General features: G+C 32.6%; 10 protein-coding genes across 16 annotated transcripts in view; 4 read left to right on the forward strand and 6 right to left on the reverse strand.

Moving 5' to 3' along the window:
• Window positions 1–625: 625 nt before the first annotated feature.
• LOC105332445 (transcriptional regulator ATRX homolog) lies at window positions 626–2,782 on the reverse strand. Its single transcript, XM_034470156.2, has one exon. The coding sequence runs from the start codon at window positions 2,054–2,056 to the stop codon at window positions 626–628; it is 1,431 nt and encodes a 476-aa protein (XP_034326047.2). The 5' UTR covers window positions 2,057–2,782.
• Window positions 2,783–3,848: 1,066 nt separating this feature from the next.
• On the forward strand, window positions 3,849–8,518 carry LOC105332419 (ankyrin repeat domain-containing protein 26). Of its 3 annotated transcripts, XM_066089238.1 has the most exons (6): window positions 3,849–3,992; window positions 4,148–4,197; window positions 5,169–5,727; window positions 6,517–6,683; window positions 7,192–7,288; window positions 7,783–8,518. In XM_066089238.1, the coding sequence occupies exons 3-6, from the start codon at window positions 5,211–5,213 to the stop codon at window positions 8,001–8,003; spliced, it is 1,002 nt and encodes a 333-aa protein (XP_065945310.1). In that variant the 5' UTR covers window positions 3,849–3,992; window positions 4,148–4,197; window positions 5,169–5,210; the 3' UTR covers window positions 8,004–8,518. The 3 variants fall into 3 exon arrangements, with proteins under 3 accessions (XP_065945310.1, XP_011433327.3, XP_034323733.2); XM_011435025.4 differs by lacking the exons at window positions 3,849–3,992; window positions 4,148–4,197 and adding an exon at window positions 4,882–5,043; XM_034467842.2 differs by lacking the exons at window positions 3,849–3,992; window positions 4,148–4,197 and adding an exon at window positions 4,882–5,040.
• A 1,189-nt stretch (window positions 8,519–9,707) lies between these two features.
• Window positions 9,708–18,160, forward strand: LOC105332417 (DNA repair protein RAD51 homolog 1). Of its 2 annotated transcripts, none has more exons than XM_066088356.1 (10): window positions 9,708–9,750; window positions 10,985–11,116; window positions 11,283–11,420; window positions 11,844–11,961; window positions 12,587–12,678; window positions 13,027–13,121; window positions 13,780–13,893; window positions 14,704–14,833; window positions 16,630–16,751; window positions 17,130–18,160. In XM_066088356.1, the coding sequence occupies exons 2-10, from the start codon at window positions 11,033–11,035 to the stop codon at window positions 17,251–17,253; spliced, it is 1,017 nt and encodes a 338-aa protein (XP_065944428.1). In that variant the 5' UTR covers window positions 9,708–9,750; window positions 10,985–11,032; the 3' UTR covers window positions 17,254–18,160. The 2 variants fall into 2 exon arrangements, with proteins under 2 accessions (XP_065944428.1, XP_011433322.1); XM_011435020.4 differs by having other exon boundaries at window positions 9,721–9,751; window positions 10,989–11,116.
• A 13,484-nt stretch (window positions 18,161–31,644) lies between these two features.
• On the forward strand, window positions 31,645–33,024 carry LOC105332444 (neuronal acetylcholine receptor subunit alpha-3). Its single transcript, XM_020068989.3, has one exon. It carries the CDS (start codon window positions 31,798–31,800, stop codon window positions 33,022–33,024), a length of 1,227 nt encoding a protein of 408 aa, XP_019924548.2. The 5' UTR covers window positions 31,645–31,797.
• Window positions 33,025–39,185: 6,161 nt separating this feature from the next.
• On the forward strand, window positions 39,186–40,243 carry LOC117688907 (neuronal acetylcholine receptor subunit alpha-3-like). The gene is made up of 2 exons (XM_066088248.1): window positions 39,186–39,887; window positions 40,037–40,243. Exons 1-2 carry the CDS (start codon window positions 39,186–39,188, stop codon window positions 40,241–40,243), a joined length of 909 nt encoding a protein of 302 aa, XP_065944320.1.
• Window positions 40,244–43,439: 3,196 nt separating this feature from the next.
• LOC117688909 (perlucin) lies at window positions 43,440–46,880 on the reverse strand. 2 transcript variants are annotated; one of them, XM_034467837.2, is made up of 5 exons: window positions 46,729–46,880; window positions 46,549–46,634; window positions 45,759–45,849; window positions 45,281–45,494; window positions 43,440–43,528 (listed from the first exon to the last, which is right to left on the reverse strand). In XM_034467837.2, exons 1-5 carry the CDS (start codon window positions 46,766–46,768, stop codon window positions 43,489–43,491), a joined length of 471 nt encoding a protein of 156 aa, XP_034323728.2. In that variant the 5' UTR covers window positions 46,769–46,880; the 3' UTR covers window positions 43,440–43,488. The 2 variants fall into 2 exon arrangements, with proteins under 2 accessions (XP_034323728.2, XP_034323730.2); XM_034467839.2 differs by lacking the exon at window positions 43,440–43,528 and adding an exon at window positions 44,535–44,659.
• Window positions 46,881–48,446: 1,566 nt separating this feature from the next.
• Window positions 48,447–50,100, reverse strand: LOC136276340 (perlucin-like). The gene is made up of 5 exons (XM_066088203.1): window positions 49,943–50,100; window positions 49,742–49,827; window positions 49,180–49,273; window positions 48,843–49,056; window positions 48,447–48,535 (listed from the first exon to the last, which is right to left on the reverse strand). The coding sequence occupies exons 1-5, from the start codon at window positions 49,980–49,982 to the stop codon at window positions 48,496–48,498; spliced, it is 474 nt and encodes a 157-aa protein (XP_065944275.1). The 5' UTR covers window positions 49,983–50,100; the 3' UTR covers window positions 48,447–48,495.
• A 1,166-nt stretch (window positions 50,101–51,266) lies between these two features.
• On the reverse strand, window positions 51,267–54,254 carry LOC117688908 (perlucin). The gene is made up of 5 exons (XM_034467830.2): window positions 54,115–54,254; window positions 53,855–53,940; window positions 53,425–53,515; window positions 52,131–52,344; window positions 51,267–51,339 (listed from the first exon to the last, which is right to left on the reverse strand). The coding sequence occupies exons 1-5, from the start codon at window positions 54,194–54,196 to the stop codon at window positions 51,309–51,311; spliced, it is 504 nt and encodes a 167-aa protein (XP_034323721.2). The 5' UTR covers window positions 54,197–54,254; the 3' UTR covers window positions 51,267–51,308.
• A 5,468-nt stretch (window positions 54,255–59,722) lies between these two features.
• On the reverse strand, window positions 59,723–68,467 carry LOC105333685 (perlucin-like protein). Of its 3 annotated transcripts, none has more exons than XM_034467833.2 (5): window positions 68,413–68,467; window positions 63,581–63,666; window positions 63,158–63,248; window positions 61,861–62,071; window positions 59,723–59,797 (listed from the first exon to the last, which is right to left on the reverse strand). In XM_034467833.2, exons 1-5 carry the CDS (start codon window positions 68,453–68,455, stop codon window positions 59,767–59,769), a joined length of 462 nt encoding a protein of 153 aa, XP_034323724.2. In that variant the 5' UTR covers window positions 68,456–68,467; the 3' UTR covers window positions 59,723–59,766. The 3 variants fall into 3 exon arrangements, 2 of the variants coding, with proteins under 2 accessions (XP_034323724.2, XP_034323723.2); XM_034467832.2 differs by lacking the exon at window positions 68,413–68,467 and adding an exon at window positions 63,840–64,222; XR_010714952.1 differs by lacking the exons at window positions 59,723–59,797; window positions 68,413–68,467 and adding an exon at window positions 63,840–64,202 and having other exon boundaries at window positions 61,565–62,071.
• A 521-nt stretch (window positions 68,468–68,988) lies between these two features.
• The window catches only part of LOC136269564 (perlucin-like), a 6,692-nt gene continuing 5,576 nt past the window's right edge, over window positions 68,989–70,104 (reverse strand). The window contains exons 4-5 of the mRNA XM_066088574.1: window positions 69,839–70,049; window positions 68,989–69,068 (exon numbers count right to left, since the gene is read on the reverse strand). Coding sequence (XP_065944646.1) covers window positions 69,038–69,068; window positions 69,839–70,049 — 242 coding nt within the window. The 3' untranslated portion in view covers window positions 68,989–69,037. The remainder of the gene's footprint in view (window positions 69,069–69,838; window positions 70,050–70,104) is intronic.

A 70,104-nucleotide genomic window follows, 5' to 3' on the forward strand; every position in this document is an offset into this window, starting at 1 on the left:
TACACACTGGCTTTATATGCTAATTGCAATTGTAACACACTTCAAAACTTCTCATTACCTAAATAATATACAATTGAAAGACCATAAAGAAAGATAGCAATATCCGTTTCTTAATACATCTCCTAAGGGTTTACTGTACCTATTCATCTATTCAGATACCATACATATTGTCCTGACAACCAAGTCTATCTGATTTTTCAATTCAAATTCTTTAGCTAGGTTGAATTTTGACATTCACAGAGCCCCAGGTATGGTACAAGTGTACAAGTTTTAATAAATTATGAATGTTCCATAATTATACATTTGGATAGCTTATACATTTGTATTTATAGCTAAAAAATACCATGATGGATCCCCAGCCTCCACACCAGTATATATGTTGAAGTCTCCTCAACATTATTTTTAGTTATATTTTTGAGAAATAAAAATTTTGACCATTGCTGAAAATTCCATTTATCTACTCCCTCTCTTTTATTGATTGAATGCTATAAAAATAACTGCATTGCTAATCGAGTTATAATGAAAAGGTGATAATTAAGAATCTAGACAGTTTGAAATTTCAGACAAAGCTATAGTATATGAACATCTTGATCATAGCTTACACCCTGCACTTTATCATACATTGTCAACAGTATACCTGTATAGTGTTTGCTTCTGATGAATCTGTGCTTTCTAGATTGGTCTTTGGTTCAGTGGAACTTTGGTATTTATGGTTTGTTAAGGCTTGGCTGTCTTTATTGTCTAGCTGTTCATTTGTCTGCTGCTGCTGCTGGCATCTAATATCAACTACTTTCCTGCCATCAACTTCCTCAATATTCACAGTCAGTACGTCCTCGTCATCATTATTACAAGGTTTGTCCCCAAATAAAGCACTAAATGAGGCAGAGCTAGAAATTGCCGGCTGATCTCCAACAAGTTGAGCATTAACTAAGTCTTGCTTAAACCAAGTGTCATTTGCCTCAGAAGAGGTTTTGGCTTGATCGAATGCCACCCAATCTGAAGATTTATTCTCACTGATTATGGCAGAGTTGCTTAAAAGTTCTGAACCTTTCTGTACACAGCCTCTTGTAAGTACCGGACTTGTTGTAGGAGTGAGGGAGGGAGGGAGAAGTACCCTCCTTGGGGAAGGGGTAGGACTTACTCCATCATCCTGCACCACTACAGCAGACTTTGTCCTAGAAAATAACTGATCCTCATTAAAGTTAAACACACATAAGTTCTCCTTTTGACTAGACTTATGTCTCCTTGGACTTTTATACTTATGGCTAAATTCCTCTCCTGGGAGCTTTATCTGTAATTTTTCTCCACTTTCTGATAAGGACCTTTTTTCCGGGGAATCAAATTCTTTAACATATTCATCAAATGTATGAATATTTATTGGAGTAGTACTTCTGGGTCTCTCCACAGGTGTGTTGGTCACTTGTAATCGCTGGATCTTTTTCTCTAAAGCTTTTCGTTTGGATTGAATTTTCTCATTCTGCAGTTCTCCCAGCAGTGTTGAAATAGAAACTCTAGGTAAAATTGGCGAGGATGTAGGGGTGGGCTCACATGAACTGTCGTTAGAGTGAATGGAATCAGAAATATGCTTGAAGTAGGACGTTTCAACATGAATTCCTGAATTGGAATCCCCTGACTGCCTGTTTTCTACCTTCACATATCCTGAACGTAAATATCCACTATCTGAATCAGAACTATCAGAATCCGAATCTGAACTGTTTCCAGGGGGAGAAGCCTCATCTACACTATTATCAATCGAAGCAATATCTTTCTCACCTTCATAACACTTCTCCTCCCCTTTAGTCTCTGATATTTTTTTGTACGTTTTGGCACTTAAAAATCTTCCAATTTTCTTTCGCAACTTAGAATCACATTCATCAAACACAGTTTCTTCCGTGGCTGTCTGGTGCTTTTTGATGGATTTGTCCATCCCATGCTTGCTGTTTGTTTTAGGTTTTTCTGCTGCAGGCTGGAAAACACCTCTTGAAGTCCGCTCTTCCTCTCCAAGGTCAACTGTATCAAAGGAAGCCAGTGGAGCCCGAGATGAATCATTCTGCATTATGCTCCAATATAATTTGCTCCCTAGCACAGAGAGAAGGCGGAACACCAATATTGGATCATGCAAATTTTCCACAAATAACTCTTAAAGAAATCCATGAAATCTAAGCATACACACAAGTGGATGCATATTTATATATAACTACATCCAGTTACGTGAAATCAATAATGTACTCAAAGTTAGAAAGCATCACAACATTTGCTTACATATTCCTGGTGTGAAAAAGGTTATTGATCAGAAGTTTCTTTCTGAGAAACGATCGCAACAATAATACTATTTGTCGCATATATAAATTGATGGGAATGACCTCTGTTCATCATCAACCAGGCCACTTGTTTGCAATATAAAACACCTTGTCATCCAGCATAATAATTGTCAGCTCCACACCTTTCCATTGCATAAGTTATTAAATCCCGTTAAAAATATTTGTAAAGCTATTTAGTTTCATATCTTAGCGCAGTAGATCCGTAATACCCTGGAGCTCAACACTTTCTGATGATACTGATCTGTCAAAATGTGAAATGGGCTGTGACTAAACTTCTGAGACGTATATTGTCAACACATAGCTTTTAAACAATGTTTAAAAAATAGTGTTTAACTGTGTGATTTCCTTTTCATTCGCATACCAAGTCTAAGGCGAACCATCGTGATAATGATATCGATTAACAAAATTTCTTCTTTTGACATTTCTGTCTTCCGCTAAAAGTGTTTACGGAAATGACGTTCCGGATGTGTCAAGTTTGCGCCAAAGCGCATGTGCCGCTTCCCTATCAACAAGTGCATGTGCTTAGAACTTAAAATCAATTTAGACAAATATGAAGGATTAAAAGGGACAAAACAAATGAGCAGCGTGCTATTTAGGTATAGGTTTTCAGATAGTTTTTATTTATGAACGTTTACTTATTTTAACTCACGATGACAGGAGAAAACATAAATTAACTATCATGCACGAAAATTAAAAAAAAATTCATAAATTATTGCGCCTGTATCATTATCTGATTTTATATTATAATGCTAATGCATGGAATTTTTAGATGCATTTTGTTTTCTTTGTTCCGTCGTTACTTTGATGTACAGTTTGAATGATGTTTTAAAGCGAGATATAACATTTTGTTAATATTAAATTTGTACCATGGATACTTTAATTATAGTTATTGTATTGGTAGAATTAATTGATTAAGATTATCATCTGCCCCATCACTCAATGAAAAAATAATGATATTTTTAGAGTGAAGTTAAGCTATTTCAAGTAGTAAGAGCATGTCATGTGCGGTCAAATGGATGTTGAACAAAAAATATATGCAATTTGTAGCAGGCATTATATATATGCATTATAAATGTATTAAAATTACATGATTATATATATAATACAATATCATCCATCAGAACATACATTTTGAAAACTACACATTAATAGTACTTTTATGTATAAAAGTACATGTAACTATATGTAATAGCTATAGAAAATTAATTAAGACTTTAGAGATTCATGTACATTTCTTTTGGTAAATCTATAATTATGTATAGTTAATTAAGATTATTCACCATAGAAGTATTTTTAATAGAGATATTATTACTAGTGTAGGGTAATTAAATAAGATATAAATATGTAATATAGATAGATATGCTCTAAAACTGTTATCATACATTACACAATGATAATTTGTTTTGAAGAAATCCACTTAGAGATAACAGCTCCTTTTGTGGATTTCAAGATGACTCTTGTGTGCAGGTCTCACAAAGATTTATTTGATCAAAACTTAATATCGCAGTCATGTGTTGATGATAAGTTCAACCTTAACTACCATTAAGCTCTGTTTCTAAGCTTTTATCAGCTTGTCTTTAAGTACCCTGCATTTTTCAGGTCTTATACCTACCAAAGGCAGTAACCATTTAACACAGAAATGCTCGTAGTTCTCTCTGGGTCTACTGAAAGGTAAAATAGATTTTAAATCTTGATCTTTCCATTGAACTGTACATGCACATGTCGCTTAGAAAATCCTTGAGCTGATCCTTTTACTAATTTATAAATGACATTGCATGGTTAAAATATTAACTCCCTGATTTAAAATTTATTTTCTTCATTCACAGGTTGCCCTGGTTGGATTCAAAATAGAGTTATCTCGGTGGAGATCGTTGATGTAAGTCTACATTATGATCATTTAAAATAATATTTTAATTGGCGTTATATGAACTGAGATTTACATCACACATTATTTATAGCTCTGCGATTCTTTCAGTGTTAACCAGAAGTGCCTGGTGCTTAAATTATGGAAATTAATCTACATTGCATTAACAATTTACAGTGCTTAGTCAAAGGTACCTAATGTTCGATTTAGAGATCAATTGAAAAAATAAAACCTTTAAAAAATTCAATGTTGGCAAATCCACACCATTTAAAAATCTATACTTTAAACTATTTTAAAATTTGTTTAAATATATCGTGTATCTCTCCAGTATAAAAGAAGGTGTGTCACTGAATATTATTGCACAATTAAGTTAGGGAGCTCTGAAGCACAATGTATTATATATGGTTTGATTAAGAACGTGTTGAATGAAGGATTAAAAAAAAAGACACATTAAAGTTTTTAAATCCAGTAGCTTCCTATGAGGTTTCTGCACATTGAATTTCAGGAAGAATTTATGTACAAACTCTAAGTAATCTATTTGCATAAGAATCAAAATAATCTACTTCTAACAATTATTCAAACATTTTAAAGGCTCAAGAGAAGCGCAGAGAGAAAGGAGATATTTAAATGTCCCCTGTTCAAATATTTCCATTTGATTGTCATGTATTTCCAATGTTTAAAGTATGCATTTACACAATGTAGGTTTCATTCACTGGGCTGCCAATGGAAACACATTCGCATGGTTACTCAGTGGAACAGTAGAAAAAAAATCTCAAAAAAGTTTATTGATTTTGATTTTCTGCTTTTTCATAGACCCCCAGTAAATGGGAGGTTTTAAAGCAATTATCTGTGCTGGTAGTGAGTTTGTGTATCCACATCTCTTTAAACTTCCTGAAGTGTTTTATTCATAGTTTTCGACTTATTGCTGGGATATTGTTATTGATCTTGATTCCTCTGATCCGACGGTATTGTTATCTTTGTAGAGGGGCCTGAATTGGAGGAAATATCAAGAGTTTTCGTAATCCATGGCAAGTAAACAAAAGAAGTCAAGTATGAAGAAGGAAACGAGATCAAATTCAGCCAAAATCTCTGCGTCTTTAAAAGAGCAGCTCATCAGTAAGGAAAAATTGGAGGATTTAACCAATCAAAATGAAAAATTACAGAAAACAATTCAGACATACAAAGAGGAAAATGGCCAACTGAGAGACAAAGTGGAATATCTCGGCAAAAAAATTGTGGAATATGGACAGAGCAAGGGGTACAAGTTGTCAGAGGAAGAAAATTCTAAGATGCCATTTAATGTGTCAGTGGAAAATTTGAATAAGATCTTGGACTTCATTATAAATGGAGATAAGCGTAAAAAGAAAGGTCCCGTTGAATTACGGGTGGAAGAACTTGAAACAAGGATTACTCATCTAAATATGGAACTTGCTAAGATGGTACAATTAAGACTGAGTCTAGAAAATGGTTTAGAGGATATAGAGTTTTGTGAGACGCTTGTAGATGCTAAAACAAAGGCTAGATTTTTGCTATATGAACTCAGTAAGTTAAAGCATTAAACCAATATATAGCTATATATACATCCATTTATATTAAGGCTGTTTAAAGTCAATTCTACGTTTAACATACCCATTTGTGGTTTACTGTAAAGAATATATAATTTGGGACCCTCAAAGAATATTTCAAATGCTAACTTATCTTTTTTGCGGGGAAAATCATATTGATAAATTAACCTATATGCAACTTAAATATCCAGTATAGAATTTATGAATTAATTAAGTCACAAATAAATGTACATGTTTTCATTTTTGAAAATTTAGTTGGTTTTATTATGGTACATATAATAAATGAATTCCTTTCCCAGAGATAGAGTAAATGTAGAATCAATTTCAGACAGCCTTTATTAAAATCCGTTAGTCATATTTAAGGTGATTTTTTTGATAAATCCATCAGGAAAGCAATGGTAGTGAGTAACGCAGAAATTAATTTGGTTGTGGTATATGGCATAATATTTCATTTTAAGACTGAACTTCATTTCTGTTATTACATGTAATAGCTAATACCTGTAAGCATGGGAAATGGGAGCTTTCATTAAATATTATCAATACATAATACATAGATATTAGATACATATTTTGCATGGGAAAAGCTTTGCAGAGAAAAACTAGAACATCCTGATATGGAATCAGCTGTAGTTAGTTAGGCGATAAAACTCTTACAGCTGCTCAATGATTTCTAATATACCTGTTATACTTACACAGATAAATAAATGAATAGGAGTTTAGTATCATGCAAAGTACTTATTAATAAGATGAGTTCATAAATTTATAGAGGGGAATCGTCTTTTCTCCTGTTTGGAACAAGAAGAAGACGAGAACTACGATGTGACGACGGTCCCCCCTAATGAAGCTGATCACCCTGTATCAACCACAGTACCCCCACTAGACACACCCAAACAGTCCCTAGTCAAGGAGTTCCAACCAGTCAGTCTGTCACCGGTAAGCTTCCTTCTTGTCAACACTTCGCTGTAGTAATGTACATGTAGCCCTCTCTTTGTATGTGAAGTCCCCCCTCCCCTTAACTTTAGCCTCTGTTTAGCTGTTATTTATGGAGATAAAGGGAGATAACTACAGCTATAAATCTTTTTGGACAAAAGTTAGGAGATACAGTTACCGTAATTTATTTTGTAAATAAATTTATAATATTTCAAGATAGATTAAAGTTTTTTCTTAGCAAATTGAAATATTTGATGGCTTTGCCTCGCCATCTATGTCGATATTGATTAGCCCGATATATTTCTGTATTTAGTCAGTAACAAACCTAATATGTAATAATATGCATGTCAGGTTTCATTTGGCTTAACTTGCTATAAAAAATTTGCCAGTTTCACTTCAATTTTCAATGCAGTTACCATGCAGGTACATGTATATGTATATTTGGATACCCAAGTAATGGGCTGAGTGAAGAGTGTGAGAGATAAATCTCTTTAATGTTTGGAATTTGTAGCCAATGAAGAAACTACCTGGTGACACTCATATTAAGAACATGCATCCAGATCTCAAGAAGTATGTCATCCAGAACCTCAGCATGTACAAAGGAAACGGTAAGACCATGGGTATTCGTTTGGTCAATTAGAGAGCTGCAAGAGTAATCCTGATTTGCTCGTTTGCAGTATGGAGATCTCCAGTAGATCTCCATTGTCTACTTTCCAAATAGCAGGTAGACAATGGAGATCTGCTGGAGGTATTCAGGTCCAGTTTTGGAGGTAGCAAATGAATACACCCCATTTTACTACATGGACTGGTATTAACTTATAACAAGTTTTCAACTCCATAAGTAATGGCCATCTGGTCTCTTTTAAACTGACTTTTCAATGAAACTGAACAAATATTGAATCAATTAAATACTTTCTCAGGTGTGAGCTTTCTTTCAGTTAAATCTCTGTGAAATATTTGCATTGCTCTCTTTTTCAGTTTTAATAGTGTGGAATATTTTCAAATATTTGAGTTATCCCCCTTTAACTGTTCCGTTGTTCAGTGTAGAATATATTTAAATGAGTTGCCGTACTTTTATTCCAGTTTAACTGTATAATTACAGGTGCTGACTGGAGGATGCTGGGAGAAAGAGTGGGGATTCCCCTGGAGACCATTCAGCAGTGGCGGCGGTGGAAGGTGGAGAATCCGGCTGAATATGTCCTCCAGTCGTGGGGTCAGAGTGGAGGAGCCACGGTCCGCATGCTCCACCGACATCTCATCTCGCCGCAGATGACCTGCATCATACTTGCCAAACGCATCAGTGACTTTTATTTGGTGGAGTGATCCATAGAAGAAATCTGAATCAAAATGCCTCAATATAAGATATACTCATGGAAATTATTTGATGAATAACATTCCCTTGTCTCTCAAAACTTTTAAAAATGACACCAGAAAAACATGAAGTAACATGCAGTTAACTGCTATATAACTTACCGGTACATGTATTTCCAGCGGTGTGCTTTACTTGTAATTCAAAAGAGTTGAGAAACAAGATGTGCCAATATTTATTAAACTCTCAATATCAGTATTTGTAATAGGAGGTGTAATCTCATAATGTGGTATATAAATACAGTATTTAAAATTGGGATATTTTTGTACATACTGATAGGTAGTATATTATCTGCAAAAAGTGGGGAAAATTTTTTTTAACATGCAATGTTGTGTTTTTGAAATGTAGGATGCTTTGAAAGGAGTTGTAGATTTTATAGGATGTGTTTTTGAATGGAGTTTTAGATTTCATAGGATTTGTTTTGAATAGAATATTTTTTTAAAAATAAATTGCAGTCCTTGCCAATTAACATTTAGTTTTGCTAAAATCACAACTGAGATGAAAGGAAGGCCCAACATTTCCAGTTAAGTTTAGGCTAGTTTTACTGTATGCATGATCCAGGTACCTTGATATAGGAGAGATTAAAGAGTGACCTCTCTGTAGAAGAGAATAATTTGGTGCAATTGTATGAAGTGCCATTAATTTTGCACATTGTGTGAGTTTTTAATAAAATGCATATTGGTTATACATCATATGTAAATTATTTCTGGTACTTATATATTTTCTGGCTATTCTAAATATTATAATTTAATTGTGACAAATCTATATTTTGAGTCTAATGGCTCTGGACTGCATACAAAAGAACCTACGACAAATTTCATGTACTGTCTTTCATGAACAAAATTTATATACTGTAAAACCATTTATTTACAACTTTTTCGATTTTCATATTTATATTTGACAGCCATTATAAAATAAAAATTATTAGTTTTTGATTAATTAGCATTCATAAATTTGGTTGTAAGTCGTAAGTTCTTTTTTAAAACACAGCCCATGCTCATAAGTACATATCTATAGAAAGTAATTGCCAGGGAAAAAATCCTTAAAGGAAATTTAAAGGTGAATTACTATATATTTTAATTATATTATCAGTAAAGTAAAATTCTGATTACCTTCATTATAGATTTACTTATTAAAATATGATGTATTTTTTTGTTAATTGGTTGTGTTTTTATGTTATGATTAAAAACTAGATATGACATGTTTAATTTTGATTAATGTGATAACTTGGATATTGCTATAATTAATAATATATTATTACAGACACTGTTTGTTTCCTAATGTTTGTGAAAGTGTTTGCTATATCGTTGATACCTACCTCACCTTGTAAATTGTAAACTGTCACGTAATAAAAAAGTCAACACTTTTTTCTCTGTCTTTCTTTTGTTTGATATTTCTCTTTACAAAATTTAAGCTGTTTCACCATAATAAGTCTTGGTGTGATCTTTAAACTGTTACCACTGTTCAATAAAGCAAAACAAAAACCTGTCATGATTGACCATACTCCAACTTGTGCCCTTAAATGTACTAATGAAGTTATATTATCAAGTTTAAAAGAAATACAATTAACATTGTAGAAGTTTGAATATATATTCTTCATTCTTTTCCGGAAATCTAATTTCTACCGATACCGGTTCTATATGCAACCGGATATTGCGTATTACATTTGGCGCGACGCCTGAAGATAGATTTGTCAGTTTTGGTAAGAGAAAAGGACATTATTCTTTAAATATATCAAAATATGTTTTAAAAAAACTAAATTGTAGATATATGAATGATAATGGCTGCATATATATTGCATGTATTGACATTAATATCGTCTTCTTTCGGAGAATGCGTATATTTTATTTTGATGCACGCATTTTTGTAACAGTAATAGTTTCATAACGTGACGTGTAACCGATATAGAAGCTGGGCTTAGTCACAAGTGTGAAAAGTACACCACACAGTAGGATAAAGTCGTAAAAAGACATGCGCCACGTTATCATATTGATAAACAGCTCTGTTTCATCTCCATTTGAACCAAAATAGGCCTAATAGCAAAAATGAACTCTTTTAAATCCATGGTATTCAAAAAGTTCTGGAAATCGCTATCATCGAATCCTGGGGCATGTTTAGCAGAGCTGGTGCTTGCATGCGCTTGTAAAAAAAACCCGTATATCAACAAAAAACATTTGGGCAAGAGCGTAAATTGGGAGCTCCACTCTGCTGAACATAGCTGCTGGTCTTTAGCTCCTGGTCTGACACAGTTTGGATGGACGACTTGGAAGATACAGTGCCTACCACTGCAATTTACAGCGCAGAAAAAATTTCACTAGTTTTGGACTGGTTAATCTCGTTTCCGAACATGATTATAAATTTAAACTTATAATTTCTCACTGTACATGATGTATCCTACATGATATTATACTGGCGTGCGACCAGTTCTCGCCGAGTACCATTTCTCGCCAGTACATTGAGACATCTGTTTTCGTATAAAATTTTATGTGTTGGTTAAATGACGTCAAAATGTATTGGAGAGAAATGGTACTCGGCGAGAACTGGTCGCACGCCAGTAGGCCTTATAACAGCTGTATAAATATAACATGTGGAGGTCTACATTTTTGAAATATTTATTCTCAAGGATGTAGTTCGAATACATATCCTAAATCCTAGTAGTGTATAAAATTGAAATTTACTATTTTTATTTTGACACTAATGATAGCTTTTTGAAATACTTCAGTAGCTACCTCAGCCTTGAATTGATGTTTAAAACTTGAATATTTCCCTCTTAATAAGGCCAATGAGTTTTGAAGATTTTTTATTTCTACTACATGTAATATTAAGAAAGCTAATTAGCTTAAACTATGAATTCATTTTGAAATATTATTTGAATTATTGTTTTAAGTAATAGTGCAGTAAGTTTAAACCCTGTATTCTATTTGAAATATCTGCGGCAGGTTAAAGCAGGTGTACTGTTCACGGTAACAAGCAAGTGGTAAAGATGGCAATGCAAGCAAGACAACAACAGCAGGAGGTTGAAGTTGAGGACGAGACTTTTGGTCCAATGCCACTCAATCGGCTTGAGGTAAAAACATCTGCTGTCTGACACAATCGGACTGATAACTTTATATATATTTTGTTTTGTGTAAAGCTGTCAAGCAGCATTTACCATGCACTAATAAAATGTGATTTCTGTCTCTTTGAAATGAAATTCTTTCCTTTGTAAATGTGATGATGTTATGTTTGTGCAGGCGAATGGTATAAGTGCTGCTGATGTGAAGAAAATGGAAGAAGCAGGGTATTTTACAGTAGAAGCTGTTGCGTATGCACCAAAAAAGAGTTTGCTGGCAATAAAAGGCATAAGTGAAGCAAAAGCAGATAAGATTCTAGTAAGATATATCCAAATATTACAGTAGAATTTGTTTGTTTGAAAGCATAATAAAGGTCTTTAGGGTGTCGTGTTCATTATCCAATCGCACAGTTTGTGGCAGAGTGAATATTAAAATAGCATCATTATGTAAATGGTTGTGTTGTGTTTGCATACAAAAGCTTGTTCACGAGATTGAAAGAAAATATTGGCCTTTAGAATCATTTACACTTTCATACTTCATGAAAGCAATGTTGTATTGCAAACTTTATATATTTTTAAAGTTATTGGTAAATAATTTCTCAAGATGTTAGATATTGAGATTATTGAGCAATTATATTGAGATAAATTATAGGACTTGATAAATGTAATTTTACAATATTTGAAAAACATACATTTCCTGTGATGAATTTGAGCTTGGTATATTCTTTCTTGATTTTTGTAGGCTGAAGCTGCTAAACTAGTACCCATGGGTTTTACAACTGCCACAGAGTTCCACCAAAAACGGTCAGAAATAATTCAAGTTACCTCAGGATCAAAGGAATTAGACAAACTCCTACAAGGTCTGTATTACATCATAAATCTGTGAATTTATTTATAAATCAAACACAGTGGTAAAAACACTCTGTGGTAGATTCAATTTGATGTGAGAGACTTTAGGTTTTTGAAGTTGATCCCAAAGCAACTCTTTAATGCTATCGGATGACGCAGAATCATAGATGCATGTCTTGTTGCACTTCCACACGATTTGAAAATAGCCATCTAAATCTGCAGTTTGTTTTTTGGATTTGAAACAAAAAGTTAATAATGGGGGTACAGAGACAAAACTTGAATTAAATTATTTAAAATTTTACTTTTGATAAGATACCAAGATTTTCATTTTGTCAAAAGCAATATACATCATTCTAAAAATTGTAAGTTATTCTTGACATTGTTTCATTCAGAAACATTTTTTCGGGCATTTTCTTAATATGAGTGTATCTTTGCAAAGAATTTTTGGAATTTGTCAAATGTAACAAAAAAAATAAGAGACTTTGCCAGATATTTAAACCCCAGATCAGGACAAAAAATTAACAGATCAAAATCAAACTAATCAACTACTTTAAAAAAAGGATTAATTAATAAGATAAAATTGTGATTTCATGACTACTGATGTATGTAGTTTGACTTTTGTTTTTATCATCACAGGTGGCATAGAGACAGGCTCCATTACAGAGATCTTTGGTGAATTCCGAACAGGAAAGACTCAGCTTTGTCACACTCTCGCTGTCACATGTCAGGTTTGAACAACTCTCCATTTTGAAGTTACCAGCTAGTAGAAAATGAATTGCAGTACAATAGATATTTATAATATTTTAAATACCTTGATTGACCTTTATGCATTGAATAAATGCCTTTCTTTCAACATTTATTCTTGAAAAAAATCTGAAGAGAAATGATTTAAAGAATTGTTAAAATTATTGTTTGATGTGTCGGATTAATTTCTAATTAATGAGTTAAATGTTGATGTAGCAGTCATGAAAGAAAATGTATGCATGCAACGTATACTGTAAATAAAGCCAAAGTTATTTTCTATTTGAGGTAGAAATTGACATGGTAGTTGTAGTTATAATTTTCCCCTATTGCAGTTACCAATTGACATGGGTGGCGGAGAAGGAAAAGCCATGTACATTGATACTGAGGGAACATTTCGACCAGAACGCCTCCTAGCAGTAGCAGAAAGGTTACTGATATCTTCTATAACAGTCGTATTAATTTGTCATTTCAATGTTGAAGTAAGAACATGTTACTGAAGATTTTGTACAGGTGTAGGACAACAAACTGGTTTTTATTTATTATTGTGTCAATCAGCAACAAAAGTGACATTGAGACTACCACAAGGTTTAAAGTGTTTTAACGATGTAGATTTGACCAAGATGTGCATGAAGTTTAAATAAATATACAGTTAAACCTTTTTGTAACAAACTAGATGGGACTGCATGATTATAAACTTTGAGATATCAAGGGTAAAATACTTAAAGTATCAGTGGTTTGGACTTACAAATCACTTCAATGGACATATCCACTATATTCAAGATATCAGTGTTCAAGTTAAATACAGTAAAACACGCTTATAACAAAGTGCCAGGGATGGGCGATTTCACTTCGTTATAAGCGTAATTCATTATATCCGTCAAGTTTAAAACATGTAATAAAGTCTCTGGGGAATAGAAATCACTTCGCTGTAAGTGTCAATTCATTATAATCGTGTTTGCTGTAAACGTGTTTTACTGTACCTTAAATCAACTGTAATATGATTTTTTTCAGAGACTTTTTCTTATTTCATATTGGTTACCTAATTCTATAAGAAAGGGGAATGATAATTAAGCCTCTCTTTGTAGATATGGACTTTCAGGCAGCGATGTACTAGACAATGTGGCCTACGCTAGAGCATACAACAGTGACCATCAGTCCCAACTTTTGATTCAGGCAGCTGCCATGATGGCAGAATCGAGGTACCAAACAGTCATCTTTCTCTGCATTAATATTTGTCTCATCTCTATGGCAAACAATTCTAAATTGTGTTATCATTTATGTTTTATAAGACCAAAAGTAAGTTAAAATTAGATTTCAGGTACCACCACAACCATTTCAAAAAAACTTACAGGGAATTAAAAAAGTCATAAGGAAAAACAGTTTCAAAAGAATTAACTTTAAAAGACATATTAATTGTACAGGTGTAATTTGATTCAAATGAAATTTGTATTGAAGAGTTTACATATATACAGGTACGGATTTATTAAAGCTTTGTTGAACAGGGGATTAATACCCAAGTAAAGCTTGGTAAAGAGGCAATACACATTACTACCATAATTTTGATGATAAAATAATACTGGCATTTAAAAAGGCAGATTGATCACATTTGCAAGCAGCCTACATACTCGAGTATTGTAAATTTAATGAATTATTTTAAATTAGATAAATTTCATTTTTTTTATTTTAAAAGTGCAAGATTCTTGATATTTTGATCCATGTTAAAAAATTTGTTGCAAATCTTGGCATTTTAACAGATTATAATGTTAATCAACTTTTTTAAACATCATGACAGCACTACATACAAAAGGGGATCGACTAATTAAGTTATTCTGTTGCATTTGACATACACATCATGAAAGGAATAGAAGCTTTTTTCTTTTTAATTAAAAGTCATCGTTTCTATGAATTATACATGCAATGCACATTGTTTACATATGCAGTATAACAGTTCTAAATATATTCGTTCTCCACAGAGAATGCATTTTAGTTTGTTTTGTGTGTACATGTAGGTACGCACTGCTGATTGTGGACAGTGCCACAGCCCTGTACAGGACTGACTACTCAGGGAGAGGCGAGCTATCTGCCAGACAAATGCACCTGGCCCGCTTCCTCAGAATGCTTCTTAGACTGGCCGATGAGGTAAGGATATAAAGTCAAATTTTCAAATGACTTATTTCCCTTCTCTGTACCCCATTTTTATTTTGAGGCTAATTATGCAATAAGACCACTTGAAAAGGATTTTTTAATAAAAGGAAATCTTTCTGTTTAAAGGGTCACTTCTAGACTCTAGACACTTTCTCATTAAGGTACATCACCAGAACCCAGTCTAACTAGCAAAATTTATAGCTGCAGGTTTGTAGCTCCTAGTCTGAAAAAAATTAGTGGACGACCTGGGAGCTTAAAGCAATATGAGCTGTATTTTTCAAAATTTTATTTTGCTGTAAAAACCTGCTAGTATGCTATGGCTGCATGTAACTTAAACTTTTATGATAAATAAGGTTGAAAAAATCATAATTTTTGTCAGATGAAAGATATCTCTTCTAAGGAACATATAGCAAATCAATTTTTGTACAGGACGACAATAATTCAATTTTGCTCCAATTAAGGCTCTTTAACAGCCCTTTTCACAAAAATTTGGCGAAAGGAAATTTAAAAAGCATGATATTTTTGTCATTTTAGTAGAAAATAACATTTTCGTTAAAAAAAAATTTTATCATGAAAATTGGAGCTCATATTGCTTTAAATTCCATACATGTTAAAAAATTGCATGTTAAGGGCACAAAAAATTGCCTTAGTTTTGGACTTTCACACAAATTTTGTTAAAAAATTAGTACAATATATTCTTCATGCAATTCACTACTAATGCAGTCAGTTTTCATACCTCAGACTTTTTCTCAAACATGCGAAAAGTTAAGTATGTAAAATTAATGTGCAAATTGAGAGTTGCCATTTTAACATGTTAACAAACTGCACCACTTCACTTTAGTGGGCTGGTGTTTGTGTTTTAAAATATAGCAGAGGCAAGTGAAGTAATGATATCTTTACTAAAATGTATGAGGAATTTTTTGAAATCAAATGTTTGTACAAAATGTGTTAGGAAATAAGATTAATCAAGTCAAAAACTAGTGCAAATTTTTGTGCACCGTAAACTGCAACTTTATAACACCTTTTGAACTCTAGCTTTTAGGTTTTTTAGATCAAGAGCTACAGACTTGCAGATACTAAATTTATTGTTAGTTGTCAAAGCAAATCATTTTTAGCTCACCTGAACCAAAGGTTAAAGTGAGCTTTTCAGATCACTTTGTCCTTCAACCATCTGTCTGTCGGTCTGTAAACATTTTTGACTTCTTCTCTAAAACCACTTGGTCTAATTTTAGCTAAACTTGGTACAAAGCATCCTTATGGAAAGTGAATTCCAAATTGTGAAAATAAAGGGCACAGCCCTTTACAAGGGGAGATCATTGAGAAATGGTTAAAATAGGTTAAAATTTGTAATATTACATGTACTATGCATGCATCCTCAAATAATGTTAATTTAAAATTGTTAAAATTGTGACCCTGGAATTAATACTGGGGCTCCATGAGGGGTTCATAATTTAAGATAAAAATATATAGGGAAAATGTTTAAAAATCATCTTTTAAGAGCTACAATTGTTGAAACTAATACTTGGGGCCCCAAGAGGGGTTCAAAGTTTTACATAGAAATATATAGGGAAAATGTTTAAAAATTTTCTTCTCAAGAACTATAACTACTACTACTACTACTACTACTACTTCAGGTGAGCAATGTGGCCCATGGGCCTCTTGTGATATCTATTATCTCTTCTTTTTTTAAAAAAATCACAAACCTAACATACTCTACACAAGTTGTTAATTTAATTACTTAGTCTAGTACTTTTTAAACTTTATAGTTATACGGTACATGTACATTTCAGTATGGAGTTGCCGTGGTGATAACCAATCAGGTCGTTGCTCAGGTTGATGGAGCAGCCATGTTTACTGCTGATCCTAAAAAACCAATTGGGGGAAATATCATTGCACATGCATCAACAACGAGGTCAGTTGGATGTAGAGCTTCTATATTTGTATAAACTAGGCATTGTAAAAATGCCCATTTATCATTGTCAAATGAATTATTAGCAAGCTTTTGAAGACCTTGTCATAACTTATTATTGAACAAACAAATGTGCCTTGTATAAACTAAAGTCTGTATGCTTATTTGTCAATTTCATAAAATGAATTAATTATAAGATATTGATGACTGTTTATTATGAAACAAATATAGAATAAGTTATGTGATTGCTCTTTGTTGAAAATGAGGGGGGGGGGGGGGGGTGTTGGACCCATTTGAAATTTGTCAAATGTTCTTGAGTCATAAATAAAAAAAAATTTAAAAAGAAATTAATGATAAAGACATGGAATTTTTTCTCGGTAGGTTATATCTGAGAAAAGGGCGCGGAGAGACCAGGATATGCAAGATTTACGACTCCCCTTGTCTGCCGGAGGCAGAGGCCATGTTTGCCATCAATGCGGATGGAATAGGTGATGCCAAGGACTGAACATGCTGAGTCACCTTCCCCAAGAGTCCAACAGAGTGTGTAATACAGTACACGACTGATAAAACCCAGCCACCCTGGTGCACAGGTTTTATACAGGTAGCTGCTGACCTTCAGGATAGAAGTGTGCAGAGACGTGGAGAATTGAAACATTTCCTTGAATTGTCATGCATTTTTTAGATGTATGTTCCTTTTACAAACAAATATATGTGAAGATATGTCATATGTAAAGCTTTTTGTTATGTCCTTGACCAGCCTACCCTTGTTAACATTCGACATTACTTACCAACACACAAAACATGTTTTATTATAAATGTAGTACAGAATTAAGCATATTCAAATTTACTCTTAAAGAGGTATACTTGAACTTGTGATGCTGATGTTCTGTTTTTTGCAACATTTCTTTTTTTTTTATGTGTTTATGTATTGTGTTTTATGTAACTTTTGTTTGTCCTAAGAACTTGCTTATGTGTTTAGGTTTATACCTTACCAAAATTCTTCAAAACAAGTGGAAAAATGAAATTTTTTGTTTGTTTTATTCTGCATCTTTGACAATAATGCATGCTCATATGATTAAAATTAGTAGACTAACAATGAAGTGTTCTGCACAAAAGTATTTGTCTTTTGAGTATGAATTTTAAGGATATATTAAAAATTTTCTGAAACTCATATTGAAGTATAAATTCATTCAAATTCAGAACTATATTTCTTTATGTGTTGGCAGAGAATTTATGACCAGATACAGTAACACAGTATGAAATACAGATTTGTTTACAACCCATAGGAAAATTGTATGTATAGCTTGCATTATAAATGTCAAAATATATGGGGTTTTCTCTTTTCCCCCCAAAAATAAAATGAAAATTATAAACACTATCCTGTCATTTTTAATAAAGGCATATGAATTGTAGTTGTGTGTGTGGTTTTTTTTTTTTTATACCTTTTGCATAACCAATTGTCAGTCCAGTCAATTTCAAAGTGTTTAGTATACAGAGTTTGTATGCGGGATTATTGGCGTCTTTTTCTTGGAAATGAAGTTAGATTCGAAAACTCTACTTGTGTAAAAGATAGCACGATCGCATTTTTAAAAAGCAAATTCAGCAGATTGTGTAATCTGCTTATGTCAACACTGCGAGTGCATTGGTAGGTCAACCACCACCCCCCCCCCCCCCCCCCCCCCCCCCCTTCCCCCCAAAAAAGTGCTTGAAATTTTATGCACTTTGTATTTGTGTTGTATTCAAATAATCATATTACTTAAAGGTTTGTACGCTTTGATGTGGCAAAATTAGGTCAAGTACAACATAAGAAGGTGCATGTGTATTTATTTCGAGACCTTTATCAGCGAAAACATTGGGAATGGTCTGATAAGTGTGTGTCATGGATGATTTATTGGTCAGTTCAAGGTTCGATATCACTCCTGGGAAAAATTGTATAATTGTATAAACTTCCTCCTCCTCCTCCTCCTCCTCCTCCTCCTCCTCCTCCTCCTCCTCCTTCATTTGCCTTGTTGTGGAGAAATCGATCGAGATTAAGGCGTAATCAGCGATTTCATAAGTAACGGAATGAATATATCTATAGCACCGCATTATCGCGTGTTTAAAAGGGAAAAACCTCTTTCTAAAGATAGGTCAAACACAGGTGATGTTATCTCTGCCTTTTGTTTCACAGGCACCTGACGTAAAAAAAAAATTCTCATAATAAAAATAATTACCCTATACCTCATACTAGTAATACACAGGCACCTGACGTTAGATTTAAACAATTTTTCTCAGAATGAAAACAAATACCCTATGACTATTAAATAATACACCCTTGTGTATTATTGGGTATAGGGTCAGGGGTGGGGTAATGATAATCATGAAAAAAAAAACCTAACGCCTGGTGTCTGTGCTTGGTTTGTCTTAGAAGCGAGAAATTAGTCATTTTGTCAGTCTCAGTGCCTTGTATATTGTGAATTGATATTCCGATACTAGTGGACAAAAAATTGTATATTTGAATTGATATTCCGATAGTTACCAACAATATAATTAATCGAAGTGGACCAAAAAAAATTGCAAAGCGCTTATAAACACTTCGACACGCTTATGTATATACTAGTAACAATTTAAAAAAAATTTTTATCGCATACTTTACTATCTAGATTATAAAACTAATGTTAGAATTTTCACTGCTGTGCAGAACTTTATAAACAATTCTCGCAGATTTATATAAGTATACTATTTTGTTCTTTACCATTTTTTTTCCGATATATGTGTATATATCATTGTTTTATGACAATTGCAAATTACTTGTATTTGGTTGAGAACCTTAATTGTATGTTGCAAGAACTTGTGTTCGACCCCTTTTGTATATTAAATATACAATACAATATGATCAAACCAAAGCAACAATTTTAAATATAATTATGTGGCTCTCCACACATGTTCTAAGAATGAAAAAAAAGCCACACTCAATATTAAACCCAAAAAGAATTAAATTTTCAAGTATACTATAGAAAAATGTAGAAAATAATTCATTCCGGTTTTAAGTTGTTCATTTACTCAACTTTTTTGATATGTAAATATACACAGTATGTTAAGGTGGAATAACACACCTTAAAAGTCACTCAAATTAACAGTAAATTATTTGATTATGAAATAAATAATGATTAATAGCTCATCGTATGTCAAATAAGCAAAAAAGTTGCATTTGATAAAGTTAAAAAAATCTGAATATCTAAAGCATTCAATTCAGTAAGTTACAACAAAAGCCCCTGCAGGATTCGAAATACAGTTATTTAAGTACTGGTTATTATCTATGTTGAATACAAGCTTGGTATTAAAGTGACGTTCAGAGTCAAATGAAAGTACTCTGTTCCAGAATCGAATTATGTTTAAGCACCGAACTTTGATTCCAGCATCTCCCTGGATAGCAAGAAAAAGGAGAAGGGGGGGGGTGTCAGTAACGGATTGCGCGCGCGGTCTTGAATATGTTGTATATAGCTTGGAATTTCTTGAACCCCTATTTTGCGTTATCGAAAACTAAATACGCCATATCTCTTTGCCTGAAAAATCCCCCCAGAAATCCGCTCAATTTGGGGTATTTGAGTACGGGTATCATTAAAGAACGGTTTTGAATATTGTCTATGACTTCGAATTTCTTGAACCCCCATACGCTGGACGCATAGTTAAAAATTTGTACAACACACAGATATAAAAATGTTTTTCATCGTCAGATATAAACTTTCGTTTTTTCAACGGTCGAACCCCCCCACCCAATAATTGGACAATTCAAATTACATTTCTGTAAGTTTTTAAAGCGCAATCTGATTAAAATCAGATCATCGAAGCCCTCGTAGCGATTTCAGATTGAAAAAGCGCTATTTTTTTTTGTGTTATCGAAAACTAAATGTGCCATACCTCTTTTGCTGAAAAATTCCCTCAGAGGTCCGCTCATTTTAGGGTTTTCGAGTACGTTATTAAATAAGACATCATTAAAAATTGTATAGGGGTGGTAAATAGTTCACACTCGATTCTTTGACGTTCATCGGGTACAGATTGACCTTAGCAGAGCAGACGCCTGACGTATTGAATATTTCTTCTTACAGGTACATGTAGATGGCTTCTGGTACTATATAATAGGGTTTATTGTTACAATATTACCTTGAAACTGTATATCAACTTATTAACAAAATCTTTGATAGCAAGTTCTTGTGCTTATACTGTTTCATTTTATTTGCAAATCATCACCAAGTCCACGTGTTTCTTTAGTTTCAGATGCAACTTTTACCAAATTAGCTCACCTGGGTTGAAGTTGACATAAATTCATAAAAGCATTTGGTCGCCATATTAGTTCATGCGCGGATCCTTTGGAAAATTCAAATTTCTTAAATTTACATAGGAAAACTTCCAAAAATACTTATTCCTCGGACCCCCATCCCAGGAAAATTTGTATTTGCCCTCGCAAGCAGTTTTGTTTCCTCATCAACTGCCGCTGTAGTATACTAGAATAAACCAGGAATGTTGCTTTCAGATCGAGTCATTCAAGTTGCACGGATCTCAAATGCATGAAATATACACAATATACTTGTAATAATATGTTTTAAAGAAAAGGAATAAAGGAAACTACAATAACAAAAAATAAAAGAGGGTATATGCTTTGAAAGAATTTCTAAGGTATTAAATTGCACAGATACATGTTGAGGATGTGCGCGTGCACATCAAACACGCGTGTCATTAATACAGACTGCATAACGTCAACATGTTATAGTAGATCCCGGCCATCACATTAGATAAGTGCAACCACATAGTATGATTTTGAAAGGGGGAGAAGGGGGGGGGGGGGGTAGTTCGGAAGACATCCTAAAAATTGGACAAGAAAAAAAAAGGAAATTCGCAAAAAATCCTGAAAATTCTAATCAACGAGTAGGAGGGACGTTTTCTTTATATGCCCCCCCCCCCCCCAAAAAAAAGTGGAGCAACTTCACGTTCAATCAATATTCTTTTTTGTAAATTTAAGAAAAATGTTTACTGCTATTAAAGAAAAGAGTTGGGGCTCCCTGATGCTACGTGGATGCAAGTAAATCCAAGAAAGTAACATTGTGACATTTTTTATTAGTTTCTACAAAAAAAAAATCCGTTTTTTTTAAGTCCATGCTGTCACGAGATATTGTAAAAAGATCAAATATTATGAAATTTTCTGAACTCATCTTTTAAAAATTACAATTTTATATCTCTGAAGAAATTATGTGTATTTGTTTTCAAATATTTTCAATGTTGTCTGTTCCCATTAACTGTTCCCCTTAATTAGTCAACCTGCGTTCTTGATTACCCTGTTCTGAAAAGTTCTATGCATCAAAAATAAAATCGCGTCTTTTTTTTATTCATTCAATATTTGTCAAATCTTAGCTTCTATGCATCCTCTAAATAAGTCCCCAGTAAATATATTCTCACTCTTTACGTAATTATTCAGTATTATTTCATTGCAAGTGTATATTTTGTAGCAAAAGACCCCTGATTTGGATCCGCCAAAGCGTGTCCACCACCTTACTCTTTTTTGATATTTTCGGCCTGTTTATCGAACATGAAAGTAAGTTTTTCATTGATTTCCTAATAATTACTAAACAGTCATGCAAAATTCAATTATGGCTTACGGATATTATCTCACGCGTATTGAATTACCAAAGGCATAAACAGTTACTCTGGTGCAGACATTTTGTTGTTATTTGCAAAATGTCTTAAGCTATAAACATAAATTTGTGTATAAAAATAATAATAAAAAGTGTTGTAAATTAAAAATGCAAAATTTGTGAATTTTGATCGTCTTCAAAGTTAGTGAAATATTAAGCAATTGCACGACTATTTCTAAAAGAATTACATTTTTATTTTGTGATACAGTCACATTATTTATACCGTAATTTTGTATTTTCAATCACGTTTTATTTATCTCATATACATATATGTACTTCTGACAAAAGTAAACTAAATTTAGTTTTGATATGATACAATTCCCCCAAAACAAACTTTTTGGTAAAATCCACAGTCTAATTATATATATAAGCCCATTTTGACATTAATCTCAATGTAACCATAAATGGTTACATTGTTAATTTAAAAATGGTTACAGTGAAATTAATGTCAAAACGGGCTTGGTTCCCTGTGGTAAAATCTGAAGATGTACAGAGTATTTATAAATTTCGTTAGAATAGTATGAATTACAAACAAATATTGAAAAATCTTGGTAACATCGTGCTACCAATTAATACATTTGGTTTCGGTTTCAATTCGGTTTCTTTTCTTTTTTTCTTATATAAATCCACCAATAAAAGATTAGGTGAAGAAACTGGTTGATTGGCCAGAGAACACTGTATATAGTTTTGTATGATATATTAGATCATAAATACCGTACCCAATCAGCGGAACGGAATCCGCACCAACACCTTTTTCAAAAACCCCCGACACAGATTATTATGAATGTGAAAAGTAATTCTTTCAGTTTCGAAAAAAAAAGTATAATACATTACCAGTTTGTTTGATAAATTATCAAATGAATATTCCAAACAAGTATTACAAAAGTAAACATTCGAATCACACAAATCAATAAATCAATTCCATCAAAGGCTAACCAACTTGAGAGTAAAAACCAAACTGGAATTAAAATTTAAATCTAACCTCTTAGGGGAAACTTTTGTGATCTAGAGGGGGTTTCCGCCCGTTTTTTGGGAATCACTTCTCGTACCCTCTCGTAAACGTAAGGTAAACTTACACAGGAAGTGACCCCCTAATCATTTTCGTCCCTGGCTTCCTCATTCGATAGTGACCTACAACCGGTGTCAAGAGAACAGATCGTAAATTAAAAACAACAACTTTCCTGTTCGGAACGTCTCTATATAAATAAGGTATACCATTTGATATTCTATCAGACATTTATTTCCTCAATGAAAGGAATGGTTCCTGATATTCAAAGGCTTTTGGTAAGGCGGATTTTTTTAAAACATAGGAAATAATGACTTGGTTAAATTGTCTTTTAAAAATTATTTACAGAGATACCAGTTGACGGATATCTAATTCATTTTAAAATAATCCCGTAATAAATGTTCAGTATATAAAAAATATGATTGAAAAGTCGTTGTTTTAACGAATATATATTTTAATAAGAAACACAATGCAAAACTTCACACGATTTTTTTGAAATTTTTAATAATTGAAATTGATAAAAAAAAAATTGTGCCTCGAAATCATTGAAGGATACCGGTATTGCAATTATTAATAATCAATCAATGATATGCCTGAATTTGATTCAGGCAGCGAAAAATTAAATGAATCACACATTCCAGCAATTGAAGAATGAATTTTGTTATAATGTGCAAAAAGATAAAATTTACAATTGGTATATGTAATAATTCAATTCATGAAGTAAAACGACTCTTCATTTGTTTGCATTAAGAGGGTTAGATTGTCAAGGCCTTTTAGACGGTATGAATCTCCTTCAGTTAAAGAGCTTGGTGTTTATTTTTTTCTTCAAAATTTCAAAGCTTTTATAAAATATTTTTCTTTACTAAATAATAACGTGATAAAATCATAAGTCATATAATTTTAATGCCTTCAGAATAGGGACGGTGCAAGCATTTTAAAACTATAAATGTTTTAGTGTAATCATGATTCATTTTTTTTAGAGCAATAAAATAAAATCCAGGTAGAGTTTAGAATATTAAGAGATGTAATTTGAACTGGGATATCTTTTTATTTGTTGCAAAAAATCTAATTCATTATTTCTGGTAAGATACACTACCCTTTTAAATCCATATAATTTTTTAAAAGTTTCATAATAGCTAGTATTTTCACAATTAAGACAAACTCAATCAAAGTGTAAAATTTTATGGCAACATTTTTACAGTCTTTTTTTTTTAATTCAAAGGTCACCAAATTTAAAAGTAGGACACTAATCTACTTTTTAAAAAGTGAAAAATATAATTACTATCGAAATTCTGTAACATACAATGGTTGATTTATCATGATAATCGTCAGTGATTTTTTTTTCAATTTAAGTTATTAACCTTTATAATATTGGAACCACGAGTATAATACAAAAATATGATTAAGCGAAATGAAATAATAAACGCATCTTTGACTTTGTTTTTCAGATAGGCATGTTGATGCTGCTACCTCTACCCACACGCGGCCGCTCCATCCCCCAACACTTCAACCCGGCGGCGGAATGGTTTTTTCTGCAAGCGATAGGTACCCCCCATCAGTGTCGTGCAGACTTTGTGCCCGCCCTTCAATGCCCTGCCTCCCCTCTCGAACACTCGCCATTTGACGATAATGAATTCCTGGGAAAGCGCTCAACTTGTCCCTGGGTTATGTGTAGAGATTCGAACTCGCATCGTCAACCACGTGATATATATTATGCTAAGTGTTTATGTACAGGTTGTAAAGGACAGTCGGGTGAATACTCTTGTCAACCTATTTATACGGTTGTGACGGTTTCCAGGGTAACGAGTCGAGGTATCCATGACGACGATATTCTCCGGGTTCCTCTTGGATGTACCTGTGCAAAAAACAGATAGCGGATTTCAGATTGGTTGATTGGAGAACCTTTTTCTGTGTACAGTATCAAATGTTTGCAATAGAATTTGAATCGAATTCTTGTACTTAATCTTGTACTGCCCTTTACATGCGAGTTACTATTTTACACAAACAATTCTATACAGTCTAGTCTCATTTGTAAAATAATGGCAATTTTGATAAAAGTTGTAAAAACCAAAGCTTCATATTTTTCATAGTTAAATTAATACATGTAGCTGCGGAACTGTAGTTCTGAGGGAAGTTTAGTTTGACAGATGGTCTGTCAATCGTACTTTTCCATAGAGCAACAGTCTAGTTCTGCAGCTGATTAATCATGTGTATATCAATCACGTTCTGATAGATATTCGCCAACATTGTATTCATTCATTCTAATTATATCGATTCGTTCGTTCGTGTGTTGTTATATGTTGTTTGAATAGTTTGTGCTATACCCAATACCCGACGCGACTTACTCTAAAACCTGATCTGGCCTGGTCTGGCCTCAAAATTGGCTTGGCCTCACTTTTGGCTTCAGTTTTGGCATGGCACCAAATTTTGGCCTGGTCTCAAATTTTGGCCTGGCTCCAGGTTTGGCCTCTTCAAACATTTTTGGCCTCAAATTCTAAGATTTCTCTATTTCTCATTTTTTAAGTTTTTCATTGAATTTTTACTGATTTCTCTTAGAAATTTTTAAATATTTTAAGGATAATCACATGGCAAAAAAATTAATTACAAATGACCTGACTGATAAAGTTTCAATTGATTTAATCCATGTTCTTCACACATATATACATAATACAATAAATACCTATTATGACGTGCATGTACAGCACTGTTCTTCCTATTCCCGAGGAATGAATTATGCTTAAGCGAACAACTATAATAGTCGCCATCTCCCCATCCCCCAATTCAAAAAGTACAAGAACCGTTATTAGAATAATTAAGTAAAACATCATTTTAAGAGACTGACCTGAGTGAAGGATAAAAAAAAATCTGAAATATTTATAAACTGGTACATGTATATAACATCAAAATTCTATTCCTGTGTAACGCAATTTAAAATTGCCAGTTATCAGAATTACATGTCAACACCGATCAAGCCCTCTCCAGCAGAAATTCAAAAATTCGATATCAGCCTCTTTCGTAGCTAATCTACAGATTTGGGGTCAGGTTCATCGTTTAACACGTCACACGGTCTAATTTAATGAATGGCATTTTATTCAGCAATGGTCATTAATCATCACCTCCTGAGAAGAGTAGAATTTTATGCATTTGTAAATTTAGGAATTAATTTTTCACCTGTGAGGAATTTTCATCACCAGAATTTGAACAAAGCCAAACATTATGTGACCTTAGATGTTGGTTAGAATAAACAAACATTGGTCTCTTCAATGAAAAGTTACAATGATATTGTCCAGTCCTGAGAGCAATTTGATTTTAATACATTGAAAAAAAACACGCCATGGTTATACATTGGCAAGGCAAAATCACATTCTTACGTTCTTTAGAATTTAAAACAGACTGAATCAAAATCAATTAGAATCGATCACTCATACATGTAGTAATGAATAATCATTGTTAGTACTATTTTTTGAAATGTACATTGTAGCTATCATTTTCAATGGACCATCACTTTATGACACTTAAACCATCAAGTGGGATGTTCACTGTGTATTGAAAATAAATCACTGAAAAATCAATGAAATCATCAAATCAAGAAGAGATAAAAATGAATTTGCGGCCAAATATTTTGTAGAGGCCAAATTTGAGACCAGGCCAAAATTTGGGGCCAAGCCAATTCTGAGGCCAAAAGACAGTCCAGGTCAACTTTGAGGCCAGGTCAGGCCAATGGGGCGAATCCAGGTTTTAGAGTATGCCTATCCGTCGCAGCAGGGCATTGTTTTACAAAGTAACTTCCGGTCAAATTATCAAGTATGTCAAGTATTGTTAAACCGTCTACTTCAATTTCAAAAAACGAGCGATTGGTTTATAAATATATGCCTTATTTTTCAGAGTGGATGGTTGGGGTGGGGGGGGGGGGGGGGTAGGGAAAGGTGGCAGAAATCATTCAATTTTTCTGTGAAACAAATACAGGTACAAACACCCTTTTCCCTCGAAAACGGTTCCCGATTGGACAAGAATTTTACTTTTTTGAACCAATCGATAATACAGTGTACTTCAATATAATTTGATAAGAGAAAAGATCAATAAAACTAGAACAAAGCAAACAAGTTTATATACTTACAGGTATGTATTTTGCATTTGTACTTGGCTAGAACCACTGTTAGCTTTGAGGTATTTGCATTTATGAGACGTCTTTTAAAATATAAACCGAGAAAAATGACCCTATCAGCATTGAGCAATAAGATTTCGTAACATAGATTTTTTTTAAAAATTGCTTCCGTTTGCATCAAAGTCAATAAAAGAAGTGTGTACACGATTTATGACCATATTCTTGGTATTAATAATTTTTTTTTGAAATTATGTAAATTATATAATGTCTGGATTCTACGAAATGGCTTTCTGTTTTTTTAGTCTCAAAACTTTCACTTTGATTTGACCTATATGACCGGTTGGTATATATATTAACCTTTCTACCCAGGTATATAGATAGTGAATTATCGTTTAAGTCAACTGTATTCAACGAACTTATGAACTTGATATGTACTTGAATATTTCATAACAGGATCTATTTAAATCATGTTTATAATATACAGGAAATATATACATTGGTAATATATAGGACAAAGGAAAAAAAAGTTACATAATCAAAATCGTATATTCGTTTATCTTTGCTTAAGAAATTTCATAAGGTCAGGTTACATGTACTATTACAAAACGACTGCATTGTATTTGACCTAATTTTTCTGTACTGGCGATGTACATGTACAACCTATTTACACAGTAAGAGTCAGCCACACATCAAACAGAAGATGTGACTATTTTAAGATAAAAGCATCACTGTTCACCAACAGAGTGTAATTTAAGGAGGATGAACGGACAGTCAACAGATTATCCGTCAGATCTACCTTAAATTTTTGATATGGTGTTTTAAAGGGGGCGTGGTCGCGGTTTTGGTAAAAAAAAAAATCGTTTTTTTTAAAATTGTTTATAATGCTGAAGAAATGCATTTTTAATGGTCAACTTTAATTAGAGTGTCAGTCACAGAGATATGAGCAAGAAACAGGGCCCACAATTTTTAATATGGTGTTTAAAGGGGGCGTGGTCGCGGTTTTGGTAAAAAAAAAAGTTTTTTTTATATTGTTTATAATGCTGAAGAAATGCATTTTTAATGGTCAACTTTAATTAGAGTGTCAGTCGGAGAGCTATGAGCAAGAAACAGGGCTCACAATTTTTATTTTTATGTAAAGAAGACAGGTGTCCTGTTTTTGTTTAATATATTGGTTCAATATACCGGTGAATTAAAGTTCTTTTTCAATTTAAGCTGATTTCTCTCTGTTCTAATTCGTTTTAAGCATAAATAAATAGTTCCTAGCGTTTGCCACATTCGCTTTGGGTTTGAAACTGGAATTTTCCACCTTAACACTCAAAAAGTAAACAAAGACATTGCATAGCTTTGAATACATGACAAAAATTGTGAGCTCTGTATCTCGCTTATAACTTGGCGACTGATACTCAAATTTTGCATGGTCGACTATTAGAAATGGTAACTTAAGTATTGTAAACATTAAAAACTGAAAAATAATTTTTGACCAAAATCTTGACCATGCCCGTTTAAGCTAAAATCATTATTGCAATTAAAGTAGAGAAAAAGTATTGACTGATTTTTTAAAGCTGTTAAATTATTATTAAGTTGAGCAAAATTATGAATTTCTCTTATCTTTATAAATATCTCTTTTTTTATGGAGATCAATACCGTCTTAAAATAAATACGCTCATGGAGCCCTCTTAATATTAAACTCATCGCAAACCAGAAAAATCTCTTATGGTCAAATGTTTGTGAACATCTATAAATATTGATGTGTTAAACGTTTGTGTACTTTTGTCACTTTGTTTTCAAAACGTAATATTTATTAGTTTTTCACTTAATTGTATACATGTATACTATATGCTTTTGCAAATAGACCTAGATGTACGATGTATGTATTTTGCATGTGTATCTTCTAAAAATAAATCAATATCGAACTTGCAAGGTTGGAAACTAAAAAAAACAAAAACAAACTAGTATAGGGCGTTTCCTTTATCTAAGAAAACAAGACAATTAATAGATTTAACACACTTACTGTATTCTCAAAGAATTAAACATTAAAACTGTGAAATGTGAATAATAATCGAATTCATTATGTGTTGGTCGTTCAGATGTTACTATCCTAACTTAAAGATCAAAGTTGAATTGATCAACTGAAAAATACAAACACTCGGTGGCACTAAAATAATTATTAATGAATGTTTTAAAAATTACAGGCGGACTTAATCGATTGAGTAAACAAAGGGTTCAATAACTATTAGAAACTCCAACTAACTGCAATAAACACTCATTTTCGTGGTTATTCCCCATCCAACAACGGTATATTTATTTGTCCTATCTTTGACGAGGATATGTCCGAACTAGCTAGGCACTCTGATTGGCTTACAATGGTCATGGTTAAATCGTTTAAATCTTGTAACCTGCGAACGCCATGCTGCTGAGATTAAATAGGAATCGCATCTAGTCTTAATTAATCTTTAAGAAAACGCGATAAAATCATCGGTAGTTTGGGTAAAATCCCCTTTAATTTATAAATAGTATATGTCAAGCAGGGTTAGCCATGTTGTTTGACCGATATTGGTCACTAGGAGGATCGTCACGTGTATCTTGACGATGCTGTTGCGACGAAAATTATTTTTGGGTAAAAAATTCTTGTAATCTACTTTAGAAAGTACGATCAAGTCATCTCGCAATCGGGTACGTGATATAACCCGAGCACTAAATGGTCATATTACTAATGATGTTCAAGAGGAAAAAAATGTGAACTCTTCACCAATTTTGTAATTAATTCCTGCTGAAGGTCTTAGGAATACATATTAATTCGTAATATTTTGATGAGCAAATAATGACATGCTGATATTTGCATAATTATTTCCATTGGGATGGGATGATGACATCAATACAATTAGTCTGAAGGACGCTTCATTTAGGTCGGTCGATGAGTGAAGCATGTGGAAGAAGTGTGTCACTAGATATAACAGTATTATAAATCAAGAATGTATCAACTTTTCAGACAAACAGAGCCACACAAAGAGATAAAATCAAGTTTACGTTCTGCAAAAAAGTTATAAAAGGGTTGATCCAAAAGTAATGTCACACTATGCACCGCGTTTCTCAATGACGCGCTATTGTATAAAATGATACATCAAAATTTTACTCAACAAAATTTAAAATCAAATTAAATTTTTTGTTAAATTTCGTTGAACACTTCACAAGATATTGATGTTTATAGCATGATATATACGTGACATCGCCGCGTCATGAATTTACATGTTTTTTAAGGTTTGTATATATGAATAAATTACATGCTTCAAAATTTGAAAATGCCCCAAACAACACAATATTTTAAAACATATATATTATTAACTTTTTCTAACTGTTTTGAAAAATTAGGGACCGTTTCTGTCCATTTCGGATATCTACCCAATGCCTTTTGTCTTTAGATCAAGGGATGAAAAGGCTGGGCATGCGAACAGTGATACAATGCATTTTTGCCTCGATGGATAGAAATATTATTACTAGAAAATGTACTGAGATTGTTATATCAACATAATATTGAGAGTGGGTGAACAGGGTACCTTAAACGTGGTTCCAATACCTAATAAAAGCAAATGTCATGTTGATAAATAAATAAGATAGATGGAAGACATACGCTCTGAAAGAAAATTAAAGCTGGGTTTTTACGTCAAAGGCTAAATCATAAAGCTACGTTCATGACTTCTTGAAGAGACCTCGACAAACTGATCGCACATTAAATAATCTTATATACTACTTCATCGATTACAAAAAGATTTATTAGTTACTTCATTACAAAAAGATTAATATGTTACTTTATGAAAAAATTGATTCAAAAAAATGTGAACTAGAGCATTGTGGCGAATTTATATATAGTACTAAATTACAAAATTCTACCAGAACGCCAAAGATCTAGAAATGACGTCGCTAGCGTGCGACGACTATCGTTACCTCATGCTCTACAAAATATATTATCTTCAGAAATAATTATCACAATGCATTAAAATTTTCAGGTCTGAATTAGTTAGATATCTTAAAGCACTAATGAGTTTTTGTCACTTTACGCGGATTTTCACGATTTTATAGCATCTGTGACATTACTTTTGGTTCAACCCTCGTATATGCCTCTGAGGAGTCAATATTTGTTCCGCATAGCATAGGAAAGGACGCATTGCAATTTAAGCAGTTTCAATTACTAGCTTTTCGGTCAGTGTTTCACACTAGCGAAATACATTATAAAGGTTGGTAATTTTCTGTTGCAGTGAATTAAAAAATATTATGATGGCGGCCTGTCTTTTACTGTTACTCTGTGACTTTGTCTCCGCACAAACAGGAAAGGATGTCAGCAACCTGTACGACTATTTATTTTCCACGCTGAATTACAACAAAGAAATTCGGCCTGCCATTTACCAAAATATATCTTCTCAAGTAGAGGTGGATCTTTTATTAAGCGGACTTCATGACATTGACGAAACCCGCCAACAAATGACCTCAGTCGGTGTCTTAACTGTGAGGTGGAAGGACGAATTCTTGACCTGGAACCCCTCCTCGTTCGGAGGAGCAAATTTCATTGACGTTCCACAGGGAAAGATTTGGAAACCGGATCTGCAGGTCCGCAACGGGTTTGTAGATTTTTCTCAGTTGGGTGGCGATTTCATGTTTTTAAAAATATACCACACAGGAGAGGTGGTTTGGTTTTTGCACAAAGTGTTTCATACCAAATGTAAGATGAACGTTACATTTTTCCCGTTCGACCGACAAAACTGCTCTCTTCAGATTATTTCCTGGAGCAACGATGTTTCGAGTGTCAATATAACGGGAGGCGGGGACGGGTTCCGAATTGATGCCGATCTCCATCATGGCCATTGGAAGATATCCACTTATTCTTTCAGTACGTTCATGGATTTGAATGACTCTGTAATATCGTTCAGCATCACACTGGACAGAAAACCCAAAATTTACATTCTGAACATCCTTATCCCGGTATGTTTTCTGGTGGTGCTAAGTCTTCTGACATTTTTGTTACCAAATGACTGTGGCGAAAAGGTGTCCTATTCGATCACAGTGCTGCTGTCAATGTCCATCTTCCTAACTGTTGTGGCCAGTATGCTCCCAACCAATTCAGATTCTATTTCGTACCTTGAAATCTACATTATTGCAGTGTTATCCGTGGGGGTGCTGATTATAGTTCTCTCAACTGCTTCACTGCGACTTCACTACAGAACAGAAAAGAGAAAGATTCCAGATTGGGTCCAGCGATTGACGAGGTTATCTTGGACACTGCGATGCCAACGTATAGATGGATACAATGCTCAATACAATTACAGAACAAAAACAAAAGAACATTTTGATGATAAACAAGAGCGTAAAGAACCACGGAAATCAGACATAGTAGTCCGTTGGACTGACGTCACTTCCGCTCTAGATTTTTATATGTTTTGGTTGTTTCTTACAGCGATCACTGCTCTTTCGCTTGCTGTCACATGGCTATACTTTTCGCAGTAGATAATGATTAATAAAAGGAATATAGATAGAAAAGAATGAAATAAAAATTCAGTTACTGAATAAAAATTAGGCTGAAGGAGTTCGCGAACTGTTTGGTGCGTGGTTTAGAATTTGCATGTTCCACCGTTACCGTATGTTACAAATTCGAGGAAGATATTACAGTCATACCATATACAGAATAAATATTGAGTAGATCGGGTTCAGTAAACTCGAATGAATGTCCTAAAATACAAATAAATTTTCACGTGTCATTTGACTAGCAAACCAGTCAGCAACTTTCAAAAAAATTTCAGGAGAGGTAAAAAATGGAATTTATTCGAATAATCTACATCTTTAATTTTCATGAAATGATCCCTTATATTTTTCTATCAGAGGTCATATAAAATTCGTCGACGATAAATCAATAATACACTGAGGAATATTAAATATTAAATACATAGAGCCTTTGCCTATTTCAGCATGCGGCGAGGAATACTTATTGCAAAGATGGAAATCTTTAGTCAACAGTATTAAATACTAACTAATTCCATGACAAGAATTGCTGCAACGATATCATTAATTCTAAAAACTTTGGAATCTCAAAAAGAATCATTTACAATGACTCACGACTTTTGCTAGAGGTACAAACTATTTCAATTTCTTCTTCTATGCGTTTTTAATGAAAAATACTGAAAAATGAGATCACCAAGCGAACTGCACAGAACTGCTCACTTTTATCAATTTTTGTAGGTTTCCGGAAAGCTTAATTTTCAAAGAAATAAATAGCTCAGATTCGGCTTTCAAGTCTGTTTAGACTTTAAGCAAGAACGTTATCTAGATGCACATATACTTCATAGATAGAACTATTTTAACAAGACCTTGGACTTGCGAAGGACGTAGCTATCTGTTTCTTGAGTCAAAACAAGTTAAAAATGACGCGGTTTCAAGCGAAATTTGCACCGATTGCACAGTCTTAGCTAAAAAGCTAGACAAATCTTGTTGATTTCAGAGAGCTATGGCTAAGTGGCTGACAATGAAATAAACAGGCCTATGTTACATTGCTGTTTAACACTACTACCCAAAGTCCAAGCTCTTATCAAAATGGTTCTATATGTATTGTACATTTGTACATGTAAATACCTCATTTTCATTAATTTTTTGAAGAAAAAAATCTTGAGATACAATAATAGTTCTCTCTTGCGATGGACATACATACACGTTGATTAAAGTTTTTATTACGCCACTGATTTCAAGCTCATGACATGGTCTTACAAGTCGCAACGACTTGAAACAAAAAATTTTTTCTCCATAAGAACTTCGAATTTCCATATATACCATTTAAATTTCTTGCTTGTTATTGTTTGAGAACAATGTTTTCGCAAAGGACCGCTAGAACAAAAGGCAAGTACTATATAGTAAGCTGTACTTTGTGCTGTGCTCACATTTTTTCTTTTGCGCAAAATAATGAAAGGAGGTTTTTAAAAAAATAAACAAGACCCTGTTGTTTGGTTTTAAGGTTAAAAGCTCAACATTACTCATCAGGTATAATTGATCGTCTGCTCAAAATACTTATTATATATTATAGATAGACATGATGGTTATTCAAAACTAATGAACTTTTATCGATTTATTGGGTTACGTCAGCTACTAAATGTTCGTAAGCTACTTTCAAAGAATGATGAATAATCGCTTTAACAAACTTCTTACAAATATAGTACATGTATTTATATCAATATGTCCGTATTCATTTTTGAATTAATTGTCTCATTCTGGATGACATGCATGTACGATATATTTCACCAGTATATCATAAGTTACTAGCATTCATTGATATAAAGTAGAGAACAAACAACAGCGGGTGGCGATTCACTATGAATTACCTCCGAGAAGAGAGTGACAGATGTAAATTTTTAAGCAAATCAACTGATTAAGTAGAGCAAGCAATCAATATAGCCACATCACACGGAGTAGTATTCTTGTTGAATGCTGAAAAAGGGGCCATAACTTTTTTATATGCTTTAAAGCAAGGTTGAAATATGAATTTTTTAAGAAATTAAAAAACAAATTGTTTATGAGCTATCATATTCTGTTCAAATTAAGATTAAAAAACAACCAGAATTTGATGTGTAAATTATACCAACATTTCGTACAATTGCTATGTAAAAAAGCGAAAGTTGTAATTGATTTTTGAAATTATTTTTGTTCTTAGATACATTGTATTTTGAATATACAACCAGCATTCTATTTGAATATATTTTGAATTTTGAATCAGAATTCTACACAAAATAACAGTTACTATTTTTAAAATACAAGACTTGTATATAAACTTTGCTAGAAATATGTTGAGGTATGGTGTCTTTCTTGAATTTAGTGCAATAAATGCTTATTAAATGTCCTGATCAGTAAAAAAAAAAAACTAGATAAGAAAAAGTAAACCTATAAAAACCTTAGAGATTAGCCATCAATAAACAAATGTAAACTTTATTATCTATTAGGTTGAAAATAAAAAAACCGATTCAACATGAAAATAGAAAATATGTTTTTAAGTAAATACTTCTGATACGACCATAAAGCTATTATCACTTCTCTATAATTAGGACCATTTTAACAAGAGCTTGGACTTTGGGTAGTTTAAAAGGTGTCTAACAGCAATGTAACGTAGGCCTGTCTATATCATTGCTAGCCACTCAGCCATGGCTCTTTGAAATCAACAAGATTCGTATGGCTTTTGAGCTAAGACTACACAATTGGTGTATATTTCACTTGAAACCAGCGTCATTTTTAGCTTGTTTTGACGCAAGGAATAGATAGTTACGTCTTACTGAAAGTCCATGGCCTTGTTAAAATGGTTCTATTACAGGACTGGACATTCATAGCATGTACATAATCGCTAGTCCAAGGTTAAAACGATAATTCTTGATTAAAACTTTGCCTGGTTCCACATTAAGTTGTCATTAAAAGGTTTCACATACTAACCTAGTTTATTCTCTTTGTTAAAATAACCAGGCCAATGCTATCCCTCCAATTACTTTAATTGTTCTTTAAGCTCACAGCTTTATTTTCTAACGAATTTTCTGTTTGAAATAGAAAACCACGTACATGTATTTACTTAAAAAGTTCATCTCCCTTTTTTGTTCTACTGCATAATGATCATCATTTGAATCATTTTTTTAATTTTCCTCCACTATTTATTCAATCAATATCTTATTTAGTAAGGAATCTCAATTTTTAATATTATTTGTTAAATCAATATATCCTATTTCCTAATTGATTGGAAGCTTATCGTAAATAGAATTTTTCTTGGTGTTTGTTCAATCAATTGCCACATCTCCCATTTGACAGACCTGGATTCCCCGGTCCGTCCCTCTTTATCGCTTTGTGTGATGGTGCAAGATGTTCTGATACACTGGCGCTCACGAAACGGTATATCGCACCAGAAAAGCTGATTTTAATCAAACTGTGTTAATGTTGCAGATCCGAAAAGTTTTTTTTTTCCTCTCAAACTTGTTAAATCATCAAATGACGTGTCAATGACGTGTCAATTGTATGATACATTAATTTGCACACGTACATCAATTTTATAATGACCAATAAATTATACTCCATGTGTTTTTTCATCCTTTGAGACTGATAGTACATTTCGAAAGTTTGACAAGGTATAGTCACCATGTTTTTTTTTACAAACCACTTTTTAATATCAATGCGTTGGACTCTACACAAAAATTTTCAACTTCAAAGTTATATTACTTTTAAATTTAAAAAAATTAAGAATCAGGTAGCTGGAACCAATTTTTGTGCTGGAGAATTAATATTAATGGTATCATCGATGACTTAGTTAATTCAACATCAGACAAAAGTTTTTGCCATGGTATCAAGATAACGAATAAGAAGATAACTTACTCACTTGACACAACCATATAGTAATGCTGGACAGTTTAATGGATACTTATTTGCTATAACTTAGGATGATCATACACTGACACACCCTTCTATCAGTTAAGACTACATTTTTGTAAATCACTTCTAATTAACCTTAGTTCTGGAGCAAATGTAAATTTGTCCAGCCATATGTTTTGAAGGACTTAAATTTTTTACCTCTATCTCTAATTCAATCCATGTCAATATGGATGAAGTATCTAACCAATACAGTCTTAAAACCTTTACATCGTCCACCGTTTATTCCCCCCCCCCCCCCCCTCTGAATAGTAATTATCCTTTCCGTCATTCAATCAATTGGAGATCTTTTCATCCACAAAAAAGCCACGGAACATCATTACTACTTTTAAATAAAGCTTTGTCATACCCGGTAATTCTTCAAATGGTTAATCATTAAAACTCACGTTAGTTCAGAATTATCGTATATTAAGCTCCCATCCCAATAAATTTACAAAGTTAACGAATATGGTAAAACTATACCAGTAAAACTCGGTTACAGCGAAGTCTTAGCGACCAATGGATTTACTTCTTTACATCCGTAATTCGTTATAACCGTTTAACGAATTCGTGATAATAAGTAAAGCAAATTCGCTATATAGTAGATGTTTTCTTCATCAGAATAGTACATTACTTGCTAATTACGGCTTAGAATGAAAATAAATTCTTTAGAAATCTATTAAAACCGGATTGAAAATTGATGATTTTATGTGCGAATAATTCATTCAAACTATTATATCAAATGGTAGTGCTAACCTTTCATATTATGAGGAAATTCGTTATAATGTTCCTATATTTCGTTATTTTTTTTTTACCTGTACCTCAGTTCAGTTTGCTATATCTGTAAATTCGTTATATCCTCGTTCGTTGTTATAATGTTAGTTTAACTGTAATTCGTTTAGCATGCAAGTAAATTCACGAATTTCTCAGGGAGTAGAGAAGAAGGTGGCACAGTGAATCTTTGTGAAATATTGAGAATCCCCATAAAATTATGAAATAAAATTTTATTACCTATAACTTAATACATTGGAGATTAATGAATGGGCATAAATATTGATAACTGAATAGCATAAGGCATACTGTATTGATGTAATCAATTAATGGGTATTCATCTAACGCATCAGCAATCAACTTCTATAAAATATGCATACAATTACCTTATCAAAACTCTCTTGCGCCGTATAAAGTAAAGCAAAATCTATTCAGCGATACAGTTTGGCCAACCAATAAGATATTCATATTAAGTTATGCTTGGTGATGCAATTGTTGACCAGATTGTACTATAAATAAATAATGCATCAATAAACCATCTCCCAATGTCAAATAGAAATCCCTGATTTATGATAGACATGACACCCAATTACCAACGTATTACCTATAACATTACTACATTGATGTACATTGATATTGGGAAATACCTGCTATTTTACTGCGATTTCGTTTAAAGCAAAACCATATTTGTAACCAACACAACTTTAATTGCATTGTTTAATCTGATATTGGAAGCGAGTTTTATATCTAATTCTTTTCGCCTTTTAATTTTACACTTTAAGGATCCCACTCCTCAATGCTGTTGTATCAAGAATTTCTTGAGAAGTGAATCATTGAAATCAGTAAACAAAACATACTTTTAAAAATACAAAGATAAGGGAGGGGGCATATTCACCCCCCTGAGTTATGGCTCATTTAAATTAACCTTGTAGCACCTAAAAGACAAATCTATATTTCTTCAAATATTGTTTTAATAATGGTCACACTCAATAGAGGGATTACGAAAAAAAACCGATGTTCATTCATTATTCCCCAAAATTGTGCGTAAGCAAAAAATAAATATATGTATTGTGTTCACGACATTTATTAGGGTCAAATGAAAACATTTAAAACGAATATACATTGTAATCTGTTTAATGAAAGATTTTAAATGGCGCTCTCTCATATATTTAAGTACGTGTTGTAAATGAATTCCCTGGATTTCGTGTTGATAGTACTAAGTGTTCGTGACGCACTTACGCATTTGGCGGTCGATTCGCGCGATTTAATCCCCTAAAATCAAATGACCACTCCATTGTTGCAAGCCAATTTATTGTTAAATGACTTCATAATTACGAAATGTAGTACTGAAATGAAACCCGAGTGAATGAAAAGCCTTGATTTACCATAAACTGCAGATTAGCAAAGGTAATCGATCGGTGTCGTATTTCAACATAATAATCAAAGTGATAGAGGATTCATTTTTGCGGACGAAAAATATGCGACGTTCACGGAAGATTACGATTTGGATGCTCTATGTTTTGATAATAGGGAGAGAATATGTTTCGTCACAGACGGGAACTGACATTAAGAACCTGTACACCTACCTCTTCACAACCCTCAATTATAACAAGGATATACGGCCAGCGACTGACCAGACCGCCGCCACCGATGTATCAATGGAACTTCTGTTGACGGGGTTCCATGGACTCCACGAAGCCACGCAACAGATGAGTTCGATGGGGATTCTAACCATCAAATGGAAGGACGAGTTTTTGACATGGACGCCGTCATCTTATGGAGGGGCCACCTATATCGACGTTCCCCAGGGAAAGATTTGGAAACCAGATCTGCAGATTCAAAACGGTATGACTAGTTTTTCAGAACTGGGAGGCAGTTTCATGAGCTTGCGTATATTTAGTACTGGGGATGTGTCTTGGCAACCGTATAAAGTGTTTAATACGAAGTGTTTGATAAACATCGCGTATTTCCCATACGACCGACAACAATGTTCAATAAAGATTGTGGCATGGAACAGCGACAGTACAACGGTTAACCTAACGAAAGGAGCCACCCCGTTCACGCTAGACGACGAATTGAACGACGGTCAATGGGCCATTTCAGACCCCACCGCTAACACCTTAGTTGACGATGGAAGTTCCTTGATAATATACAGGCTAAACTTCGTTCGAAAGCCGAAGGTATATATTTTCAATATCATACTTCCTATGATATTCCTCGTTATTCTAGATATATTTACGTTTGCATTGCCGAATGACAGCGGTGAAAAGATGTCCTACTCCGTCGCTGTATTATTGTCGATATTTATTCTCTTAACAGTTGTTTCTAGTATGCTGCCAAGTTCTTCAACAACAACGTCTTATTTGGAAGTTTATCTTCTTCTGGGTCTGACTCTTGGAACGCTGATTCTTATCATAGTAGCAATATCGCTACGAATCCAGCAGTTCTCACAGGAAAGACAAATACCTCAATGGGTAAGAAACCTTACCTTGCTCTCTTGGAAGTTTCAACGTCGAATGCCGAAAAGCTCGATTGAAAACGACGAAAGTCAGAATACAAAAATGGAAGTTGTAAGTTTTGCAGAAGTCGATAAAAAGAGTGAACAGGAACCTGAAAAGAAACATGAAAGGGGAGATAACATTGTTGTTCTTTGGACAGATGTGACTTCAGCAATTGACTTTTACATGTTTTTCATGTTTTCGATCTTTTTTATAATTTCTACTGGAATTCTTCTTGGTATTGCTGGTTCAAGTTAAAAAAAAATTAACAACTTTTTCCTCATCTGAATTTAAGAAAAACAGAAATAAAGACTTACACATTTTAGGTATTTTTCTTGTAATGGAATTTTCTTTCCATAGACTAACAGTCATACAACTTTTTGGAATTATTTTTCGGTATTCTTCTATTTATAAGTGATGTCAACTAAACATGATGTTAAACACCTAACGCAAATTTAATTTACCAAATAAATATAATTGATATTTTGGCCGTTGATGCTGATCAAAATTAAATTTTCATTTAATTAAATCAAATCTGGAAAATGTAGATTTTCACAGTATGGCACCCATGAAACATGACTTTACCCAAATGTACATTTACAATGATTTGAAGAAAACTTTTTTGTTTGTTTAACAAATAAAGTGTATAAACGTGATTAAAGTCTGAACAGGAAGAATTCCCCCGGGTTCGTCCTCGGATTAAATGATTCATTTTCTTGTATTAAGCTAAAACAATGATATACACACGGGATTCAATTAATAATCATGCAATTAATCTTACATTTCTGTTGACAAATGCTAAAGTCCCATTAGGAGTTCATCCGTGAACTTTTAAAAATATTTATGAATTCCTCTCAGCAAGATTTGTTTCGCAGGGAGGCGTGGAAGGGCCAGATAAAAAAAAAAATGTCTTATTTGTTCGGACGAATGAGGATTTGTTCGGACGAATAAGTTATATTTGTATATAAAACAGCATTTTTGATGAGTAATTTATGAGACTATTTGATCTGGCAATGATGTAGATGATGAAGTTGGAGAAAGTATGTCATCAAGCCACCTTTCCTTGAATGTCTTTTTTCCCCTTCAAATGATAACACATAAATGTTATACATGTACATGTACTAATCACTGATATTTTAAGAGTGTTAGAACAGTGGCGGCGGATCGAGACGGTGGGCGCCTCAATAATTCTGTCAAAAAAAAAATGAATTTTTGAAAAAATCAGGACAGAATTGAAATTTAATAACGGCGATCTGCATTCATTTCAGCGGTGATGATAACGGTAATCTTGTTCAATGGAGCGGCGAAGTGTTAACTTAAATTGTTTACTCAGTCAAAAGTGGGGCATATTTACATGTTTCTGGCGTGTTTTGACAATCAACATGCATTGTCATTTATGTCTCTGGTTCTATCAACTAATTATATATTTTATAATAAATTTGAATTTTCTAAGAACTAGATCCACACATGATGCACATAAACACAAACTTCTTTAATAAAAATGTGAGTTGCGTTATCTTGATTCACATTTTATGTCGTCAAAGGTGAAAAATAAAGAGTCGGTACAACTTGGTTTGGTTTCTTATATCGTGCCATCAAATAAGCTTAACTGACAAAATGATTTATCAAATTCAAGAATAATTTGACACACTGTAGAACTGTCGATCAATTTCGCCGCCCCAACATTAAACATCTTTCGCCGCCCCTTTCTTTATAAAATATCTGACATATTTTGCTGCCAGGATATATGCTCAAGTCTCAAAATCTGTCAATAGTAACTATATATTATTTTTATGACAGAGCGCGAATTTTTTTAGCTACCTAAGAAAAACCGGCGTTACCTAGAATGCCTAACTCCCTCCAATCGGGAAAACCTGCAACTGCGCATGATCACGTTAACTGATTTAAACTTTTCACATCTGCGTATCCATGATTATGAAAGCTCAATCTCTCTCTCTCTCTCTCTCTCTCTCTCTCTCTCTCTCTCTCTCTCTCTCTCTCTCTCTGTGTTATTTATATATACTAACTAACTTATTAAGACCAAATACCATTTTTCGTCTGAACAAATAGTTTATTCGTCCTAACAAATAACTTATTTGTCCGAGCAAATCGTAATTCGTCCGAACAAATAAGATTTATTCATTTTTTCATCCGGCCCTTCCACGCCGCCGTAGTTTTGCATGGTGGATTGTTTTTTTCCCCCGAGATAATTATATTGACATTACTTTTTTAAGTTGAGATATCAGATTTTTTAGTAGACCTGTCCGATTTTCCTGTCAACTTGCCTGCTCTCTATGTCGAATTGAAAGAAAATTATCAATAACTCAATAATTCATTACTTAAACTATATGCTATTCTACTTGTCATCAGAAAATCTTAAGAAAATAAAACCCCCATAAAAACCCGTAACACAACAAAGATCTAACAATACCTGATTTAAGTCTGACATAATCATTAATTTTTCTCCGGCATTGATATATCTAACAAATCGACATGAGTGTCCAACAAGTTACCGTCATCATCTTACTGGTCAATTATTGTAACGACTTTGAGGTAAATGCTAATAATTTGTCAAAATTTTCGCTATATTATCAGATTTTTTTGTCGAATCATCAAAAAATATTGAAAAAAAAAATAACTGGATGGCACAAATTGGAATTATTCTCTTCATATTTTCCTTTCATTAACAGAAAATGATCGCGAAAACCTACTGCATCGATCACGTTTTTCTATGTCAACAAATTAACAAACTACAATCTGGAAGCATTGTTTGACTTTGTCACTATGCCAAAAAAATCTAAATGAATGTTTATATGGCATCTAGTTATTAAGGTCAAATTTGATTAAATAGGATTAAGCTAAATGCTGATGTGTTATTTTCATGAGTAATATCTTGGTCCACTTTTTAAACTACAGTAATTCAATCCCAATTAAAGATTCTTTGTTATATTGTAGGAGTTGTGTTTTTAATAAACTGTTTTACCAAATAAATGATTTAGGAGAAGCTCATTTACTTATTTTTGTTTAACTTTTTTAAAAAGAAAATTTCACCAATTTTTTATAACTTTTATTAACATAGAAATAAAATTTGAATTTTCCTCATACACATGCATCTTTTTCCCAAGTCGAGGGTTTCTGATCCACTCCGTTCTACATTGAGCGAGACGGATCAGAAACCCTTGAGTTGGATAAAATGCCACATTCACACCACGTATTACGAATAGATTAAATTAATTGGAAGCGCCGATAACTTTTATTAACAAAATCCCTGATACAGCTAATCTCATCCTATAACTTCATCGGATGTAGGTCTCACAACCTCGCTGAAAAAAAAGCAAAACAAACATTTATTGACATCAAAGTGTTTAAAAGAAATTGGAAAACAATATATTGACTTTATTAGTTTTTATTTGACATGGTACTGTTAAAAATCATGGATTTTCATTTTTTTAAAAATAAATTTTAAAATCGTAAACATTAAAAAAAAAGCTTATAATTTAACATAGCAAAATCTTAATCATTCCCCTCAATTTTATACGGTCCTCCACACACCTGGAAAAAATTCTGCATACAAGCTTATTCTTCTAAATTACTTACGGATATAGATTTTTAGCATGTGTTCGACTTGAAAATGACCAAAAAAAAAAATCTATTTTGGTAGAAAAAATAAACTTTTAAAATTTTACTGCTCTTCATAAAAAATCATCCATACAGTATTTGAACTCAGGACCTGCGGGTTGGTAGACCTAAGCTACATTCAATGCGCCACACAGTGAAAAGGAAATAGACTACAAAAATTTGCCGATATAAACTGTTTCACAATGCGTTAAAATCGCCATGTTGTGACGTACTGTCATACAAAGAAGAGGTCACGGGGTGTCGAGGATTCTTGATAAATTATTTTTTTTACATGATTACACAGAAAAATCTTTTTGCAATTTGAAGGTTTTTCAAAGAATTCAACATCCGATTTAACCACAAAATACTTACAACACAAGATGGGTTTATGAACCTCGACATTTTCAATAATCATCACTTGACAACATTCCATCAACTGACAATCCTCATCAAATGAAGAGAAGTTTTAGGAAAAATTAACAAAATATTTTCCCTCACTTGGAATCTATACAATCTATTCACTATCTGCCTCATAAATATCCACATATTTTATGTTGTTGTTGTTGTCAACGATTTATGAATAACGCTCCTTGTTTTGTAACTTTTATAAAAATGGATTATCAAACATTTAACATATTCTTCAAAACGATGTTTCATTTTTTGAGCAATATCAAACGTTTTTACATTCGTTGTCAAATCATACTGTTATAATGATTACAATACACATATTAAAAATATCAATTCCCTTTTCAACATGTTCTTTCTTTTATTGGATCTTAACATATTGCAAAACTTGTTCTTATCCCAAAACTTCACCGATTGTAATGTCTCCCTCGCTAAAACAGAATACAGAAAGATTAAAAGATTTAAAACAAATAAATTCTGATAATTTTTTTTATATATTTAACCTATTTTTGGTACAACTTTTTCATAAAAATTAGGGACCACTTTACTTACCTGAATGACAATAACTTTACATAGAAAAAATGCAATACACAAAAAAATCCCACAAGTAATGTTTCACTCTTGTTCGTACTGAAAAAAATACTTAAATGCCGCCATGTTCTGGAATTAAACTGTATCTTACAAAAAAAATAGTACAAGTTGGCTTTATAGAAGAGCAGTTTTAAAATGCCCCGCCTTATTTTCATTCCTTCTTATTTCCCCAGTGGTATGAAGACTAGCCATTCATTTAACAATCTTGAAAACCCTTAACTGCATGATGCTTTTTGCCAGATTTGGTTTAAATAAGCAAATTAGTTCTACAGAAAATAAAAATGAAAACAAAAATGATGACAACGGCGACAAACAAGGGACACAATTTGATTAAGGCTAATAAACGCCACTTGCTCAGGTCAAAAGGAAAAAAAAATATCGCGTTGGGTATTTGAAAACTGTTGGAATTCTTAATGACATATGTCCTGTTTAATTTCGATTACAACAAGCCCATTACTTACGGGTCTTCACATATATAGTGAAGAGCTGTATGACAGTCAGAGTCCAACCATTTAAAATGGAAATGCCGGTCCACCATTAGACAATGTTCGGCATTGTGACTGTTATCCGGTTGTCCGTGTAACCAATTGGTGTAGTTTATGGATTGGCCATATGGTTCCCATACCCATGCGCCTTCTGTTGTCCAATCTGAGCCTCCTAACCAGTACTGTCGTGCTATGCGGAAAGATATATATATATATATATATATATATATATATATATATATATATATATATATATATATATATATATATATATATATATATTCATTAGATTATTCTTCATTCATAGATTTTTTTTAATGTTCAAGTGAATTCAAAATTAAATTGTTGACAATTCTATATCGCAACATGTAAGCCAAAAGAAAATATGATGAACACAAATAATGAGATTTGAAGCGAAGGTGGTTATTTTATGATATAAATAATAATATAGTACCATGGAGTCCTTGAATCAAGTTTTGTACAAATGATTGTTCTTCAGCAGATTCGACACGCACTAGATAGCCTCCATGTAACTCACACATTCTCTAGGTATAAAAAATAAAGAAAGAAAATGTTCATAATAAAACCCCCCAACACCCCCCCCCCCCAATAAAAGAAACCACCAAGCAAAATAAAAAAAAAGTTCTTTAAGTGTCCATCGAATAAAGATGCATTATTATTTCATTATAACATTATCTTTAAGAGAAGCAAGTAACGCGATCTTGAAAAAACATTATCCAATGTAATGAATCTAGTTTTAATGCATGATTTCACTAAATAAAAACTGTTTAATTGTATCATGTATTTAAACTATTCTATATAAGTATAAACTTATTGAACAGCCACATATACTATAGTAACAAGGTCGGGGTGAAGGACAAAACGAAAGCGGCATAAAAATTGTGATCGGACTTATCAACACATTCATTTGGCTAGCTGTTTAGTTCTTTTATTTTCTTAAGTAAAATTTGTTTTATATCCAATGTACATTGTACTTTAAGAAGTTCGAACATATCCCCCTCCCTCCCCCCAAAAAACTTCACATGAAAATACATAATCACATTAAAAAAAACAATGTTCTTATGTTTTTCTTTAATTAAAATTGCTTATTATTTAAAAGTTGCATACTAGCATCTAAAATAAACAGTCTGCTATTGACTTGAAAAAAGTAGATGATATTGATGTCTATCTTGCTATCATTTCATAAGACATCAAATAGTTATCATCTATTCCGTTTCACATACCGTGGCCTCTACCCAGGACGCCGTATCACGACTAACATGGTAACAAGAATTCTTGTTCACTGTCCAACCATTCCGACAGCCCGCAGCTGAAAACAAATGTAAATAGCTTAAATGAAAAATTTAGTTTAAAAAAAGGCACTTAAAAAAACATAAATGTGAATCAGAATAGAGCGTACTGACCGATAGTACTAAATAGGACTACGACGAGGCCCTTTTCCATATTTAACGTGGCAACAATTTGCAACAGACGTGATAAAGAAATTCACAGAGGGTTTTCACTGATAACGGTGAATTGATAAAAGAATTGCTATTGTTAAGTATTTCGCAGACGTATGTATATGTACGCATTAGTATTAGATAATTACCAAATACTTATCTGTGTAAAAATATTAGAAAGTTTGGGGAATTAAGCACTGTCTGACAAGTGCTTAAATTAAGAAAAACACTGGCCTTAACTTTCATTTTTTTATTCCTCACTAGACATTCCGATTCTGAAGGAAAACAGTTCTGAAGGTTCTGCAATCAAAATAAATTCAAAAATATTAAGCATAATAAAAAACATATTTAGATCAAATATTGGACTGTAAATGCAAAGGCATGAAGTCACAACAGTAATTCAAAGCTGCTTTGCCCGATTTTATATATATTTTTATGTTTCACAATGTTAGGTACGCTTTAAAACGATTGATATTTTCAACAAATGTAAATTGGTAGACATTGTAGTAGTTTTCCCGGTCATTTAAGCATAACAAAACAAACTTTATATAAAACAGTACCCCGTTATTTCGTCAAAGACAGCATGGCGGGTGTGATTGTATAATGACCTAGACATTCGTTTTAAATAATGAACAGAAGCTTTAAGTAATGTTTTGGCAAATAAAAAAAACATTTGTGCATTGTTTCACCCATCTGTCTGTAGTTTTGTTTGTTTAGAGTTGGTGCATAATAAGCGGGTTGAATCAACCGGAGTACGGGTGGCATCAACCGGAGGACGAAACCAAATTTTTTCCTTTTCTTAACACAATTATGATGCATTCCTTTTGGGGGTTTATTTGTGTTCCTATACATAAATTATTTTAAATTACTTCGAATAATTCTGTGAGAGGAAACCGACTGTATGAGACTGGTGTAATTAGCAATCAGATCACCTCGACCTTTTCCGTCGCACTTTTTTCTAACGTACGACGGTAAAGGACGGGGTGATCCGATTAGTATAATAAAGAGGTTCAACTTGATTTGTATAGAAAATTATTTATTCTGTTGTAGCCAAAAAATCGGACTTAGCAGCTTGAATGTATAGTAAGCCTTCATTCGAGTATATATGTTCAGGTTAACAGGTTTTTATGAAAAAATGACAATAACAAACCGTGAACCATCTCAAAAATTAATATTCATGTTTAGATTGACGTGCGTACAATGCATCCAATAAACGCACACTGTAGGGGAAGGGGAAAGGGGTGTGAGAACCAATATTTGTAAAATCGAATAGCGAGGTCAAGCTATACCTGCAGTTATAATATGTGTCGAACAGTTAATCGTGCTTGTGCGATTACTCAATTAGATTCGGAAGTCGACATAGAATATGAAAGTTAAATCCGTTATATAGTGTGCAAAAAATGTAGGAAGTAAGATATTGTCCTCTTCTTTTTTTTAAAATTAGTTTAAATAAATGTTTTATTTTCACTAGATAACAATTCTCCATTATGTTCCATTAAATGGGATGGATATAAAATGTGTTTTTGGTTTCATATAGTGTTTTAGGTCAATGTCGTGTTTTTTAACAAACACATCATGTTAAAAATAAGTTATGAATATGAAATAAAATTCGATAACATATAAAAAAATCACTTGTATCCCACTCTATAGTCTGAGATATGTTAATTAATAGAACAAAACTGTTTTAGGCAATGTCTATCTTTATTCATAGAAGTAGAAGTAATTTCATTCCTATCCCAAAACTTCACTTGATGTAGGCTTCATTCCGTCGCTAAAAAGAGAACGATATAAATTATAATGGTTGTATATTTTGTTGTGCGAAAAAGCTGTATATTGTGATCCAAAGGAATAAATAAAAATCTTATTCTAATTAAAATATTGCTTAAAAACATTAATTTCAACAAAATTACTTGTAAATAGTAAAGTACTAGGTGCGGAGGTTCGATACTGATGATTGATAATTGTTAGCCTCCCAATAATTCCAATCTTTGAGTCAACCATTGTTCTTATTCTATAAATAGAAGTAGAAACCCTGCACTCTATAATGATGTTTAATACTGCTGGTTTCCCAAACTTACGAGTCCTCACAAATATAGTGAAAAGCCTCATGGCAGTCATTGTCTTTCCATTTATAATGGGAATGTCTGTCCAAAAGGAGGCAATGTTCGGCATTGTGACTGTTATCTGGCTGTCCATGTACCCAGTTCGTGTAGTTTATGGCTTTGCCATATGGCTCCCATAACCACGTGCCTTCAGATGTCCAATCAGATCCTCCCAACCAGTAATTGTGTTCTACGAATTTAAGATGCAAAACATCCTCATATAATCAATCTGGAATAAACATACCGGTATATTGTCCTTATATTTCTCTTAATTTTATGTCAATTGCAGATTTAGAACAACTCTCATAAATACCATGATGGTGTCCTTGAAGCAAGTTTTGTACAAAAGTTTGCTCTTCAGCAGATTCTACCCAAACTAGATAGCTCCCATGTATCTCACACATTCTCTTCATTAGTCAGGAGATGAAAATAACATAAAGACAATAAAGCAATAAATGCAGTAGCAAAGAATGTAAATCAAATAATATACAAGTTAATTATGAGTATTGCCAAAATAAATATCATGAACTCTTAACAATTTTTAAATTAGATCATAAAGAATAAATTACAGAAAGTTTCAGATAAAAAAGAATAACACAATGATAGATAAATGCGATTATCATCTTTAAATCAACTAAAAGAATACGGTACAACAAAACATTAAGGGTGCATGCAAGGTTAGTTCAATTGTGTACATGTTTCCTGTAATATTTCAAGAAAAACCCTTATGGTCCACTAAAATGTTGATGCAACTCCATGATCAACTTAAGTCTTTGAACATTTATTAAAGAAATAAGAATTTTAACAAAAGCTAAGAACCCCCCTCCCCCCACAGCCAGTTTGTTTCTTTAAACAAAATCCAATATGAATCATACCGTGGCCTCTACCCAGGACGCCGTATCACGGCTGACGTGGTAACAAGAATTCTTGTTCACCGTCCAACCATTCTGACAGCCCGCAGCTAATTATCATGAAAAAAAATATTCGAATCATATTTCACAGTTTTAAGCAACTAAAGATTCAGTTCGGATATACATGTAGGGGAATGACATTGAGCCCAAAATAGGCAAACTCACCAAGAGAAGCAAGGAGGACAAGGCCAAGACCCTTTTCCATGGTAATCTTGATGACAACAGCCACGCCAAAGAAATTCACGATGACCGATCACTGATAACGGACAATTGGTTATGAAAATGTTGAACCGTACAGGTATATAGGTGTGTAGACAAATCTGTGTCAATGAGTGCTCCTCGTCTTTAAAACGAACATATACCGTATTGTTTCTAAAGAAAAGCCAATACGTCTGATTAAGGAGGCCGATTTGGGTTTTTTTGCGGAAAAACTACAATAGCATAACTCTTTATTTTTTAACCATATGTAATTTAAACCAACTCTAGTTTATTTGCGAAGGTTCATGAAAATCGACCGTCTGGTTCTTTTTAGGGACCATCTCAAAATAGAGGTACATTTACTATAGGAATATATAGTAAACTGCATTTTCCGCACATCAAAGCAGTTTTAAAAAAAATACTACAATAGCTTTTTTTCTCAAATTGTTATATATGATTAGTAATAGCTTTTCCAACCTTATATGTAAAAAACACAAAATTCTACCGTCTAGTTTTTAGTGGGGGCCATCTCAAAATATTAAAATGCACCAAATTTTGCTATATATTTGGATCATCACGAATGATGATTGGTATAATGGATTCATTCCAAAAATGAGGAAAATGTCCTCGAGGATAGCATCATTCTGTATATAAAATTTCAACAGCGTACAATTTTTACCTTTTCTTTTATGTTATTTCTTATAACGTACTCCTGCAAAGCTTCATTTTATCATAACGTCATAAAAGCGCAATGGCAATGCTCCCCTACCGCACAACGTAAAAACCGTGTTAAAAATAAAAATTTCATTTAACAATCTAAATATTTTTATCTGTATTTTGTTTATTGTGTTCAATTTTATAAATGATATCGAAAAAAATTCATAAGAAGTATAAATCAACTGTATTATATTAGAATGCGCAAAAACATGCGCAATGCAAACTAAAGTCGGCCTCCTTAAATGCGAACACAAATTTTTCTTTTATCCATCTTTAAAAACGCCGAGTTTATCTTATTTTTTCCGTGCATAATCGCCCATGTGAGTATAAGTAGAATTTGTTAAAATTTGTAAAATCAAGTTTTAAACACCTGATTAAAAACTGGATTGTTATTTTCACTTTCGATTTTTATTATGTTTTGATATTTCAGCGCAAGTAATTGTTCAGATGCTATTGATTCAGTATCCAATGTATTTTTGTCAAGCTTGACGTTCTACCACAAATCTCCATTCCTTGCTTTCTTTCATTGGAATAAATCTAACCTGTGACTCCGTAAAATATGACTTTAAAACACTTCAATTACTTGATTTATTTGCAATTTACAAACATATCATGTTTAGCCCAATGCTGGATTTCCGACTTTATTGCTGTGAATGATACACCATAAGATGGAAGATTACAATTAAATAAACATTACAGTTTTTAAAATGATACATAATGAAAATCGTTTAAGAATTAATGTCTCAGCGTTATTTGAAATTAAAACAAAACCAGTCTGAACGATCAAAGACTACTCATTGCATTAGTCAATTTCTCACCGTACCAGAAACCTATATAAAATATCATACTCGATTAAAATTTGCTGTCTGATACGCATACAGGTCGATTTCGAACTACACATGTGCTTACTTAAGATTAAGAATACGGTCATATATATACATGTATATATATATATATATATATATATATATATATATATATATATATATATATATATATATATATATATATTTATTCCAATGTGATTTGTAAATGTCTTTTGAAACTTAAACCCACATACTATGCGAATGCTGCAAAAATATACGTTTTCTGGGGGTTTACGAATATTAATTTAAGATATGCTTTTGTAGCAAGTTGGTTTATCAAGTGTCATTTGAATATGACATATGAGCGAGTTGATTCAGATGTTCCAAGAGCGCTAACGTATCAAAACAGCTGATTTTACACAAATTGACCGTGTGACCAAAGTATTATTGTAAAAATAATTGGATGTTTGTTTCGAATCTTTTTGTGTGTCTTGTAAGAGTTTGTTGCTAACATGCACTCAGTGATAGTTTGGGATATATATATTTATAAACCATACCAAGAACAATTAAAATTTAATTTCACGGCAAAACAAAACTTTAGTTAGAAACAACGAAAAAAGAAAAGAACTTACGAAGTTTCGCAAATATAAGAATAACGATGGTCACATGGTTTGTCATTCCAACGGTAATGAGCAGATTGTTCTTTTCTCACACAATTTTCATCATCACCATAGTTGTCAGGTTCATGGTGATCAAAATTGGAGTATTGAAACAAGTCTCCTTCCGGTTCCCATACCCACACTCCTTCTACATTCCAATCGGAACCGCCTAACCACAGCTCCTTCACTACAATTTATTACTTAATATGTTATCATGTTATAAAAGACCTACTATTAATTGCTAACGATAAATTCGATATTACCAAAAAAATATTCTGAGTGATAATTTCTATATATTCTAAATGAGTATCTATACTAATAAATTAAAACATTTGGCAAAGAAACTACAAAATGCCTGCACCAGAGTAACTGCTTACACCTTTGGTATTTTAAAAAATGCGTGATGATATCCGCAAGCTATATCCGTTAAACTAATCAGTAATTTTTGTGAAATTTATCAAAGACCTACTTTCACTTTCGATAAAAAGCCCAAAATAGCAAAAATGTAAGTAAGGTTGTAGACAAGCTTTGGCGGATCCAAGTCATGGATAGTTTTTGCATCAAAATATATATTTGCAATGAAATAATATTGAACGATTACATAAAGAGTGAATATGTTTACTGTAAGCCTATTTAGAGAAAACATAGAAGTTAGGGTTTAACAAATGTTGAATAAATAAAATAACCTATTCGTTTCTTTAGTGGGTGATTTTAGTTTTGAAATACATTCGCTTGAGAACTTTCCAGAACGGGGTAACCAAGAACGCAGGTTGACTAATTAACGAAAAGTGTAGGTTCATGATGCATCGCCGGCAGATACCTCGGATCGGACTTCGACTAATACAAAAAGTTGATAAATAAAATGGAACAATTAATGCGATTTTTGTATAAATGGAAAGAAATTTCCAAAATGGGATGCCCAGAAACGGGTTGACTAATTGACATCATGGCGAAAAGAGTAGGGCGAGTTAACCATCGGCCAGATACTTTGAATCTGACAACTTTGGTTTAAAATATGCATTCCAATAGATAATAAAAGCAACCGACCGTAGCTTTCTAGACTTGTATAAATATACCCCAGTGGCATTTGTGGAGCGATCGAAACTTATATGGCGACCAAAGGCTTCTATAAGGTAATGCCAGTTTTAACGTACGACAATCGGCGCATGACGCACAATGACGAACGGAAACGGACTGCAATAGGTCATCTGAGCTACTCAGAAGACCTTAAACTCAAATATTTAGCAAAAATGTTAATAATACCCACCTCCATTAGTTATCATTTGATTGGTTATAAATGTATCCTCACTGGCACTGTTAATGTGAACCAAGTATGCACCATGTATCTCGCACATTTTCTAGGTACAAAAAATAAAGAAATAATTTAATAAAGATAAACACACCTTCATAGTTCTGAATTTGTTATTTGATCTTCACTTTAAAATTAATATATTAAATTGGAGTTCGTTACAAACACTGATTCAATTGATAAAACATTAAACACATATGCAAATTATCATTTAAAAAAGCTGTAGTTATGCCAAACCCATAGGGAGTAAAATGAATAAGAAAAATATGATATAAGAAGGACAATTTGAGTGGATACAGATGGATAAAATGTATACTTTTTTAAATTAATAAGAAAATGATTGATTTATTTTGAAGTAGAAATATTTAAACGATCGTATGGCACTGACCATGCTATCCACCCACGATTCTTCCTCTATTGATAAATGATAGCAAGACGTGTTGAAAGTAGTCCATCCGGGGGGACACCCAAAAGCTGCAATGTAAAGATTTACCTTTTTCACGATGCGTGAATGATTTGTAGAAATTAAACATTTGAATTATTTTAAGAGAAGCGCGAGGGGTAAACAATTACAAAATTACTAGTAAAAGAAAGAAAAAAAGACTTGATAAAGAAAAGAAAGAAAAAATGAGTCGAACAGATTCTTACCTATATCAAGAAGGAAAAGAATACACCCAATGATCAAAGTCATACTAAATCCAGTTGTCTGAGATACTATCAGACTAGTCATGCTGGTACATATGTGTATGCATTGAGGTTCTATAAAAATGCCCTTTGGTCGTGGTCACTTAGTTCTATAGATAACAAAATCTTTGCATTTACAGCGCATGCTTGGAGCATTGATATATTTAATGGAAATGTATACAGGTTTTCTAAGTAATGCTCGTAGAGTCTAATGTCACAAATTAAGCTTAGAAGTAATGGTAATGCAATGCATTATATTTCAAAATATAGTGTTGGCATTGCTTTGCATTACTTATTTATCCATATTCATTTATAAAATTGGGATGGATTGAAGAACTGAAATTGTACTTCATTAAAAGTTATTTTAACGATGAAATAAAATATTCTTGAGATGAAAATAGGTAAGTTGTATTATTAAAATAATTAGAAAATCATTTTAAGCTGTAACAAGACAATAGGATTCAATTTTCAGGAATATGGTTATTAAGAGTTTTAAATTATCAAAATGATCGCTTTAATCGGTTGGTTGTGCATGCAATAATAGGGCTATAACAACATAATTTGATACAACTTTTAAGACTTTCGTTATTAAGAGTTCAAAATTATCAAAATAATGTATGAATCATTAGATTTGAAATTCATAGTGAAAATGGACCTGTAGATATGCTTAAGTGTGTTTCATATATATAAACATTTGTAAAAACTATATTTATATACCTATAGTTTGAAAAAAAATATATTGACTTTTCATAAAGTTATGATAAAGAAAATGCATTAATTTACTCATGTAATTGTAATATAATGCATTACTTTTAAGAAAATTACCTTATGTTTATAGTGATTTGATGCCCAAATTCAAGTAATGGTAATGTAATACATTTTAAACAATGTCATTTTCTCAAACCTGATATAGTGATGTATATTTCTTGTTGTGTCTGTATTTGTTTACTTCTCAAAATAAGTATGGTATTTTTGTGAAGAGAATATGTAATTGTAAATATCACTAGAATAATATAAAAATAATATGTAAAATTGTTAAGTCGCAGAATGTTTTGAGTTGAGAATATACCTCGTTTGCAAGGCTAAATAAAAGATATATAAGACAAATAAAAGATAGTTTTCCCTTCATATGAAATATACAAAATTGTACTATTAAGGTCAGACGACACGTTCCTCAAAAATCTTTTTTGTATCTCCTCGTAGTTAAGAGTTCCAATAAAAATATTAATTTTATAATTACTTTAAATATGATCAAATTTTACTTGGATTTCGTTATACATGTATGTCTAGATGGTGGAGTCGTTAGAACCGTGGCCGCTCACTGCCAAAAGCGTAAAGGTTCTAGAGGTTGTGAGTTCAAAGCCCCGCCCCGGCGGATATATTGTTCTAATAATTACACTGTGCTGTAGATGTTTTTATTTTTATATCAGCAAAAAAATTGTAATTTTCAGAAGATTATATAGGATATTGCATACTCTAGTATTTTGCAGAAATGCCTGGTACGGTACCCTAAATTTTTGCAAGAAAGCTTGTCAAAGTAGTAGTAAACCATTAACAAATTCCTGGATAAAGTTATCTAAAATTGAGGAACGTGTTGTCTGACCTTTAGTAGATATAGCTTAGAGATTCTGTAATATGTTTCTACAAATGCATCATTCGCATATTATGTCATATATGTACATATGTTGTGGAATGAAAAATCCAATTAAAAACAAAGATATGTATTACAAATAAAAGATCATTTTCCCCGGCAAAGTTCCGGGCACTTTATTTTTATCAGCGATAGTAGGATGGTTACCATGTTAGAAAACACATATATGTAAAGTGTAAAACGGTATATCAAATTGTGTTGGCATGTGTGCAATTCTGATCGTGTAACAACTCGGGCATAAAGACTTTAAGGTTTGATTAAGTTCCTTTGTATTGTGTACATTGTTTTAGCTTTATGGTTTTACATTTAATCTTTAACTTGGCACATTTTTAATCCGTAGTTTCTACATTTGTATCTTCATGCTCGAAAATAGCACATGTGACATGTTGCAGATAGACAAATGTAAAGTCTGCAAAGCTGTCGAAATTTGACATGACCTTATATGACAAGTGCTTTTCACAGGAAAAACCATGCCATAAATGTTGGCATGGATCAAATATATCTAATTCATCTGTTAAAATAATCCTTTAATTAACAAAATTGCATCTTTGGATCAAAAATATTATTTTTGAAAAAGATATAAAGGTATGACCCACATCTTTACCAAACAAGAAGATGTAAAATCGGTACCGGTCAATTGCAAGGTTGTACTCAAAATTTGTACAAACCGGACGTGTGAGGGACCGAGGAAAATTTCAAAGCGCCGCGTAACTACTAGGCAACAAGACCGACACATCCTATTTATCCGAGCAAATGGAGGTCACACCCGATATTGATATGTGAATCACATAATGGGGGGGGGGGGGGGGGGAGAAGTACCAATGTTTCATAAACAGTACTCAAAGCAACTGGTCAATAAGTTTGCAACAAATTATGTTTCATTTTCTGTATTATAAGAAACTAATCAATCTTTGTTGTGTACAGATCAAAAACAATCAAAGAAATAGTAAATGGTGCGTTAGCAATTTTGCCTAGTGACACTGTGTATGTATTTACTCTGTATTCAATACCTCTACTCCGGGGGACATAAAATTTACAATTTTGGAAGAGGGCTTCCGTAGCTTACAGATCTAAATATCTATTATTTTAATTTTTGTTACAGGTGAGTGTCCTTAGTGTCCCTATGAAGTAATAGTCATGAAATTTAAATTTGATGTTCGTACTCTAAAGATACATCAAAATATATTTTAAAAAACCGGTCATGTAGTTTTTAAGAAGAATTTAAGGTGCATCGATTATCAGCCTCAAAGCATTTTTTTCATCTCAAAAATGTGATTCATCCTTCAAACTTTATAAACTAAATAAAAAAGAAAACATTTACTGATGCTATCCATGCATTTAACGAATTTAATTCGAAGTTCTTGCAATTTCGCCCACGATGATTTTAATGAAATAGATATAGAAGTTGAGATCAAATAAGAACAGGTATTTTTTTAAAGGAATGATTAGCATGTAGTGTCATGGGTCAGCTATGTTAATGTAATACGAAAGCATACGAAGCCGATCACAATAAAAAGACGGTTGTACCGGTGTATCGGATGATCAAACCCATTTCCAAGTGTGTAGAAGATCTCTGTGAAACCACGTAGCTGTTGTAGTTCGTTGAATATCTGAATGTAATATTAACAAGTAATAGCTTTCCAAAAAGCTTGCCTGACTAAACAAAATTATTCAATGGAAGCATGCATGTATCAATTAGGTTATCTTATCAGAAATGAATTTTAATTTTCGCTGCTGATCATAAATTTATAAACGGAATATGCAAATTGAAGACGAAATGTCAGTCTTATCTTCGATCTAGAATATGTACATATATATCACTTAATTATGTACATATTTATCACTTAATTCAATATTTTTTTAGGAATGTGCACATATCAAATAATATTTAAGTGCATGTAAGCTTGAAAGCTGGAGAATAAATAGTCTTTTTTTTTTAATAATTGTATTTATTATATTAAGATGCAAAATCGACTGAAAGGCATTTTTAAAAAGTTCTAACCATATGAAATATGAAAGGGTACAAACACGTATTGTTTTTTAATGTGTGTGGGCAGCTTCATCAAAAGCAATTAAAAAAGGGTGAATTCTTCATGACAAATAACCTAACTGTAACTTCAATTCAATTAGAATTCCTTATTTGCAGTTTCATTTATTGCGTGCTCCTACAAAAGTGGAGGGGGGGGAGGGGCAAATCTTTGATATTTCCATTTGTCATATAAAGTTTAAGAAAATTGCCAGCCGCCAAAAAAGTGGGGAGGGGGAAGCAGCCCCCCTCAACCCAACCCCCGAAGCTACGTGCCTGTGATGTAAACACATGGTGTGCTCTGGGGTGTTCGCATGATCCCAACGGACTCGTCAACTAATCAGCGCGCAAAAACTATGAATGAGACATTATGGCGCGAAATCCTGCTATTACCGTTCACACAACAAATGAACTCATCCATTGGCAGAGATCCATGGGGAGGGGGTCAGATGAATATTATATTATACTTTGGATCGGGTGTCTTCGAAGAAATCTATCGAATTAAGAAACACACTTGATTAGTAATTGTTAAATGTAGTAATGTACATTTAGTAAGACACGCGAGTTAAGACCCCTTTTCAAGATTAATGAAATCGCCCAACTGAACGAAAATCGGGTCACACCCCGCTTTGGCGATTGAGTTCCTCCAGTAAACATACTGGTCAGCCGTATATAATATATATTTGTTTTAATCCAAACTGATGACTCTTTTGTAATAATGAAAATCCAACACCAATTATTACTTACATTGTACCGTAATAGACAATATGTTACAACTTGTTGCCATGGACCCCTACCCCTTTTTCACCGTTCAAATATGATGTAATGCTGATCTATTTTTAAATCAGGATTACACACGTGCATTGCATGGTGACCGTCCCTTTTACTTGAAAACACTTGCCTGCTGTTGTTATTACATGCCATATAACATTTTCATCAATTGTGAATATAAATGCTGACATCTTAAACATGCATCGGTTAATCTTTTTTGTGAAATATCATGATATTGCTTGTCCCATTGTCTGCACTGTTTCGGAGAATGCAACTTTTAAACCTTAGATGTGCCTGACGTCATGACGTCAGGCAACAATACCAAACTAATAAAATTTCTCTGTATAAAAGGCAGATTTCTGGTACGAATAAAAAATTTGCAGATAATTTAGAGTTATCGAAAATTTCTGACCATGAGAGATCCTTTAAAATGTACAAATGTTAACATACGACGCACGACGTACGTCGGAAGATGGACGACGACGAAAGAGGTTAAAAAAAACCCAAGATAAGATACGTCACATGATTGACACTGACAGATAATTGCCTATATCAAGAAGAAAATGTATACCGCCAATTACCATGGTCATATTGAAACCAGTTGTCTGTTACTGTGTTACATTCACTATGTGATATATTGGAAAGCGTTTAGATGACAAGATTATTAAATCGTGATCACTTGGTTTCAGATAAAAGTACGTAGATTTAAACATTAGCTATACACATTGTATATTGATATATCATTCGTATTTGTGTACTTTTCAAAATAACTGCTGTTTTTTCTTTTTAAGAGAGATATTTACAACTGTAGATGTTATATCAATAGATGTGCATGTCTGTAATAGTCTGTAATATTGTTAAGTAAAGAAATGTTTCATGGAAAAAATTCCCCTTGTTTTAAAGGCTTGTTATTAGAAATCAATCAACAAACAAAAAATCTGAATTTTTCAATAAAATGTCCTTATAATAAGATATGATTTTTCCATCAAAACAATCATTAGCAAATTAACAATGTTGTGCATATGTGTACACCATGTAAGTGTACATATTTATTTTTCCTATCATTCGAATGACACAAACCTGCTGCTCCATGAACGGTAACATAAATAACACATGTACATGAATTCCTATCGTCTGACTGATTTATTTACAATTTACAAACACATGTTTAGCCAACTACTGGATTTTCATCTTTATTGCTGAAAAACACATATTAAAAAAATGAATATCAATTTAAGATTGATACATATTTAATAAAAAAGAATTAAAAGATATTTTTTCATCGTTTCAAAATCGTGTGACGATGCAGATGTGACAGTGTATTTCTAAAAAATGCAAAAGAATAAAACAAGATAACAATGCATCTGTCATTACATTAAAGGACGTGTCGCATGTTTTTCAATTTTCGGAATTTTTTAAATAAAATCATTCTATACTCATTAAAAATCAAGTTTATTAACGTTTTCATAAAATATTCTGTTTAATTCTTGAGTTTGAAAGCGATGAAATTCAAATGTCGCGATATGCATATTTTCTCTCTCGATCTACCCGCCATGATGTGTGACGTCATATGCGACCTCGAGCGAGAAGGTGCTGTTAGCCATCTTTGTAATTGGATTAGATTTAAACGACAATTAAACTAATTATCACCTATTTAATTGCCGATAACGGGACATGATGGTGTTCTGTGCCTCCTGCGGGTGATTTAGCCACCGAAAATGGGGATTTGGACTGTTGTTTTTTTAAGTTTCCCTTACGAAAGTAAGCGGAAATCTTGTGACAAATAGGGGTCTATCTGTCGACGAGAGGATTTATAAATAAACATTCAATTCATAGATTATTAATTATATGGTACATTTTTGTAATTATAGTTTCATAAATAAATCGTATTCATTTCTCAATAAGAAAAAAATAGAAGTTTATGCACAGGGGCCTGTGTACAAAACGCTAGTTCATCGGAGAAAAATAACGAGAGGGGACGCCATTTTGCAAACCGCCTCGCTTCATTAGCTGTTTTCTTTTTCTTATTGTTAAACTATACGTTCATGTATGCATCGGTTTTGTATACATGATTTCTTCATTCATACATGTATCTCACCTCTGCAGAAATCATAATTTTAGTACGGTACATGAGATTTCTGTTAGTTTTATTTTTTGTGGAAGAAGTCATGGATCGAGTTGTCGATATTGATTGTTTACGCGAGAAATAGACAAAGTTTGTTGATATACATTTATACGTAAATGGATAAAAAAAATACGTAGATGGGATCTTACAGAAATAAACAATAATTAAGGAATACGTTCTTGCCTGCTTTTATAATCCAGTGTAATATAGAGTAAACAACCTTAGAAAGGTGTGATCAGTTACTGCCGAAGAAACAAACTTCTTGTGTACCACAGTTTTTACAATAATGAACATTCTGAGTCGTTAGGAACGCCAAAAACCAAGACTGTTGTAGATTTTAATAAATAAACACCTTTAACAGATTTATTTGAGCTACAATCCTTACTAAGTTGTGTTGACAATGTTTAAACGTCGATCAATTTGATTGTCATTGCCGACTTCATCGTCGCTTTTTCGGCAATATCATCGTTTTTTATCCGTACTAGTGGCTCAAACATGTACGACTGAATAATAAGATTCTTTTAATTTAGTCAGCATGTAAAAAAACCAACTTACATGGTGAATGAATGTCAAAATTTAAAGAAGACGATGCTAATCCTACAATTTGTTTACAATCAGCTGTTCGAAGAAGGTCGCATGTGACGTCACTGTACCACGTGACACGGTATCTAATTAACGAGTTTTTAAACGATCGGGGCTATAATTTAAATTGATATTATGGCTAATTACCGCTTTTATACCGTTAACAAACTGTTAGGAGTAATTATTAGATATATATACAAGGAAGCCAAAAAATGTAAAATGTCGTATACTTTAGAAACATGCGATATGTCCTTTAAAATTGCGAATTTTAGCGTAAAATGTGCATGTGTAGTTTTGTTAGCCACAGTTTGATTGGTTGGATGTTCGAGAGCAGTAGCGTATCAGAACAGCTAAAGTTTACTCAAATTGACTCTGTGAGTAGTTATTTCGAATATATTTGTGTTATGTTTATTTTAAATTGTCACTTTGTGTTGCTTACATGCACTCATTGGATAGGCTGATAATTTATATATTAAACCCAGAACAATTAAAATATCTTTCCCCGGTAAAACAAAACGACTTATTTATATGCAACGAACAAAGAGAACATCTCACGTAGTTTCGCAAATATAAGGATAAAGTCTGTCACAGTCTTGGTCATTCCAATGGTAATGCTGACTAATACCCTTTTTCAGACAATTTTGACCGTCCTTGTTGTTGGGTTCACCGCCAGCAAAATTTGAGTATTGAATCAACTCTCCTTCCGGTTCCCATACCCACATTCCCTCTACAGTCCAATCAGAACCGCCCATCCATGCATGACCCGCTACAATTTATTTTGCCATTTAAATCCATGCGATTTATGTACTATGACCTTTATATATATATATATATATATATATATATATATATATATATATATATATATATATATATATATATATATATATTATATACAAATATTGACTGGGATTGAGGGAAATATTGATTATATTAGCCCCCGAGGCACGAAATATTGCTCGACGCGAAGCGGAGGGCAATATTATCGTCCCAAGGGGGCTAATATAATCAAACTTGCCCGAAAACACAGTCAACATTTGTTTTGTTATATGAAGAAACAAACCAAAAATTAAGAAAGTAATTGAAAACAGATCACCGTAATTTTCTCATCTCAACAAAGAATTCACGAATTCAATTTTGTGCAAAAGTTCATTTCCAAAATATCCTCAGCATCAAACGGTCACTGGTGATATTCCGCCGACCGTAAGAATTAACATACAGATGTTCTACCTGATTTTACTTCACAGTATTTTGCAAATTCTTATATCCGTTATGATAGCAAACCGTCGCGCGTCCGTTATTTACTTGCCTTGACTGACTGTCTATTATGACGTCATCTTGTTTTGGAGTCGCGAAGAGTTATTTACGACATCGTTTACAAATCAACAAATCAGAGGCAATTATTTGAAATAGAGGGAATGTTCTCTAGATATTATTCCTAGCCGGTCAATATAAAAAAAATATTGACCGGTCAATATTTTTTGGACGAGCTAATATTACAATTATTGACTATTCGTCCATATAGAGTTAAATAGTAAGAATATACTACTGAATATAACACACACACACACACACACACACACACACACACACACACACATATATATATATATATATATATATATATATATATATATATATATATATATATATATATATATATATATATATATTTATCAATCGAAACTAATATGGTGATCGACCAAACGCTTTTATGAAGTTATGTCAGCTTTAACGCACGACACACGGCGCATGACGCACGAGGACGAACATAAACAGCTTGCAATAGGTCATCATAGTACTCATATGACCTACAAATCAAATATTCAGCAACAATGTTAATAATTCTCACCTCCATTAGTTACCATTAGATTGGTTGTAAATGTATCCTCACTGGCACTGGTTACATGAACCAGGTATGCACCGTGTATCTCGCACATTTTCTGGGTACGGAAATAAAGAAATAATTGTATGCTTCATGTGAAACAGACTTTCATACTTCTGAATTTATTATTTGTTCTTCCCTTTAAAACTAAACTGGAGTTTGCAACAAACACTTATTCAATTGATAAAACATCAAAAAACATATGCAAACCATCATTCAAAAAGCGATAGTTATGCCAAACCCATAGGGAGTAAAACAAACAAGAAAAATATGGCATGAGAAGGAGAATTTGAGTGGATACAGATGGAAAAATGTATACTTTTTAATTTAGTATGAAAATTTTTAATTTATTTTGAAGTAGAAATATTCAAACTATCGTTTACCACTGACCATGCTATCCATCCATGATTCTTCCTCTAATGATAAATGATAGCAAGACGTGTTGAAAGTAGTCCATCCGGGGGGACACCCAAAAGCTGCAATGTAAAGACTTACCTTTTCACGATGAATGAATGATTTGTATAAACATTTTGATTATTTTAAGAGAAGCGCGAAGGGATAAGTAAACAATAACAAAATTATTAGTAAAAGAAATTAAAAAAAAGCTTGATGAAGAAAAGGAAGAAAAATAAGTCTTACAGATTCTCACCTATATCAAGAAGGAAAAGTATACATCCAATGATCAGAGTCATGCTAAATCCAGTTGTCTGTGTTACTATCAAACTATTCATGCTGGTACGCATGTGCATACATTGAGGTAAGATAAAATACCATTTGGTCGATGTCGCTTAGTTTTAAAGATAACTAAATCACGTTCTCTAAGTAATGCTAGTAGTGTCTAATGACACAAAATTAAGCTTAGAGTACATATACTTGTAATGCATTACTTTTCAAAATCTAATGTTCGCATTACAAGACATTTACATGGCTTTGCATTACTTATTTATCCATATTCCTTTTTAAAATCGGGATGAATTGAAGAAATGAAATTGTACTTGATTTTAAGTTTTTTTAACGACAAAAAAACCCCCAATTCTTTAGATAAAAATATATGAGTTGCATTATTTAAACAATTAAAAAATCCCTTTTAGCTATAACATGACAATTAGATACAATTTTTAAGAACGTTGTTATTAAGAGTTAAGAATTATTAAAATAATCACTTTAATTAGTTGTGCATTCATTGAATGGACTATAACAACACAATAAGATACAATTTTCAAGAGTTTTGTTATCAAGAGTTTAAAATTATTAAAACAATTACTTTAATTAGTTGTGTATTCAATGAATGATTTACTGTGAAAAAAGTGTCAACAACACATAATGCCTTTTGGATGATAAGTACCAAAACAATCTATTATTGAGAAGTGAATAAAACGATACACCCCTTCTTTTGGCTGTACTCATGAATCACAAAAGATGAAAGTTTTGAAACTGTGATGATCAGAGAATGCAATAAAAATCTTATGTAGAAATCATTAGATTTGAAATTACGCATGTATGATAAGGCAACTCTCAGCAATCGATAGAGTAAAAATTCCTTTGATCAATATGACGTCACAATAAGCAGCATAATGTCATATTTTACTCAGAAACATGTCGATTTTAACTTTATATCTTGTTTAAATCATAAAAACTACAGGCATAGAATATCACTAGAAACTATTCTAACTGAATTTATCTTCGATTTCTCTGTATTACGTATAATTATCATTGATGACGTCACAAGCATGTTTAATAGAGCAGATTATGTCGGGAGACAAATCATCGGAATGCAGGGTAAATAATGGCGAAATAAGACTTATTTAATGCAGATACGGGTCATTATCAAAATATGCAGACTTTTAAAATATGTAAAACATGAGAAAATTATTGGTGAAAAAATTACTTTGATTGCAAAAAACACATTTAACAAACAATAAAGTATAACATCTAAAAATTTGCAAACATTGGAATCTACCATTTGGTGGATAATTAGACTAAAATTAAATGAACTGTGAACATTTTGTCAGTGGTGTAACAGGCATATAGTATAGGAAAAAATTCTTAGATAAAATAAAATAATTCTTTTAAAATGATGGACATAAAATTTATATCAACAAACTTCATTTAAAGTTATTAGAATTAGATAACAGAAAATATTTGACACATTTACATAGTGACCAACATAACATTTGGGACAAAGTCTGATGTTACTCAACAAATTTTTAATTTGAGCATTAAAAAGAACACAACTGGATTTTTCTTTTAATGGAGCATAAAAAAGACATTATTGTAAATGCACTGGTGTTTTCAAATATACATGAATCATTGTCAGTTAATTTTATTTGGAGAAAAATGTACACGTTACACCACTGATTATTATGTTTTACCACTGACTTAAAGTTACACCACTGACCTAGCGATAATAAATAAGAGATAAGTGTGTTAAATTTTGTAAAATAAACTAATTTCTATTTTTGATTGCATTTAAAACATGAAAAATTTGATCTTAAATAAAAGTTTTCGTGCCTCTTTCTTTCATAATCTGAAGATAGACACACTGTTACACCACTTATAATCAGTGTTACACCACTGACACAAAAATGGCATGTAGATGTTTTTTTACATGAATTCACTCATTCTTTGATGTTATATTTCCACACACTTTTATCCACCTTGTACCGAGTTCGAACTTTCTTCGGCTCATCAATCTCACAAACAACATCTTCAATACTATACCAGCTCATATCAATCATACACTTTGGATAATAAAATTGAAATTTCTCCAATTTTCTCCAAAATCTATGCATACAATGCATATACACTTCCTCTTTGTCTATATATGTTTTTGAAGCTCAGCTAGCATTTGTTACCTTTAAGTATTTGAAAGATTTTAGTATAACATAATAGGGAATGTGAAATGTCAGTGGAATAACATATATTATTGTACACTATAAGTCATTAAAAAATTCGATTTTTTAATAAAAATATGATGTGGATAATTTCATTTCTTTATTAGAATAAATTTGTTTTTACTTTTATCTTTTAATCAAGTATTTAAATGGGTAAAACATAATTAGAGCATACAAAATGTCAATGGTGTTTCAAATAATGTCAATGGTGTAACAGGTCTCATTTTCCAGATTAAGAAAACACAATTGCAATTAAATAGTCAAGCTTTCTTTATTGTGACAGTGTCTAACTTGTAATATTGATAAATAACAATTGTTCAAAATGCTCAAAATATAAATGAAATGGAAGAAAAAGTAAAATAATTAAATAATGTCATGTGGTGTAACAGTTTTTTCAGTGGTGTAACAACAATTTTTGGTTACACCACTGACCGTTATACCACTGATGTATCCATAGTAAATGTAGCAGTATGACCCAAGAGAACAGATACAACACTAAGCTACATAGCCTATGTTATAATGTGATAAACATTCATCATTTATGTGAAAAACTTTTTTGTTCTTTCATAATAGAAAACCTTAAATAGCACGTTATCCCACTGACACAGTTTACATTGTATTTTTCGGAGCATACTAACATTTTCTGCCATATTTTCTATCACAATGATGTCATCACTGATACATTTAACTTTTTAGTAGCAGGGAATGATGTCACTATGATCTGGGGGATTCCAACTGTAGTACAATATTATTTACTTGATGTATTTTAAGATATTTTTATATAATTTGCCTTGTAACACCAATGACAAAAACTTTTTGTACAAGCATATATCTCATCAAATTCATTGTTTTTAAAAGAGAACTTGTTAAGGAGCATAGCAGAAATTAAAATATGAATGTTGTTTTGAAAATTAACGGCGATTTTTGGAATAAAACATCAATATTATTGAAGATATTGTAGGTTAAAGACGTTGGAAAAATTTAATGACAACATAAATTCACTGAAATCTCATAACAAATAATATTTTTTTTATACTTTAAGCAGTAAAATTGTCGATTTATTTGTTCAACAATATGGGTTTAAGTTTCTAAAATCCAATGGTACTGTATATATTCCCCAGAACATTATTTTTCCCCCTTTAAATTGACACTGACGCAAAAGGCTGCATATTTTGATAATGACCCATACCTAAGATTTTGATGAGTGTCAGTTAGGTCATAATCAGGTTTTATAACGAGTGTTATAAGGTAAGCAGATAGACATTTCCTCTGTCAGTGTGTACAAAAAAATGCAAAAGTGTAATACTACCCCGGATATTATGAAAGATGACTTTGGTAAAAATCGAAAGTATGTGACCTAAACTACATGAAAAATGCTGCTAGAATCCCGTGCTTCGTTGTAGTAAATAAAAATACGTAGTATTTGTAATAACATTGATTAAGTCGAGGGGGTTTCCGATGAATAATGACAATATTTATTTTATGCGATTTACAATAGGATTCTAGCAGTAAAACTTATAAACATGAACTAATTGCCGATCGAATTATTGTAGCAAACATACAAATGAACTTCGGGGTAGTGTTCCACTTTTTGATTTTTTGTTAAGGTAAAAAGTAATATATTTTAAACCGTCAATTAAGTGATACCATGGCACGGCAGCTTCAAAGAATGAGTCGACTCCGAAGTAGAAAAATAATATCTTGGTGAACACATTCACCTGGTATTAATATTCAGCACTGTTTTCATAAAAATAGTTAATCATAATTTTGACGGTCATTAAACTCAAACTTGCCTTAACCTAATTCTGATAGTGTAACAACTCGGGCATAAAGACTTTAAGTTTTAATTAAGTTCCTGTGTATTGTGTACATTGTTTTTAGCTTTATGGTTTTAAATTTAATCTTTAACTCGTCACATTTTCAATCCGTAGTTTCTACATACTTCATGCTCGAAAATAGTACATCTGACATGTTGCAGATAGACAAATGTAAAGTCTACAAAGCTGTCGAATTTTGAAATGATCTTAAATGCTTGTCACATGAAAAAATGCCATAAATGTCGGCATGGATTAAATATATCTAGTTTACCTGTTAAAATAAACTTTGAATAAACGAAATTGCAAACTATTACTTTTGAAAACGATATAAAGGTATGACCCAATTCTTTACCAAACAAGAAGATTCGCATTTAAAACTCGATACCTGTATGCAGAATGTTGTTATATTTGAATATTATTCCCATAGTACTACATTTTTAGTATTATACGATAAGGGTTAATATTTACTGCAACCAAATAAGATAGGTCACTGACACTAACAGATACTTACCTATATCAAGAAGGAAAAGTATACAGCCAATTACCATGGTCATATTGAAACCAGTTGTCTGTGTTACAATCACTATGCGATCTATTGCAAAACGTTTATATGACTAGATCATCAAATTGGGATCGCTTGGTTTTAGATATAAGTAAATCTAAACATTAGATATACATATTGATATATTATTGATATTCATGCAGTTTCCAAAATAACTTGTATTTATTTAAAAGAGAAATTTGCAGTTGTAGATGTGATTATACAGTGATATCACTAGATTTGCATGAAAATAGTCTGTAATATTGTTAAGTCGAGATATTTCATAGGGAGAATTTACCTTGTTTTCAAGGCTTGTTACAAGAAATCAATTAACAAACAAAATATCTGAATTTTTCAATAGAATGTCTTTATGATAAGATATGATTTTTCCATCAGAACAATGATTTTTCCATCAGAACAATCATTAGCAAATTAAAAATGATGTACATATGTATACATCATATAAGTGTACATATTTATTTTTGCTACCATTAGAATGAGACAAACCTGAAGCTCCATGAAAGTTGACATCAATAACACACGTACTTGAATTCCTATCGTCTGAATGATTTATTTACAATTTACAAACACATGTTTAGCCAACTACTGGAGTTCCATCTTCATTACTGCAAATAACACATCTTAAAATGATAAATACAATTTAAGATTGATGCATGTTTAAAAAAAGGGAATTAATACACATTTAAATCGTTTCAAAAGTGTGTGATGATGCAGATGTGACAGTGTATTTTTCAAAAAAACAAGATAACACAATGCATCTGTCTTTACATTAAAGTTGTTTTTATCAGTATACCAGATAGCTGTATAAAATCATATACCTGAGACCTATGTGATATAAATCAGCTGTTATTTTACGTACAGAGGTCACGTCCAATCTATCTTTTGAAGAATACGGTCATTACCATTCAGTAACAATCAAGGTTGTATTTAGTAATAACTGGCAGATGAATTAATAAAAAAAAACCATGACATTATAGATATTTAAATATTCAGAACCTTTAAGCGAAGTTTGTAAATTTCCGCTGTTACAAAAATTCACACACTATGAGCTTGCGAATCTTAGCGTAAAATTTGCATGTGTAGTTTTGTTAGCCACAGTTTGATTGGTTGGATGTTCGAGAGCAGTAGCGTAACAGAACCGCTAAAGTTTACTCAAATTGACTCTGTAACCAAATAATTCATGTACTAAGAAAATCGAGTAGTTGTTTCGAATCTATTTGTATCGTGTTTATTTTAAATTGTCACTATGTGTTGCTAACTTGTACTCACTGATAGTCTGATAATTTTATAAATCAAACCAAGAACAATTAAAATCTCTTTCCCCGGTAGAACAAAACGACTTAGTTAGATGCAACGAACAAAGAGAACATCTTACGTAGTTTCGCAAATATAAGGATAAGGTTGGTCGCAGTCTTTGTCATTCCAAAGGTAATTCAGACTAAGGCCCTTTTTTAGACAATTTTGACCGTCTCTGTTGTCGGGTTGATGGTGAGCAAAATTTGAGTATTGAATCAACTCTCCTTCCGGTTCCCATACCCACATTCCCTCTTCAGTCCAATCAGAACCGCCCAACCATGCGTTGTCCGCTACAATTTATTTTGCCGATTAAAGCTATACACGCTATAATTGGCGTCAATTTTT

Source organism: Magallana gigas, chromosome 6, assembly GCF_963853765.1.
Source record: "Magallana gigas chromosome 6, xbMagGiga1.1, whole genome shotgun sequence".
Lineage (NCBI taxonomy): Eukaryota > Metazoa > Mollusca > Bivalvia > Ostreida > Ostreidae > Magallana > Magallana gigas.

What these genes read in the sequence shown, in the direction of transcription:
- LOC105332445 (XM_034470156.2), bottom strand. Translation starts at nt 2,056, where the DNA reads ATGCAGAATGATTCATCTCGGGCTCCACTGGCTTCCTTTGATACAGTT.
- LOC105332419 (XM_066089238.1), top strand. Translation starts at nt 5,211, where the DNA reads ATGGCAAGTAAACAAAAGAAGTCAAGTATGAAGAAGGAAACGAGATCA. An exon ending in AACCAGTCAGTCTGTCACCG is followed by an intron (nt 6,684 to 7,191) that starts GTAAGCTTCCTT and finishes TGGAATTTGTAG; the next exon opens with CCAATGAAGAAACTACCTGG. An exon ending in CAGCATGTACAAAGGAAACG is followed by an intron (nt 7,289 to 7,782) that starts GTAAGACCATGG and finishes GTATAATTACAG; the next exon opens with GTGCTGACTGGAGGATGCTG.
- LOC105332417 (XM_066088356.1), top strand. Translation starts at nt 11,033, where the DNA reads ATGGCAATGCAAGCAAGACAACAACAGCAGGAGGTTGAAGTTGAGGAC. An exon ending in CAAAAGCAGATAAGATTCTA is followed by an intron (nt 11,421 to 11,843) that starts GTAAGATATATC and finishes TGATTTTTGTAG; the next exon opens with GCTGAAGCTGCTAAACTAGT. An exon ending in ATTAGACAAACTCCTACAAG is followed by an intron (nt 11,962 to 12,586) that starts GTCTGTATTACA and finishes TTATCATCACAG; the next exon opens with GTGGCATAGAGACAGGCTCC.
- LOC105332444 (XM_020068989.3), top strand. Translation starts at nt 31,798, where the DNA reads ATGATGGCGGCCTGTCTTTTACTGTTACTCTGTGACTTTGTCTCCGCA.
- LOC117688907 (XM_066088248.1), top strand. Translation starts at nt 39,186, where the DNA reads ATGCGACGTTCACGGAAGATTACGATTTGGATGCTCTATGTTTTGATA. An exon ending in ACTTCGTTCGAAAGCCGAAG is followed by an intron (nt 39,888 to 40,036) that starts GTATATATTTTC and finishes AGTTGTTTCTAG; the next exon opens with TATGCTGCCAAGTTCTTCAA.
- LOC117688909 (XM_034467837.2), bottom strand. Translation starts at nt 46,768, where the DNA reads ATGGAAAAGGGCCTCGTCGTAGTCCTATTTAGTACTATCG. An exon ending in CTTGATTCAAGGACTCCATG is followed by an intron (nt 45,495 to 45,758) that starts GTACTATATTAT and finishes CTTTCCGCATAG; the next exon opens with CACGACAGTACTGGTTAGGA. An exon ending in CACTATATATGTGAAGACCC is followed by an intron (nt 43,529 to 45,280) that starts GTAAGTAATGGG and finishes CTTTTTTTTCAG; the next exon opens with CGAGGTTGTGAGACCTACAT.
- LOC136276340 (XM_066088203.1), bottom strand. Translation starts at nt 49,982, where the DNA reads ATGGAAAAGGGTCTTGGCCTTGTCCTCCTTGCTTCTCTTG. An exon ending in CGTCCTGGGTAGAGGCCACG is followed by an intron (nt 49,274 to 49,741) that starts GTATGATTCATA and finishes TGACTAATGAAG; the next exon opens with AGAATGTGTGAGATACATGG. An exon ending in CACTATATTTGTGAGGACTC is followed by an intron (nt 48,536 to 48,842) that starts GTAAGTTTGGGA and finishes TTCTCTTTTTAG; the next exon opens with CGACGGAATGAAGCCTACAT.
- LOC117688908 (XM_034467830.2), bottom strand. Translation starts at nt 54,196, where the DNA reads ATGACTAGTCTGATAGTATCTCAGACAACTGGATTTAGTATGACTTTG. An exon ending in AATCGTGGGTGGATAGCATG is followed by an intron (nt 53,516 to 53,854) that starts GTCAGTGCCATA and finishes TTTTGTACCTAG; the next exon opens with AAAATGTGCGAGATACATGG. An exon ending in TCAAATGATAACTAATGGAG is followed by an intron (nt 52,345 to 53,424) that starts GTGGGTATTATT and finishes AATAAATTGTAG; the next exon opens with TGAAGGAGCTGTGGTTAGGC.
- LOC105333685 (XM_034467832.2), bottom strand. Translation starts at nt 63,939, where the DNA reads ATGCACATGCGTACCAGCATGAATAGTTTGATAGTAACACAGACAACT. An exon ending in ACTTTTCCTTCTTGATATAG is followed by an intron (nt 63,667 to 63,839) that starts GTGAGAATCTGT and finishes TTTACATTGCAG; the next exon opens with CTTTTGGGTGTCCCCCCGGA. An exon ending in AATCATGGATGGATAGCATG is followed by an intron (nt 63,249 to 63,580) that starts GTCAGTGGTAAA and finishes TTCCGTACCCAG; the next exon opens with AAAATGTGCGAGATACACGG.